This window comes from Chelonus insularis, unplaced genomic scaffold (genome assembly GCF_013357705.1).
Source record: "Chelonus insularis isolate UGA/USDA-ARS -01 unplaced genomic scaffold, ASM1335770v1 contig_358_pilon, whole genome shotgun sequence".
NCBI lineage: Eukaryota > Metazoa > Arthropoda > Insecta > Hymenoptera > Braconidae > Chelonus > Chelonus insularis.
In genome coordinates this window covers 31,200-103,288 of record NW_023276522.1, presented here as the reverse complement: position 1 = coordinate 103,288, position 72,089 = coordinate 31,200, and the positions used below count along the sequence as shown (strand labels likewise).

Below are 72,089 nucleotides of genomic sequence, written 5' to 3'. Positions count from 1 at the left end.
CAGGCTAAGCAAATACTTAGATATTCAATTGGCGTTTTTGAAGTTATAAAAAATAATAAATAAACTGTACGCTTTTACGGTTAAACTATTTTATTTATCGCAGAGAAGCTTAACACAGCTCTCTAAAATAAACAAGAAAAGAAAGACGTTTCCTGACGCCTGTCATGTTTCTCCCTTCTTCACCTTGGAATTCTCCCTCGCGCTTAGTTGGCCGGGATCTCTAGCACCTATAGAGTTCCCAAGAACCGCGAATGCGGTAGCTCAGGGAATTCCAAGTTTATAGAAAGTTCGTAGAAGAAGCTTTGCTCGCTCGAATGATCTAAAATCGTTCGGAAACAACTGACACCGGTCAGTGGAAAATCAGAAGCATGAATCCCACGATATCAATAATAACAATAATAAACAATCAACTTTTCGATAGACTCGAAAGGTTATCAAGGTTTTCTTACCATTATCTTTCATCCAATAATTGATCGACTTGGGTGATGCCTCGACAAAGCATTCTAAGGCCACGTCGGTACCCAGCGGTGCTCCGACCAGTTGATTAGGGACGTGAATTACTGGAGGAACTGCAAACCGAAAGCAACGATACTATGTAACATCTGCAAGAGAGATTGTAACTAAAAGTTGGAGAGCAAGAGCCACCGCATGCCCGTAGGTTTGAGAACCAACTTGAACAGCAGCAACACGCGTATATACTCTCTTCAGCATCCATCTCACACCTTTCCATATAGTTTTTCTCTTTCTCTCGCTTTCTCATTTGCCAGCATTTCCAACTCCTTGCTTCCCCTTATTCGCTTCAATCCTCATCGCAACAACCCTCCAGTCGTCTACCTACCCGCCAGTTGCGTTTTAATTACTAATTATACTTACAATGAACGTTGATCGTGATGCGCTTACTGATGGCCGGTGGCACTCCGTTGCTTGCAATACACAGATACGCTCCCATATCGTGTCGTGATATCTTTGTTAGCCTCAATTCTTCACCATGATACTCACTTACTGAAGAAACTGAAACATTTCATTTCACATTGAAACTCGTGATACATCTTAAGGTCAACAGGAGAAAACTATTTTCATCCAGATTTTTTAATCACCTTAGTTCCATATAGACAGTGACATGGATATCTTTGAAAATCGATTCTTTAAATAATTTATACCAAGAAGAGTCGTTTATCAGATATTAATTCTTCATTTAATATCAAGAATATATAATTTATCTGTACTTTTATAGAAATATATTTTATTGATATATCAATTAGTTGAAAATTACTTTACATCAGAAATGAACCAGAGTAATGATTTGTTGAAGTGGAAACTAAATATTTAGATGATTATGAAATTTAATTTTAATACTATATTCTCAATTATCTTATTTAATTTTCGTAATAATTATTGAATAATCATTATTTATTGATTATTAACATTAAATTAATGATTTCAATATGGTTCATAATTATTCTGGATAAGTTATATTCATTTTAATAAACAAATAAAAATAATTCTTTACAAGTATATGTAAAGTAGAATATTATTTATCATTAATGGCCTTTAGCTGAGTTGTTGCAATATTATTGACATATATTAATGATATTTGTTATTAATATTAATAACTATATTTACCCTTACAAATAACTCATATTAATTTGATAATTTTCATCTAACTATCTCTATTGACTCATGCGATTTCGCAATACAAATAAAAACATTTATCTTCAAATAATATTCAAATTTTTACTTCGTCGAATAAAAATTCACATGATTGAATCACCCTTTTTAAAAAAGTAGTTATTTAACGTTTAAAATTTTTAATTTATTTGAATGAATTTCAAATGAAATTAAAACTCAAATTTATTGGTATTCTATCTTTGGGCATTTTCAAGTAGCGATTCAGCTTTATTGAAAAAGCATTTATTTATTTATGATCATTATGTATTACCTTTAGACTTTTGACCACTAGCAGAAATAACTGGTTCTCGAATAACGATCGTTTTATTGTCTTCACGTTTCCAGATGACACGTGGATCAGGTTTTCCTTTAGCTCGACATGTCAGCTTCACCTGTCGGCAGTAATTTGGTAGAAAAGATGAAAATTGAAGTAAGAAGATGCATTCAAGTGGATAATACACAACGAAAACACTTTCTCAGATCCAAAATACGATGACTTTGTGTGTTTACTTTATACCTCAAGGCCACTATTTACACGTACACTAAGTTCGGAAATTGAGGTACTAGCTAGTAAGTACAGAGTGTAAAGATATGAAGGTATGTTACATAAACTAGGTGAATTGAGTGTATCTATTAATTTTTACAATCAAACTAATATAAATTAAATTGAACTTTTCAATGAATTTACAGTAATTGATATTTAATTGATAATTAAAAATATTTATATTCATTCAGTGTTTAATTACCTGACTACCTTCACTAACCATCACGTCTCCTGAAGTTTCTTCAGTCACGAAGTCCGGTGGTACTTCGATGGAAAGCATTCCAGTCTAAACAAAAAAATAAATGCCAATTAAAATTGCTTTCATTACTTATTTTTTAGTTTATTGTTACAAATATTTGAATAAATATTTGTACCTTAGGAAAATATACGAGATCGAAGTTTGTATAAATACGCTAGGATGTATACTATTGAAACGCTGGTAGGTATGCTGATACCTTTTTTTTCTTTCCTTTATTGGATTCAGTGAAGATAATTCTAAAAGGTACTATTGCTTGAGAATGTACTTATTTTAGATAAAAATTATTATGATTTTCTGATTAATTATTGTTCAGTATTTGAAGCTTATATGTCTGGATCATCTACTAATCTGTTGATTCTAATTAAAACCTCTGAACAAGGTAAACTCCATTGTGTAATTTAGCGCTTTATCGCTCAAAAGATATTTAAACTTTTCAAATATATAATATCATTGAAAATGTGCTCTCTAAAAATGGAACAAATGAAAATAATAAAATACACTAAAAAATCAATGAATATCCACTGATTTTAGAGTGTATTTCACTGTTTCATTTTTAGAGAGTAGTGATTACGATTTCGGTTGATGAATTTGTAATTTTTTATTTTCAAATAAATAAAAATTCAGAAAAAACGAGCATGAAAAAATACCCGTAAAAAATTTGAAAAAGTACTCGAGAAAGTTTTAGCAAATAAAATCAAGAATAATAAAAATTTGTAATTGTTTTTTTCGATTCTTCAACTTCTGGGAAGGACAACAAAAACTATTTGCATCGGTTCCATAGGATTTAAGAGACATTTCACTTTGTTTTCTAAATTTGTTCTTTTTTATTACAGTATTTTTCCACTAATGAAAAACTTCTTTTATGAAGTATAAAATCCATATACTTAATAAACTATTAAAATTTAATATAAAGAAGAAATATTCGCTTATATAAGATAAATTTAAGATGCTAAAGAGTAAAATAAAATCACTCTGTTAATAAATAAAATTTTTTGTCACCTGCAGGTTGTTTAGGTGACCTAGAAAAAAAGTAATACAAAAATTTTCTAAATTAATAAAGTCAATGAATGATAAATGACTTTGATCAATTATGCATGTCAATAGGAAAATCTATCGAAACTCAGCAATTAATGCATTCAATAATCAGTAAAACTTAAAATGAGATATTTTTTAATTTCATTAATATACAAAATGCTAGTGGAAAATTCTTAACAAGATTTAAATGGATAAAACATCAAACTCACTTACGCAGAAAAGATGAGAGTACGTAAATAAAAGAATGTCATGAAAAACTTGAGCTCAGAGAAATGTCTTTCACTGAAAGCATATGCGTTCGAAAATCTTGGTACAAAGAAAATTTATAAAGAACACTCCTTTCTTAGGTAATTTAATAAATGGATGAATATCTAAACTAAACCATTATTTAATTTTCTTTACTCGAATAAATTCAATCTAAAGCTCAGATGTCAGAATGCAGTCAAAATGCTAATGAATGATATTAAAAAAACATTAAATTAATGTCAGGAAAAATTATAATAGGAATTTATTAAGTTGTTAAAGTACTTAAATATAGATAACGTATTACGCATGTAATTATCTCAAAGTCAGCTTGCCAAGGAGGTCACAAGTAGAGGACGCAAGCTCTGAACTTCAATCATTATAACTAAGTTGTCTCGTTGCCTCTATCTTGTCTCTTAGTACTCACACAGAAGGCGCCTACCTCTTGAAATACCGCTGTAATAAGTGAAGACACACTACGGCATTTTAAAGAGCAACTAAAATATTAGGAACTCACAAAAATGCCCAATTATTTTTCTAACAAACTCAAGAAGCACTGAGTCAGCGGAAAGTAAGTAATTTCAATTTTTTCCTCTTATCTTAACAACAATTTATAAATTTTATTAATAACATCAAGTAATATTTAAATAATATGATATAGAAACCTCAATTTTCCTCATTTTCATTTTACCTCAAAGCTTACATTAAATGAAGAATGCTTTGTATTTAACAAAGCCCAACAACACATAACAATTCTGACATGTTTGGGTATTGTGAAATAAATTTCAAGTGTAATTTTTGATGTATTTGATGGTAGAATTATTATTTTTTCATTAATTTACTTGATAGTACAGTTAATAATAAATTATATTACAAGAGATGGAATTTTTATACGGATAATATTGTTTTATAGTCATTAAATAAAATTATAAATTTAATATAATTAAATAACAAGTTATTTTCAATTATACCAAATACTGAAGAATATTAACATTATATTATTAATCTTAATTCCATTATATATTATAATTACATTTGTTTAAAACATTACATTTAGATTTAGTCAGAGTGAGAAAAATGATTTTACTTTAATCAAAGTTATAAGGTATGTTCTATCTATATTTTTTCTTTTTTAAGTATCAGTTTTTACAAGAAATCTTCTGTCGGATTCAACATCTACTTAAACTACTTTTCTATTAATGAACTCCTTGATCAATTTTTTTCTTCAACTTTATGAGTTAATTTCATCAATCTTGCATGTCATCCCAAGATATTATTTATAAACCGTAAATGATGAAACAATGACGAATAATATAGCAAAGAAATGACTAAAGTTTCGTGAGAGACGCAGATGTCTAGATGACACGTTAGTCGTTTACTGCTTTGAACATATCCGCTAGCCCCTCTAAGCCCCTTTTTTTTCTCTCCCTCGTATGTCCTGCTTTTCTTGTTTTATTCGCAAAGACTTGGTATTTGCCAATACGCATTGTTCATCAGTGGTTTCATGAAGGAGATGGTGTATATAATCCAACTGTGTATGTTTCACGATGAATCAACTAATTGGGAAAATAGTTTCAGAGTATTTTGGATCAATAAGATGATATAAAAAAGCAAACACAAAATCTGGTTACTAATTGCCTGTGTTATTCTAGAATTGCAATACAAAACCAATCGATTAAACCAGAAAAACAATTACTACCTTTCCATCTCTACAGACTTTTTTATGTTTAATCAAATGGTCATTTAATACGTTTACCTGGTGAAAAGATATAAAGAATTCCTGTCGCTTTTCATCATATTATAAAGTAACACTATCTCAATTTCTGTCCAGAACAACAAGCCAATTACTTTTCGTTTTCAGAAGAGCCCAGTTACTCTAATTTCACTGACAAATCTCTCTGTAGAACTTGCTTCAAATCAAATTTAACTTATATACGGGTATATTCGTCTTTAAATAAAGTTTTTACCTCTTGGTAGCATACAAAGAAATAATATTGAACCGTAATTAAATTGTAATCCACATCAATTAATTACTTTTTTATAAGGTTAATGAATTCAGTGGTTTTTTAAGCTTATACCCTAAATGAATTTCTAGCCAACTTATTAGTTTTTTTTCTATTTTTATTATTGTACTAAAGTTCGAGGAGTAACAACTTTTCTGAAAGAACAAATTTTACAGATGATAATTGTTTTTAACTTTATATTCTACAACTAAGTAGAAAAATTGTTATTGTTTTTATATTTAATAAAAAAGAATGGTGTTATGGTGATAATTAATATGTATTGAATTAATTTTTAATTTTATTAAGGAAAAAATTTTTATTATTGAAGAAATTATTACTTTCACATTTGAATATTTTACCACTTAGCGATCAAGTGCAGTTATTGAATGAAATACTTTGTAAATTATGAAAAGCTCTCTACCAATCGAATTTCAGTCTAAATGATGAAATTGTATTAAGAACATAATTTTAAAATTAGAGAGCTATATATGACTTTGTGAGCATAATTAAATTATTTCAAATCAATAATATAAATAACTCGATGACAGGGAATATATTATTGGAGACAATTAGTTAAAAACTTGGATTTTAGGCTAAAATAAGTAATATAGTAAAAAAAAAGTACTTAACAATATTTAATCGATAAATTTTGCAAGTTAAATATTTAATTTGTGGTATCTGTCATCGGCAGAGTGATTTTGCAATTAGTTGAAAAGCCTGTTACAATATTAAATTCACCAAAGACGCTTATGAATATTATGAAAGTGAAGCAAAGGGAAAGGTGAAGAAGAAGAAAACAAGACCCGAAACTTTGATGCGTCGGAAAGTTGAGTTGGACCCTGAACAACTCGCAAGACGGTATTACCTTCGCTTCTAAAGCATTATGGGAATGGAAGCTACTTATGGTATGAGTTTAATTCAAGCACGCTCACCAGAGAGTATTTACCAGATCCTACAGTAGTCAGTCTTGAAGGAGGAGATGAAAGAACATGATCTTTTCATATTTTTATTTCTCGTTAAAACTCCTTGGTAATAAGACATCAAGTTAGGTAATTGCAATATTTCTAAAGGGATTTGACTAATGATGAAAATTCAATTTTTGAATAATGACATTGAGGAGACTAAAGTCAACCGTTGGCAGCTTCATTTTGGATTTAACAAACTGGTGAAACTTGGCCACTCAAAGCTTATAGAGGTCATAATTAATGCTTCCCAGCACGCCGTCGATCGTTCATTCTCAAGCCATGAAATTAACCCGATCAGTGCGCTTTGCGCTGTATAAACTGGAGGAAACCAAAGAGAAGAGGTCGAGGATGAAAAGCAGAGGATTGGAACTATAGATTAGCGTATTCTCGATTCATTGCCGAGTGCTTTTGATTGCTTTATCAGTATAGATTTTACCTTCATCCGAGCTTCAATGTACTACAGATCGTTGCATGTTTAGACAAACCAATACGTCACAATATCGTTAAACCTACTCGACTCCTCATTCAGTATTATCATATTCTCTGGTAATAAAATTTATCCAATCATAGATGCCGATTTTATATCGTCAGGAAACCATTACATACCTGACTCTTCATTGGATCTGTGTTTATTTGACACATGTATAGGCCTGCATCCTCTAATTGTACACCTTTGATGTGAAGATTCCACATTGAATGATCACTGTGGGAGACCAAAACTCGAGGGTTATGGGTTATCACATGATCATGGATCGCTTGGATAGCCTTTGTGTCAGCTTTCACCCATCCTACCTGTTAACGTTGTAAAAAGAAAACAATCAATGATCTTCAGGTTAAAAATAATTGAATGTCACCCACACGAACTTCTAGATATGCCTCTTATTGATGTTATTGTCACCGATAAATTATTTGTGTGTGTGTTTTTTTGAATTATTATTTTTTAAGAACTTCTTTTGATAAAATAAATATTTCGGAGATGAAAAATCTCCTGTTGAAATTGACTTGGAATTAAATGATTTTTTACAACTGGTTTTAATTTTACATTTTTTGCTTCTCAAGGAGAAAAATTCTGCTTTAAGTCGTCCTATTCATAAGCGTCTGGGTGAAAAAAATATGAGTGAATAAAATTCTTTTCTCAGCAGATAAAAATTTTCAAATAATTTTATTAGTTACTGTAATTATGATTATGTAAGTTACTTTTAATAGTTATAATTTTTTTCGTATAAAATATTATCAAAAGCTAGATATTCTCTGATATATATTTTGTTGGATATGAAATAAATGGATAAGTTATATGAATGAAAAATATTATTCTTGAGTTTTAATAATTTATTTTATCAAAATATTCTTATCTGTAAAAGTTGATTTTATTTATCAAATGCTAAAAAAAAATAAAACAAAACACACAAAACAAAATCAGTATAGCAATTATATAAAGTCATTAGAAATTGATCAAAATTTAAATTTATAAGCTCATTAATTAGAACTTGTGTAGAGTTGTTTTTACTATGTTTGAAAAAAAAAATTAATTAACCAATTAAGTGGATGTTTATACAATATTTTATGTAACGATTTATGCCTCATTATTTATAATTTGTTTATCTTAAATGGAATCTTTTTACGGAAAATAGCATTTCCATTATATTATTATAAAACCAATATTTAAAGAATATATATTAATAATAATTCACTTGTATTTTATCAATAAAATGAATTGATCAATTTACGTTATACTGACTAGTATTTCAATAATTTGATTAACGCAATTGTTCAATCGTAAAACAAATGTTTAACAACTTCCCTTCGAAAATATGTTACGAAAAATTACTAGTTGTTTTTGCTTTTAATTAATTGTAAAAATAATAAAACAAGTATCTACTAATAATTGCGTTTATTGATAAATATAAATCAATAGTAGATAATACTATAAATTTTTGTTATTGAGAAAAACAGTGGAAATTTATGATAAAAATAATTTTTTTTTGTGCAATTTATGCCAATCACAACATCGAAATCATCAACATTTTCAAACTGAAGTTTTAAAAATAATAGATAAAAAGTTTCTCTGATAAATAATAAACTGATAAGTGGAACAAAAAAAAATGTTTGATAATTTATTGAGTAATCTTATCACAAAACAGTTCTGAATGAACATAGCTTTGCAGGATTACCATTAAAATATGAAATTAGTGATCTTCTAATGAATATACATGAGAAGAATCGTCTTAATTAAATATCATAATCAGACAGAATTGAGACTGAAAATGGATAATTTACGTACTCTATATCCGCCCAAATGTTCTACTAAACATGTAAACATAGCGTCCCTCCCTAAGGGAACAGTGAGATTAGCGATTGGGGCTGCAAATTCCGGTTGAAATGCACCACCTGCAAATCACAAAGAGGAAGAAATTATTTTATGTTTTGTATTGTGCTGAAATGTAGCTAAATGAGCAACTTTGCTCCTCGACCAACAAATAGTGCGGCCTGAGAGCTAGAAGAGGAAAATTACGTTTCGTTTTCCCTCATCTCCGTGTGCAGCCAGAAATTTCTAACTAGCTCGACGGTACGCAAGCGAACCGCATGGAACACAATAAGGGGCTGAATAGGAACTGACAGTAAAGCCGAGTGTGAAATAAGCTACAAGAAGGTATAAGCAATCTAGAGTATTTACTTTGAAAAAAGGGTAAAAAAAGGAATATTTTTTAATATTAAACCGATTCAAATTTATGCTTTATTTCTGAAAATTAAATGCCAATAATTTTTATCTGATAAAAAAGTTACAACTGAGTTATAAAACTTTTCTTCGACAGTTTGCTTAATCAAATTTTTAAGCTCAATTGTCGCATCACTGAAGGGACAACTGAAGGTGGAATAATGAATAGAATCTCGTGAATTTTCCATAGTGAAAATTTATTCAAGATTCTCTTCAATAATAAATAGTTACTTTCCCAAACCATCTGTCGCTCGAATTAACATCAGAATTATTTGACATCAAGTTTTTCTTTTCTACTTTTACACCTGTCTCCCATCTCTTGGGGCGCAAGATCTTGCAATTGTGCAACACTCGTTGACACTTTCCCCAGTGTCTGCGTTATGTGAATAAACTGCAGTTTGCGAGCTAAAGTACAAAATGCTGTGTACTCGGCGTTACTACATTGGACAATCGGTCCATGGAGACTCCACGACTTGTTTTCCAAGACAACAACTCGTCGAGTTTATTAATATTATATTACACTAACATTAATTATTTTTATTCATTTATTTGTTTTATAACTTACCCAAGTTATCGTTCGGATAAATCAGTAGAGCAATTAGCATCGCCCAAAGGACTTTGCCACGTTGTACCATGTTGTAAAAATCATTGAAGCTACTAAGTAAAAAATCAATTAGTTTAAATATTCATCATCTAATAAATATTTAATGAAACAAAAAGAAAAAAAAATTATGCAGCTTGTGAGAAAGAAAAAAATTCGTCGCTTTCTCTGTATGTTTCAAAATAAATTTTATAAACATAACTTTTTGTTAGTAGCACAAAAATTGCACGGTTGAATAATTCTCATGGGAAGGATATTCCACGTTCAAGTTGGTTACGACACTATGCCGTGGTTCTAACGGCATATTAACGCTCTAAAGCTTCTCTCTCTCATCCTCGCCTGTAAGCGAGACTACCCCACGAAAAATATGCATGTGTATTTTTATGAAAACTGACTATATAAACTTCCAAGACAATAAATCCTCAAAATTCCTCAGATCTAAAGATTATACTTTTTAACAATTTGAAACTGAAATAAAAATCAAATTATTTCCACATGAATAATTATATTTCTACCAACGAAAAATTTTAATTTATAATTAGACAACTTTTGCTTATTTACACGGTATGTTTTCAATAATTAATTCATTAATTACGATCTCGTTTTAATGAGAATATCTTTTATCGTTTATTTTTTTGTTTTTTTTTCAAACTTTCCATAGCTTAAACAAGAAACAATAAAGTCCACTGAATAATAACCCTCTATCACAAACTACGAATTTAAATCTCAATCTAACAATTATTATACGGAGTGGATTGAGGAGCAAAGATAAACAAGATGTATTAACAAGAGGAAGATATAGGATTGCGACTTCAATACTATCGGTATTTATGGCTTTAGAACATTCACGCAGACGTATCGTATTTGGACAGCTCGAACTTGTAAGCACTAGTTGGTAAAGCCTGGGACTTTACCAAGATTAAAGATCGGTTTGCACCAACCGACCAACTATCGGATAAAATTATTCCAAAGGAATTAGCAACGTATTATTATTTATTAGTTTAAATTGGAGGCACAGAAGAATTGGAAGCGACTGAAACAGGAAGATGATAAATGAAATGAACAAGAAAAAAAAAAACATTAACAAAGGTAAACGAGTTTCTTATTCTGTCCTTGACATTCTTACTAATGATCTACTTCTTTTTTGCATAAGAATAAACGAAGAAATCAAAATGACCACATTCATGGCACGTGATGAATAGCTTTTCAGATTCATTCTTTATATTCTTTCTCGTTTGATAAAAGGGGAATAAACCTACCGGCGAAATTTTTAACTATTTTTTTGACTATTTATTATGCACCATGCAGCCAACGAGTGTAAGGAAATCGTACTTAAGGAAAAGAGAAAGGTTTGAGAGAGTGGGAAAGACGCGCTAGAAAATTAGCGACGTTCACTGTTGTAAAGAATTATGAGCGTCTTGCTATTCTTACTCTCTTTCTCGTGCCATAGCCAAACTACTTGCGAACATTAAGGGTCATTACAATGGCTATAAATTGCGGCCACCGTCCGCCGTAATATTTATGTTATCAATTTCGGGCCTATTTTTACTACCGAGGACTGACAATAAAAACTTTTCTTCTCTTTTTATGATGCGTCGAGAGTATTCATAAGACACATAAGTGTGCACAGGAAATGATATTTTCTTTTTTTACTATCTATTTTATACCTTATTTCATTCTGGTTACGTAATCAAGGAATATCGGAATTTTTTTTACTTGATGCCTGACCAATGATTGATTCATACTACTGAATTCAAATAATTTCAGTTTTTTATGTAATTAAATGTCTTAATCTTCGATAAAGTTGATGTAATAATGTCTTCTGATATTAGTAATCATTTTGGCTTACCTCACTGATCTTCGGGAAATTCCCAGTGTCAATTTACGGAACTGGCGAAAGAGACAATGGGAACTTGGGAGAAATAAAAAGGTAGAAAGTCGGTTTTAATATACATAAGTATCTACTTAAACTTTGTGCAAACTTTCACTACACTTTTGCACTTGAGCTGTTGTATATACCATTATGTCATGAGAGTTCATAATAGTTTCACTATGTTCGCTTCCTAACTTAACAAACATTTAACAGATGTAGTCAAGCTATCACAAATTCACCAAACCCTGAAATTATTTTTCCGACGAAGATTGATGTGTTTAAACACGTGAGTATTAGAGGTCGATGATGGAGATCCAAATGACTTCTGATTACGACTGTCGGCACGGATAGTCGCCGGTAAACTACTTGGCCCGTGTTGAAATCTGCCTCATGGTTTGGAACGAGCGCGAGGATGAAAGAGGCGGTGAGGACAATACGCGCAGACTCGGTGGCGCGTTCTAATGTTGAAGAATGAAAAAGTAAACCAAAGAAAAAAAAACAGTTGGAAAGGAAGAAAAAGGATAAAACATGGTACAGAAGCTAAACCAAGACTGATTAAATCTGAAGGATACAGGACATGGGCCACGACACTGTCGTATCAAAAAGACAAGAAGAGACTTTTGTTAATTTGGCATATCGCGAGATACTCGACAAGCTTGAAAAATTAAGCAAGAAGACTGGAAAGAAACTCTGATTATATTTTATTTCTTTATCAAGTTCTATTATTATTATGTTTTTTTTTGTTTTTTATTGAAGCATCTAGATATGTGTATTTATATGTTGTTGGAATACTACTTGTTGATATCTGATATAGGTTTTACGGGTCATTGTTTTTGCCATTTTATATTTTTTTCACCATCGCAATGCCGGATTTTTCATTTACATTCGGCGAGAGCTTGGTAAACAGTGTTGTGGCCGATGGCAAATTCACATATTGCCCCTGAACGCGACCCACTTTATATTCCTCTTGAATTCGTCTATAAAGCCTTGAAAAAAAAATATAAAAAATATTAATTAAAAAAATTACGTAATAAAGTCAGTGCTATTACCACGCAATTTAATAAGTTCATGTTATTCAATTTACTTGTGGATTTGAATAAATTCTCATGTTGCTCATTGCTGATTGCCACATTTTTTTCGTACCATATTACTGAAAGTGTGAAAGGGTAGCAGAGGGAATAAACGACAGGGTCTTAAGACTACTTGAAGCGTGCACGAGGGTCGGTAAATATCGACGATTATACGACTGCCGTATCGTTTCAAGCGAATAGCACAACTACCATCGTTACTGCTCGATTGGCCGAGAAAACTTGCTAGAATCATCGATATAACACTTGGATAATGGCTATAAAGATTGCACCGTCTGCTGAGAATTTTCGTATTAACTTTATGCTTTTTTTTGTTTTTCGATCATAAAATTGATCAGATCTCCTGATATTTAATTGATCCTTCGGTTTATTTGCTATTGATAGTGATATTTTGTCGGTTCTATTTTTTCTCGATGACATATGCTTTATTGGGAGAGAAAAATTTTTTATTACAAGTTATAAAATTAATTGATAACACTGAACGGAAAATAAAAATTTATCGATATACGTTGTAACCTTTTTAGTACATAAGTGAAGTTTTCTATGTATGGAAGGTTTATTCTATTTTAAACTATCACAATTCTAGAGAAAATAGAAAATTTTGTTATTTGTCAAAATGACATGGGTTAGAAAATTCGTACAAGTTAGGTTTGAAATTTTTATTTCAATTTTTTGTTATTACCGTTCAATGTTTTTTGATGAAAAATTTTTTTTTTCTAATTTGTCAACAATTTTCTCGTTATTTGGTAAAATAATCATATATATTTTTACAAACAATTCTCATTGATCAGTTTATATTTTGTACAGAATTGTTACATTAAATAGAAAAAAATATGGCAAAAACAGTATTCTATAAAAAACAGTGGAAATTTTGAATGTTTGAATAAAATATAATCAGAAGGAAACATTGAAAATAACTAGTATGTGAAAAAATAAATTTTTCAGTCGTTCAGATATTGAAATACAACAGAGTTTTGAATAATCTTTATTTCTATTGACCCAAGTCCTCATCATGATTCAATTAATTCAAAAATAATTTATAAGTGTTATATTAAATATTTCACAAATAAATCATTCAAATTAAAAATCGATTATGCACGATTGACATCCTTATGATTATTTATAACTATAACAAGTCCAATATTAACTTTTGTTAGAATTCTAAGAATAGGTCTGGGCTTAGTTTGTGTCCTGATGAAAAACTTCCCATTAATTGAAATCCGTAATTTTTTCATCTTTTGGTTTTTTTGTTTATAAAAAATTACTATTGTTTAAAACAATATACAATTGTTTGATTATATAATTGTCTAGAGTTAGATGAAGTTATTATTCAGCATATTACATTGACATCAGTTGTCAATAATTTTAATCATCTAATAAAGGCAATCTATTTCAAATGTCTTCTTTTCTCAACTTATTTTACACTCTTTGTGTTATAAAAAAAAACGGCTGGGTTGAATTTGTTCAAACTTTCAAATTTAAAAAATCAACCCCATTACAATAACTTTCTAAAGGGAAGTTAGAAATAGTTTCCTCTTAAATTACAATGACACTTGACGTAAAATCAAAGTGACTTTTTAATAAGTAGATTCAAAAATAACAGTGATAATAATGATAATCAACTGATGATACCAATTATCTTAGTTCGTAGAGCAAGTATATGATATATTATATGAAAACAGAGAACAGATAGCAAGCTTAACTTAAGGCAACGAATTAAGTAATGCATTATCCCAAGTTCTGTTGACTGATGCTTTGAAGTTTAGGTTGTACACTAAGAGGCTTCTGACAACCACAATTGTCTTTTTAAAAGCTCAAAAAGTAAAAAACAGATACCAGACCAAATGAGAAAATAAAAATAAACAAGTCAAAAGTGAATAAAGCTGGAAAAGTGACCCGCACCCTTGGTCTAACTACTTTCAAGTCAGTCTCGATCGTCGAAATGAAGTCCTTGAGTCGTAAAGTCTCTGTCGCCTAAAAGTTACTGATTCTTTCTCTCTTGCACTTTGGCTATCAAACCTCTTTTCTTCTATCGGACTTTCTTCAAACAAGCAAAAGATGAAAAATTGGTTGCTCGATCCTCCCTCAACGTCTTTTAAACTTTCTCTTCATCCTCTCTTTATCTTCTCCATCTTACTCAATCCTTCGCCACTGTCCGGCACCAAATATTCCAAGTCTCAGTGTCTGCTTTCTTTTCACCCAACATCAATGAACTTTGTATCTGGGCACACATGGCGCGTGTGTATCGAGGTTGAGTTAGTGACGGGCGGGCTGTCGCCAGTATGTGCCAGCTGTTTCACTACTAGCCAGGATTCCCCACCCTTATAGACTTCCTGCCACTCCTCTACTTTCCGCTTTTCCCTCACAACTATTCCATATCATCCACCACGACCTGAGCTTTAACAATCTCGTATGATGCGGGACAGACCTCTCGCTACTGCTTCTCTCTCTGAGTCCCAGCTGTGACGACGGTCGGCATATCATCGAAATATTTCTTCGAATTTTTAACTTTTTTCTCGCTCGTCATTTTACCCAAAACTTTCTTATATTTACCCCGAATCCATAAACAAACTTTATCAACTTTAACCCTCCCCCCTCTTACTCTCTTTATGTTCATCTCCCTTTGCGTAACAAAGAAAATCATGTACACACGTATATGAGTCGTTTGGTGGTATTTTTTTATGAAAGTTACACTCTGAAAAGTTGTATTTTAATATTGCGAATAAAAACATGTCCAATGTAATGAGTGAAAAAATATAAAAATGGCGAGGGGTGGAGAGAAAAAAAAATGGAAAGAGAGGAAGAAAATTGAGCACACATGTACGAATCCTCGCTTACATTAGTTCTTATGTCTTCAAAAAAAAAAAGGCAAACACCACGATGTTACGATTTCAATCTCAGTGAAACCTTTGCATTTTATGGGGTTACGATGTTTGCACAAGTCCGCTGAGAATATTGAACGTTGGCTTGTACTTAGAGCTTGACTTCTTGTTCCAAACCACAATGAAGTGGAAAAAGATTTTATAGAGATATTTTGCAAATATTTTTTTTTCTATGTCATTCTGTAAATCACTGGTCATTTTTAAATAGGATTGTGAACAATGTAGCTTTAGAGTTTGAATAGTAACAATACGAATTTACCCTCAGGATATTCATGAAAAAAATAGAAATATATTTTGGTACGTAAAACGAAACAGTTCAGAGTACAATTTTTGCTTTAAATCATCATGCCTAAGGTGTTGTAATTATTTATAGTCTTAATCGTTCTTCTTGAATTAAATAGAGCATAATAATTTCGTCAATTAAAATTTTAAATGAATTATTAAATTTATTAAAGTTATCAATGATTTCATTCAATTATAATAATTAAAAGGTGAATTTGAAAGTTATTAATATAAAATTAAATGGTTAAAGATCAAAATGCATCAGCAACAAAAACGAATGTAACGAAATATAATCCTGGAGTAAATGGCGAAGAGAATTAAACACTCGAAAATAATTAATTAAGCGCAAAAAAAATCATGGTGAATAAATAAAGAGAATAAACTCACAATGTTGCAATATTTAGAAGGAAATTCGTAGGTAGAAAATAGAGGAAATGGAGGTGATTTTAAAATAGTGGATCGAAATGTTTTTTATCACGAGGTACTAAGCGGTTATTATGGAGGATATTTTTTAATATCAACCATTGAGATTCTGTTTGCCAATGCGAATGCGGAGTGTGCACCATCGTGGGTTACACAATGGCGGGAAAATTAATCGCTGAAATCTGGGTACAATGTAAAAGAGTCGTGGTTGGATCCTTTGGTGAAGAGAACAAGTGAGAGAAGGAGAGAAAGCAGAAAAGAGTTGCAGAGGTGAAGGCTGGAGAAGAGAGGTTGGGTTAGAGGGTTATGAAAAAAACGGTATGACTTCACCGTGAGGCCATAAGTCAGCGATTTTCTCTCGGTACATTGAGTCAACGGTTAGGACGGGGCACATGAACATGTCACCAACACATTCTTCCGCCAAACGATTGCGCACTCGGTCCACACCGGAAGTCCGTCTTTACAGCTTCTTACACGCTTTATTCTTTTCTCTCTCGACGAGCAGACCAACGACTCTATAGAACACTGGACACTGTACGTCATTCTGTCTCGCGTTATCTCTAAATCCTTTCTCTTTCTCGGCAAGAAAAAATGAGAGAAACATTGGCCTTATCAAGAAAAAGATAGAACTAAAAGGAGGATGCTTCATGCCTTATATATGTTACTCGTTCAAACTTTCTGTAATATAACGTTTCCTTTGTCCTATCGACTGATCGAATTTTGTTTATTATTTTTTGATGCTATATTGTTCATAAAAACATTTTAAGCGCCTCTATATATCATCTAAAAATACTATCCGTTTCCCGACACGTGCACACACTAAAAAAGTTTTAGTACTTCGACTGCAATAGATATTTACTGAATTAGATAATTGAATATTAATTTTTCAACGTCAGTAAACTTTTCTCAAACTTTGCTGTATCAATATCTAAGTTTATTTGAAATTATTCTTTTTTATAAACCAAACTAATAATGAGAAAACTCCTTAAAAACATTTATTCATTTTTTCTTATTAAAAATAAATCTACACATTTTTTCTTCTGATAATAAAAAAAACAGTTTTTTTTGCTTATTAATATTTAAAAAATAAAAACAGTTTTATGACTTAATATTAAAATTGTTATTCATTTAAACTCATCATTAAAATTTTTGTTAATATTTTATCAATAGAAGTAAAATAGGAAGAAGGCAAACAATTCCAAACAATTGTAGAATTAATTTATTGAATATCCAAGGGAATGCAAAAATTGCATCAATCCAATGAACGTAAAGGCATAGATTGGAGGGAAAAAAATAAAATAGCTTTATAAAATATTCAACAAAACTCTGTGAGTATTGAAATGTAATGATCTATAAAAGAATCCTCTATTATAGGTATATTTAACGATGAATTATGTATACTTATATAAAATCAAAACTAAATAATTGACAATCCTGAAGATTTGGAATTATTAGTCGACTAGTGAAATCAATTGACTCTTTGACCTAGTTATGCTCTTTCTAATAGTTAGTTCATAAAAATTTAATTTTTTTTTCAATCACTTATATTCGGAATAAATTGAATTCATACATTAAAAAGTTTTTTCTGTTCATATTTTATCCTTTAATTTCAATGGATATTTAATATTATTATGAAAATAATATTTTTTTTTTTTTAAAAACGTAAATCTGAATTAAATACATCAGATAATTATTTAATAAGTTTATAAAAATATTATTTAAAATAATTAAAAAATCGTTACCATTACTTAACAAGTACCGATTGTTAAAGATTAACGTTTTTTTAATTTTTATTTTTTCATCTTTTTTTTTTTTTCTTTTTCTTATTTCACGTAAATTATAAAAGTAAGAATGGAATAAGAAGAAGATTTTCCTCTTGGATGCACCATAATGAGAAAAGTAATTCCAATTCAAATAATACCTTCAAGTGTCGAGGAGAAAAATAATATCCCCTGATCGTTGTGGCTTTCAAGTTCGAAGCAAGTATCTAATTCCTATTTAAAATTAACCTTTGGACACTTTTCTAATATCTAATCCACTCTTCTATAATGGTGATGATAATGAAACTTCTATATAGAAGTAGGTGAGGCAAGATGGTACAAAAAAAGTGCTGATAGAGTTCTAAAATAAAACTAAAACTTCCGGTTTCGAAAAATTTGCACGTTCTTAGAGTGCAGAGTAACAACACACAACATGCACGTGCTGCAATGCAGTAAACAAAAAATCATTCCACACTGTTTTAATCTAATATTTAAAACTAAAACTTCCAGTGAATAAAATTTATGGTAAAATATAATACTTTTGTATTATATTATTTTGTTTAATGACTATTTAATAAACACTTTGTATAAAATTTAGCATCCACAATATCTTGATTTTCATTCCACCTCAGGCAAGTTTCATAGAGGACAATGATGGTTTATTAGATTTTTTAGTCCAAGAAAATGATTCTTATACAAACTTTTAAGTTCGAATGGAATAAATGTAATGGGAGGAGTTAAAGAAATGATCATCCTTCATTCTTATCATTTTCTTTTATTGATTTTTAATATTTAAGTAAAAAAGAAATGAAAAAAATTTTTTTTAATATAAAAATAGAGCATTAATATATCTGAAGTTATTATGTGAATTTTGGTATTGATGTATATTTATTTCTATCTATGGCTATTAACAGTCTTTATTTTTATTCTACAAGTTAGTAGCAGAAAGATAATATCGAAAGTTATTTTTAGATCCATTTACTTGTATTATGGCAAATGAATAAAATGTGAAATAATAAATTCGAATGAGAAACTTTTTAAATATAATCATTGATAATTTGAATTTGAATTAATTGATATGATTAGTTAACTCAAAAATAGCGAATGATTTTTTATGTAGCATGAAAATTTTATTAGATAAAATTTAAAACGAAATAAAAAATTCATACAAAAGTTCGTGTTTTGAGAATAATGTAATTTTAAAGAATGAATTAATGATTAAAGATTGCCATCATCGCCATTTGAAGTGATAATTTCATCAAAATATCTCTAAAAGCAATTTCTCTACAAGATATTATATAGACTCACGTTGGCACTTATGGTCTCGTATATTGACATTCAACTAGCGAAATTCAATTATTGATTAGTCATAACGAAAAAATGAATAGATACTTATTGAATAAAAGTGAAAGTCACGTAAAGTATCAGTTGACAAAGAGACTTGTTGAAGAGGAGGATCAATCATGAAAAATCATGAAAGAAAACGTCACAGGTGGCAATAGGGTATGAAGAATTTTCTTGTGGAAATGATGCGTAACCCAATTCTTATGCTTGAGAAAGGAGATTTAGTCTGGTCTTCAGCTTCACTACTACATCATAGCCTAAACATTTGTCAAGCTGACTGCCAGTCACTAGCATAAATTTTCCAGAGTTTTTCCTCTTCATTCTATCAGATAAAAATTCAAGCAGCTTCAAGAAAATTCATTGCATCCTTCCTGAGCTTTTTGGCGCACTCATAAATTTATCACAAACAAAAAATTATATATAGATAAATTGATCTATTACTAAACTAGGACGAGTGTCAAGTTAAAGTTTGTTTTCAGGAAATTAAATAGATAACTATCATTTTATATTCATATTTACAAATTACGTAAATATATATCTCCAAAACTTTATATACTCATAAGATAAGGAATATTTTTTTATCTCAACCTTTTTTCCTCTTAAACTTTTTTTACTTTAATCCATAAAAAAAAAGTACTTAAAATCCTTTTAAATCTAAACAACAAGTGTCTTCTTTTGATCATTACCATTCGATGTATTTGTTTACTTATTCACTTATTTATTTTCCTTTTAGCGTGGGAATGGTAGAGTGTCACACAAGTGTGAGAAGAGTGAACTTGAGATGTAGCAACGTGGACTGTAAAATAAGAAGCTAATGTCTGAAAGCAGTACGCAAAAACCCTTTACATTTCTTTTCCTTTTTTCTCTCACTGTCTCCAGAAGGTGACGAGGACTCTTTGCCTCTTGCCTACAGGATCTCCACGTGTTCCCGGTGGGCTTTCCACTCTAAATGTGAAGGAGAGTCGGTATAGAGTAAGAGCAAAACACGAGGATAGCACTGACATTGCCAGCTTATCTTTACTATAGCGCTTGGAAAGTAAGTGGAGTGAGTCTTACCACGCAGAGACATTTCTACTGTTTATCCAGTCTCACCATCAGACGAATTATTATTACCAAGAACCTACATTCTCTATCTCGACTTCTCTTTAGATTTTTCTCCCTCGCTCTTATTGCTGTAGGCATTCGATGAAAATTGAATGCCACAGTATCTGCGCCCGATAAGTAGTAGATATGTATTCGTATCTACATGTAAGTGCGGAAGAAAAGACTCTACGCCTCAAAAGAAAAAGGAGCACAGTGAGAAATAAACCCAAAATATCGATTGCAATTTGTATCGACATCTAACGTCTATTTTCTCCATTTTCAGCTCCGAGTTTTACAAATATTGGATATTTTAAATCAATGATGTCAATATTTTTCATTATTTGTAAATATTATCAAACACCAGAAGAAAAATATGTTAATCATTACATATTTATTTTAATTAATTATTTTACTATTATATATTGTTATTTCATTTTTTTTTATTCATCATATCGAATGACTAAGTAAATCTAATGAAGGCTTATAATATTTTTAGTTGAAATATAATGTTATGAATTATAGTTCTTTTAAATTACACATTAAATTGCAAGTTTTATTGAAGATAAAATTATGTAAAATGTGAATAGTGGTTTAATATTTAACATAATACTTTCATCTATTCTTAAAAGTAGAATTCCTTTTATCACTTCTAAATATTTTTTTTATTAAACAATGAAAGTCTAACTGACCTAGTTAACATTTCTGATTTAAAATTTTAATCCTTTTTTTCTACGTAAAATTTCTTTTTTTTTTTGTAGATACAATGATTATGTTTTCATTGAAAATCATTTCCAACTTAAACTCAAGAGCATTAGAATTTATAACAATTGATGCTTGGTCCTGAAATTATGAATTAATAATGAAATGATAATTTTCAGAAGTTAAATTGGATGACTCTCAATCCGGTTGGAAATAATTATCAAATCAAATAATAAATGTCATTAACTGTAGAGAGCTCATAAAATTGTATTGAAGTTGTCAAATAAATGAATAACTTTTACTTTCTGTATTTTATTTTTTTTTTTTTTTTAAGAATTTAGCTGTAATAGATTATCTATAAGTAATATATAAATAAAGATTTAAAAAAATGTAATATTCTCAAATAAATAATTTTTTTTATATTAAATTATACACTACCAAGATGCAACTCTGCAAATGAGACTTCAAATTACAAAAAGTAGTCTAGAGATGAAACAAACTCAAAGACATTAAAATTGACTAGTGCAATACCTCTCTTAGATTTTTATTTCGTGAAAAAAAAATTGTAGGTCACGTTTCCTTTGATTAACTTATTGATTTACCTCATAAGGTTTTTTATTTTATATTAAATGATATTAATATTGATTTAAAAAATTTTTTCATCATAAGAATGATTAACAAGTTGGTATAGGGGTGCATTTTTCGTGGGAAATAGTGAGGCGTGGCTCTAACAAAATATTATCTCGTTAATCATGTATTATCGTTTTTTTCCTCATGTTGATTGATTGTTGTAAGCTTTTACAATAATTGCTCACCCTCCTACCTGTTATAATATTAACTTTTAATTGTTTGTGTCAATTTAACTTCTCATCATCCTTGATGCAATACATAACTAACACAATTCACAACTCAATATAGAAGAGTGTTAAAGAGAATAATATCAAAAAGACACGTATTAGTAATTACAAATTTCATTTGAATTACACATGTTTAGTAAATTGTTTTAATACTTGCTTACATAAACAACAAGCAAGAGTTTTTATTTTATATTGAAGAAAAAAAAAAATTAAATGTCTTATATTTAATTGAAGTGATGATAAGTATTTTTAGATAAAATATTAAATTTTAATAACTTTCCAATAATGTAATCATTTTTTTTTATTAAATAGATGAAGGAGTGTTTTTCAAAAATATAATTATATTGATGAAAATGAAAGATTTTTCTGTCTCTCCTTTTCCTTTTTATTATTTTAAAATGATCAAATTTTAATCGCACCATCATCATCGGCATAAATAACAACAATATAAAAGAAATTCGTCGAGATACTCATGTTAATTCCGGTAATTTTCATTCCAACGGAAAAATACTACGATAAATTTGCCCTCGTGGCGTTTAGTTAAAAACAAAAGACCTAAAAAAAAATACAAAAGGAGAAAGCATGCAAAGCGCAAGGACGAGTCTATTATTTTTCAAATCACGTAGCCACGACTGTCGTCGTTGCGCTTATCAACGCGACGGTCCTTGGGAAATATTTTTCAGTGCGCTTTTATCAAGTCTCAGCAACGTGTCGACGAGTGTACCAAGTGCGAATAGAGAAAACTTTATCCTTCAGTGTAAATCGTATTCCTCGATTTCTATCCAAAAGCTGTAATAAAGATCGTCTTCTCATATACCTACGAAGTATCCAAAAGGGTATTCTTTTCCTCATCCTTGGGCTTCCGAAGTCTGTGTAATCCGCACGTAGCCTCGCATATATCTCACATACATCGATTCGTTTCTCTGGGATGCAAGGGAGGGCAAAAGATTCAGAGGCCTTGTAAAGATATTAGGTGAAGAAAGCAAGGAAACCCCATCAGCAAGATGCCTGTAAATTCTTCGGGACTGCCGAAAACACCCTCCTTACGTCTTCTATCGTTGAAAAGCTACGTTCTACCCTCCGTACCAGGCCTATACAAGGAAATATTGCATAGCGCGTGTCTTCAATCCGCGACTACTCTAACCCCTCTTCTATATATATGTATGTAGTTTGTACTTTTATATTCTCATATTTATTCCCTTTTCTCTTACAAACCGAGGTATTGCCAACTTACAAAAGTTTACTCAGACTTGAATTCTCTAGCGCATATATCCACGTATGTCTCTTGAGATCTCTTTTACACTGACAAAATATTGAAAAATGGAAGATTGAAATAAATTTTCAACCAAAATACATACGACGTGTCTTATTTATACAGAAATTATTTTTTTACTCCTATTTGATTTTTTCAAAGGGAAATAAATTTATACTTGGAAAAACATGCATTAGAACGTCTAAGAGTATTTACAGCAGGTGGTGGTACGGAGAGAGTGCTAGATAAAAAGAAAAGACAGATAAAAATCGAATAAGAAGGTAACGTAAGAGTCAGCATGGATTTGCATATTATTTACTTCTTACGTTTCTAGTACGATCGTAAGGTCCGAAAACAGTCCTACGGCTAAACTTTAAATCTTTTCTGAGATAGTACTTTACTTGCGACGACGTCTCACCTCATTAAAACGCGACGTCTGGAAATTCCCGCGAGTGCGCATTTCCCCACCTTTGCTTCATCACTTTTTTCATTTTGCAGGCCACTGGGGATTTTTTTCTTCGTGGATTTCACCTCTCCAGCTTTACTCCCTCACGATAGAGTCCAATAGTGATAAAAACACATCAAATTCATTGGCAGTCTAATTCATGGTGTCGTGCTGATAGAATTGCATCAATCTTTCATGATACTTTTAAGAGATAGGAATAATAATAAAAAAAAAGAAGTTGAGGAAGAAAGACAAAAAAAAGGATTGAAATGAAATTCTTGAATTTTTCTCCTTTAATAACAAATAGGATTACTTATGTTACAAACGATGATAAAGTTTTATTATCACACTCGATAATCAATAATCGATTGTCAATAAGATTTTCTTTCAACCATGGGTATTTACCCTTTGACAATATATTTTTAGGGTTTCTAAAAATGTACTGTCATCTGCCAGCGACATTGAATCAATTGGCTTTGAAATAAAAAATATCACTGGGCTCTACTAGAGAGCAGAATGTACAATTAAAGATGAACAAAAGCCAGCCGTGCACACGCCCATGTAGTCCTCGATGCCAGATAATTCCAGCCCTAGAGTATGAGGTAACAAGATAAAATAGAGAAACAAAAATAAAAGTCAGTGCGTTACTGAATTGGTCCCCTTTCATCAGACTCGTGTTTGACACTAGCAAACCTCTACCCACTAGTAGTGATTCATTATCAGCGTACTCATAAGAGGTCATTAATATTGCCCTATGGACAACCTAACACGCTTTAGCACTTGAGGAAAAATAAGAATGAAAATTCATTTTTTTAGAGAAACAATGCAAAATTATTTTTTAATTTATTTTATAATTAATACCATGTTGAGCATATGACTCAGTACTTTTGGAATTATTATTAATAAAGAATAACTTCTTTAATAGAAATTTGTACGAACTTGATCAAGCTGACTTACAATTATGGATCAATAGTTCAACTAATTGTTCACCTTTGATATCTTATTGCAGTTATATTAATTAATAAACAACATAAACTTTGATTTTAAAATTGATTGACAGTTAGAAACAAAATCAAGTTTTAAAATTCTTTCCTGAAACGAAGTAAAGAACTTTAATAATTATTTGTAGAAATAAACATTGAATTACTATTATCAAAGTATTTTATCTAAAATTATTCTATTATTAAAATATCACCATTATTTTTTAAAACGTGCAATTATTTCACTTAGATAATTGTTCCAAGTTTATTTCAATAATTAACAATTTTTCTTAAACTTATTTCAAACTTCTGCTCAATCTCATGAACGAAACATTCCACGAAAACAATCACATTCCACCCAAGTTTCTGAATTCTTCATAAACGCACTGGAAATATAAAAAATGACAAAGTTGCAGTAATGATAAATATGTGAAGATAGTGTAGCATGAGCTCTAAAATCGTGGTTCACTAAACAACGCAATTCAATTAGAACGTCACATTAAATGATTAATGTGAGAAAGGTAGCCGATAAAGTTACGATGCTTTCTGCTATGAAATTTTCTCAACAAGAGAGAGTGAAGAGATTTATACAGCGTATGCTTCAGTGATTGCTATTAATGAAACAATAAATTTATAATGGTAGGAAGTGGAATGAAAAAAAGAAGGATTCTTCATTTGTATCTAGATAATAATGGATAGGAATTAAAAAGAAAAGTGGAAAGCAAACTTTTGAAATTTTCACAATGGGATAAAGGTGCAAAGAAGAGCGACATGAAATTTCACAGATTTGAATATTATTCACACTCAATTAAGCTCATAGAAAGCTTCTGGGAAAGTCGTCTACGACCGGTGGAATCTATAATGGCGTAACAATTAATTCTGTTATAGGATACTCGAGTCACCGTCAGATCTTCATAATTTATCCAACTCAAGCTGAATTAAAAATTATCTGAAACTATTAGTTGGACATTAACATGCTCCAGTCACTCTATCATTCATTAGGACTTAATAAACATAGACAAATTCATAAAATTAAGTGAAAAATATATTGATCTATTTAAAAGAAATGCAATTGCATCATACGGATGTATAAAATACGTCCAAAAAAAAGATATACATGGTAATGAATATTACAATATTATTGGACTACCCATTTTGCTTTTAATTCGTTAAGAATATTTTTCGTTTTACTCATTGATGGTATTTTATTTTTTGAGACACCCTGTCTTAATAATCGTATGCTCACGACGTGTGACTAGAAGTTAACAGCTGTCCAATATCTACAAAAAAAAAGTACTGTCTACAGTGTGAATTGATAAATTTTTATCCAAAAGCCGACAATTGATTTTGAGTATCGAAGAAGAGTTAGTAGAATAATTTGTAAATTTTTACTTGATTAATATTTTCAATATTAATTGTAGATTACTTAAAAATCAATACTTGGTTAATAAAATATTTTATTATGCATTAATTGCATTTGAATTATTTTGATTTTTGTCAAGCAGTATAAGAATATAAAGAGCAAACGAAATTGTTAATAATTTCTGATACAGGATGTCTCAATTAAAGGTAACAAGCCAAAAAACTTTGAAAACCAATAATCGAAGATAACAATCGCGTATAAATTGATAGGAATTTTTATATATTTATAAAGTTAACGAGCGAATTTATATCTCGTACTTTGTTCTTGAATTAAATCGAATTTAATTTACTCGAATAGATGAGTTATGACTGTTTTAAAACGATATCCTGCTCAATAAAGTAAATTGTAGAAATATCGATTTGCTGCCATGGAATTTCTGTACAATTATATATAGAATCCATGTGGTAAAATGCACAAGATATATCATTAAATAAAGACAATATAATAAATCGTACTTTAATTGGTATATGCAATAGCTAATGGCAATATAAGATGATATATTTTATACACATTCTCTGATTGGTAACAACCTGAAGATGTTTTTGCATGGAAGAACATTTTTTGTCTCTTAGGCCTCTCGATTTTCCTCGCTTGTTTCATTATCAACAAACTCCACGTGCGTAAATGGAAAATGACCTACTTTCCCATGAAGTTCACCCTCCCATTGGCCATTTATATTTGTTTTAGTCACTTTTATGATATCACCAATCTCTAATTTCAACGCGGTCTTATCATAAGCATTTGGCACACGTGCCTGTTTAACTTTAGCAAATGCTGGTAATGTTCGCTGTATGTTGGAACGACGTGTTACTTGTTGCGTTGTTTCCTGAAGTGCAGCATGAGCTGTCGATTGAGACGTAAGAGAATTTGAAGCTGAATTACCTCCACTGTTTGAGTCTGCATGAGATGTATTATTTTCTGTACTACCATGATTTTCTTCTTCATATTTCTGTACATACGGCACGGGTATCAGTCCTTTTTGTCCAACACTATTTCTAGCGGTCCACCATTGTTCTTCGTCCTTTGTAATAACTGTTAAAATCTCGCCTAGAAAAAATTATCAATGATAAAAATATTATTATTATTATAAAGGTTTTTCAACCATTATTTATATTTTTACCTTTTCTAAAAGGTAAATCATCAGGATCATTGCCTTCAAAATCATATTTAGCAATAACCCTTTGAAGTTTTTTAGGTGCAGGCCTTATTAGGGGAGTTGTGTCTAAATAATGCAATTTGTAGAATGCCAACAGATTTGGAATATCAGGGAATACTTGATCGCCAATGCGATAACGTATTTGATTCTCTTGCTGAATCTTATTTATAATGTAATGGCTGACTTTGCTATCTTCTCGTACACATAAAACGAAATCACCATGAATTGATGTACTATCTCTCACCAAAAACACTCCACCTTCTTTTTCACCCATCAACAAGTCTGATGCATCTTGACGTGACATTGCACCAAAATACCAACTGTAAATTTCAAAGCATTAAACCTTTATCTTTGATATCATTTGATATGATTTACTATAACTCAATAATGGCTGTTTAACTTTCCCTTAAGTGAATAATTACCTTGATTTGTCATACTGATCGAATGTAGCAGCCATCGTTTACAATCTGAAGGAATCGGTTTCAATTATAACCGTCCTCCAACAATTACTTTATAATTAACTCATTACAAGCTATATGATTATTGGTAATGATTTGTTGATTGTTGCAGTCATTCATTCATCTTAAAATACATTGCACATTATTTCTAGTCTTTAATTAATTTTCTTTCGATAAGATACACTATTAATTAATGGAAAGTATACAACTGTCTTTATTATAACTATAATGAAAACCTTCAAAATGTGGCACTTGTAATGACACAAAAAAATATACGACGTTTGTACGATCAATGACTTTTACGGTGTGTTCTCGAACATTATCACAAGTTGAAGCTGCAATTACTCAACTTCCTCCAAAATTATATTAATATTGAAAAGTTCTCGATTTAGAAATCCTTCGGTAAACGTCAGAATTATGATTCACAGCTATTGTTGAATTAAAAATTTCGCGTTTTTGTACTTTAATAAAAAATATTTGCGACAATGGCAAAGATACATGAATATCATTCAGCTAAACCAACAAAATTGGAACTGTGCGTTATTAACTGAGGCCATCTAGCGATTTTGGTGTTTACAATTTTTGAAGAAAATATTTACAGCTGATAAGTTAGGAATTTATCAGAATTTTATTGAGTAAATAAATTTTAAACAGCGCCACTTATGGCTGACTTTTGTATCAAAATACTGGATAATTCCTGGAATTTTAGAATCGGAGCTTCTGTATATGTTGTATAACTTGTGGGTACCGTTGTGAAAACATTGAGTCAAAATAAAAATGTCAAATAAACCTAAATCTATTGATCACATCAGGTATTAAAACAACAAATAAGAGTCTGTTGATTATCCTTTTACTTGCATTTTATTGACAATAACGGTATATGTGTGTAGTGTATTTACACTTTGAAACTATAAAAAAGTAAATAGATAATAATTGATTAATTTAGCACACTTTTATTATATTATCACAACAAGCAGCTTTCTTCTTTTAAAAATTTTTAATTGATATAATCAAGATGACTACGTCAATGATTTCTAACACGAAGCTTCAGGAGGATATGAATAGTATCCCTCTTGCTGACGATGATCCTCAAGGTATTTATTTTCAAGTTAATTATTCATACACCTGTATGACCCACTTTTGGGTCATTAATTCAAATAGAAACATAGACAAGAGTCCATAGTTATTTTCAATATCATTGAAAAATTCTCTTTTAGTTATTATCCCAGAAGAAGACGTTCCAGATAATGATGTACACATTTCTGATCCTTTTGGTCGTGGACATAGCATGGATTCCATTCCATCCACATTTACAAATGGTAGCTGCAGTCCAAACAGTAATTATTTTATTAAAATATCCATCTAATAATTTATCCTCATTTTCATTTATTCACTGTTTCTTACAGGCTTAGATCCTGATGTAAGTCCCGATGAACAAGAAGAAAAAGCTCGATTGATAGCTCAAGTGCTTGAGCTACAAAATACCCTTGATGGTAAGTTAATCAATTTTTTTATATTGATTCTTCTATAATCATTCAACCAAAAGGAATTTATTAGATAATAATTATTTTAGATTTATCACAACGAGTTGATAGTGTGAAGGAAGAAAATTTAAAACTGCGGAGTGAAAACCAAGTTTTGGGGCAATACATTGAAAATTTAATGTCTGCATCAAGTGTTTTTCAATCAACAAGTCCAAAAACAAAGAAGAAGTAAGATCTGTAATTTTATTCGATGATTTCAGAACTAGAAATAGCATGAAAATGACTCGTCTATTAAGCTGAGTGATGACACTAGTCGGTAATGACCTTGACAAATCAATTGAAACATTTTCCAATTTTTTTCTAATTAATTCTTAATGAGTGTTATGTTTCTAGATAGGTACATTCATTTTCAACTCTTTATAGGGCAGAGTCAATAATAAATTATTTAACGTAAATACTTAATTTTTATTTTTTAATAAAAATGGATTAAAAATAATAATTGTGATAAATACATCATTTTTTATTTTATTATCGACTGAAAAAAATCTATTTAAATGATATTCAAACTGCCTTATGAAGGGTCCCATTAATTAAGGAGCACTCGAGCATTTGGCATTTATATAAGAAGGTTTTTTTTGGCTTCATGACATTGAAAAAAGTTTTTTAATGCTTATTGTCAGTGTACCAAAGATTAAATTGCAATTTTCTGACATTTTTACTGCCATGTGTGCTTGAGAGCTTGACATACGTATCTATTGGAAGATAAAATTATTGAATCAAATGTAATAAAATTATATGAGTAAGATCTTTATTTCCATTACCTTTAATTTTATCATTTAAAGTTAGACAGTAAATTATCTGAATGTGCTTGACATATAAATTTTACGGATGGAAGAAAGAACGCTCGGTATATATAATAAAAAAAAAATATTGTTATATGAAAAAAAGTAACAATTAATAACTAAAAAAAAATATATCTATACTTTAAGTCTATAATAGTATGTGCTAATATTTAATTTACATGTAACGCAATAATTGATTTAAGTTAATTTTAAATATTTTTTATTGCGCTAAAGGGCACAAAGTGACTGCACAACTCCAAAAAATAATTTTACTGTTGAAAAAAAAAAACAGATTAACAATAAATTCTAAGCTCTAAAATCTTTTTTTTTTTTCATTCACAATCTTACATCAATAATTATTCTTTTTATATTTTAAAAACGGATAAATGAATCTATTCAGTGTCAAATCCTACAACTGAAAACTGAATAGCCTTCTGTCCCCAAGCTGTTTTAGGTCCAGCTTTAGGACGTCCATTCTTCTTAATTCCAATCCACCATCCTTCCACTGCATATTTTCTAGATCTAAAGGCCTCGTATGATCCAATACTCCACTGCTCCCATTCTATATTGTCCTTACTCTCTTTCAACTAGAACAAACATTGATGCACCGTGTTCAATGTTTACTTTCGCTTTAGATATATTTTTTTTTTATACTTTACCTCTCCATACAAATGACCTTTTTTATTGAACGCCAAGTAATGCCCTGTTTCTGGATTTTGTATTTTAATTACTCCGTAAGAAACTGGAATTACCCTAAAAAGAGCTATAAAAGAAATTGTATTATTTTTTTTATTCTATTAGATCTTTATTGTTACAGAAAAGTTAATTATTAATCTTTCTATTTATCATTGAACATATGTAAATTTTTATTACCTATTTGATCATTGACATTGATTTGACCACGTACTCGTCCAACTGGAGAAATAGATAAATGATATCCAGTTCGACAGAGGAATTTGATTAACCGACATTGGTATGCTGGGTTTTGAATGCTTTTTCTAGGATCCCATAATTCACATGATGTTGTTTTTAACTCGTTCGTTGTGTAGACAGGCGAACTGCACCAAAGAATATAATGTAATTAGAAAATTAAGGCCACTGCATTTTCTATTACATAAACTGTTAAAATTAAAAACATTTCCTGCATTGATAATTGCAGTTTCTGGCGAAACTCATACATCATATACAAGCTGAAGAGTTTCCCTTGATCGATTACTGATGATCATACAGTAATTACTGAATTACGCGTGACTGAATTAATCAGTCAATAGGTCAATTATTTTCCATAATCAGTACGTACGTAGCTAAGGAAGATATTAAAGCTTCTAGATGGTTAAATTTATGTTGATTATGAATAGAACACCAACATACAAACCCGTTCTCATCAAAGGTCACCGTTGTGGTTGAATGTCTAGTAGTCTCACGTTTCTTTCGACGTCCATCAGCAACCTCTTCATGATCGTTTTTAGTTTCAGATAGATCGGAATCGTAACTATTATCAGTTCCACTGTCATCGATATCACTACATTCCTCGTCACACGTAGGTGCCTCTAGATTCTCTTGAATCCATTTTAAACTCATTGTTTGAGATGTTACGTCCTTCAAATTATTCTGTATCAAACACGAAGACATTGTTGTAGGTGAAAAGAAAGTCTACAACAAGAATACACTTTTAATATATAAAACTGAACTAAAGTAATGAAAGATTAACGGTAGTCTCGCTCTGCTGCTTTAACGGAAACTCTGTGGGATTTTTTTCCGCTGCAATTTAAATTTCTAAAAAGATTTCGTTGACTCAAAGTCAACCTGGTACTTACTTAATTTTTATCGTCGGTGTAAATATTTGTCACTTTTATCTTTTACTGAAAGACAAATCTCGTAACAACATCTCCATTAGCACTGCATCCAAGACTGAGGTAAAACGTGAGCGATGGACCGATGTTCATGTGAACACCCACACTCTGGACATGTGAAACGTTCTGCACCGCTTAGCTCAACGTATGAGAGAAATAGAAGCGTACAAGCAGCCACACCTCTATTAATAGCATGATCTCCATAACACGGGAAAAATCCGATATTCGATCATTGACGTCAATTATCGATTGGATCAGGAGTTATTATAGTGTTTACAATGTCAGTTGATTCAAGTATTGAATTGAAACCTATTTCAATTGAGTTTTAAATTAACTGAAATCGGAAGATACACAAATTTAATACTTGATTGAAAAATGAAATTTAACCATGAGTGTCCATTAGCAACGGTTCATTTTTACCGTATACTTACTGGTGCTTCAATAAGTAATGCATTTCTTGCTTAAATTAATTTGAATTTTTTTCATAGTAAATAAATAAATGAATCTTTATGTTAGCAGTGTTTAAAAATATTACACCTCATAAAAATTAATTGAACAAGATTAAAGGGGAGTTAAAAATAAAATACTAGATAATAAAGTGGTTTAATATTTTTTTAAATTTCTTGATTATCTTGCACATTTATTATTTAATAATATGAAATTACATTTTATGCTAACATATAACATGTATTATACAATATTTCACAGTATGTGATGATTCTTTTTAAGTAATTACTAATGCTAACGATCTTCTTCATTTAAAGTTAAAATAGTTAATTATTCATGCCCCGTTTCTCTGAACGGTTCACGTAATATACATTTTTCTTTTTAAATATGTTTTTTTTACATCTGTAAAATAAAGTGTCCTTCTTAAATTTAACTAGATAAGATTAACATGCTTAATATGTATCTTTTACTTGAACATTTTAAAATAAAATTATTGCGGTTTTTTATTAACAGCAATGAAAATATCCGCAGATTAAATTGTACTCTGGGCATCTTATAAATATCACAATACTATATTACAATAATTTACATATTTCTTTTCTTCTTCTCTTCTCTATCATATTCACTTTTATCATGTCTCTTTAACGTAATATTTAACACTCACTAAATGTGCTAATTACATAAATACACATTCTATATACATGTGTCAGCTAAGGAGAAACAATATAATTTCATTTCCAACTTAATTTGAAACATTTTTCTTTAACTCTACTGTATATTTATTTCTTTAATGCTTTTTTTGACACCTCTAAATACTCCTTGTGGCACTTTTTATATACATTTTAATAAAAGTTGTCGACTCCTAATTTTTACACGCAGCTGAATTTAACACCTGCAAATGTTATCGTCAGTTTATGGTTATTGTTACTTGTATACATTGTAGATGAATTATTAAAAATTGTCCGTACCATCATCGCTTGAATAACAATTATGGCAGTGGAGTTTGTGATTACGAACACGAACATCCGTTCCCATAAGTCCATCTCCAAGACGTACATGACAAACACAACATTTGAAACATTCCATATGATAAAAAAGACGAAGACTTTCTATAATCATAGCTGCACCTCGTCCTGTAAAAGAAACAGATTCATTTTTTATTTTAGAATTATAAAATACACATAAAAAAAAACATATTGCCATAATAACATGAATTATTCCATTATATAACCCACCTAATTCATCACCGCAGTGTGAACATTTTTTTTTTCCACTAACACTGAGCATTTTTTCTTGGGAGTCCGCTGCACTAGACGCTACTGGTGATTGATGTACTTTCTGATGCATCATATTAAGGTGCTGTGATGGTAAATGATGTCCCAAAGGCAAATGTTCTTGACTGACACTTTGTTCAATTCTGAAAAAAAATTACTCTTAAAAAAAAACTGGCTAAGCTGAAGTTTGATAAATTAATAATAAATAAAATAAATTATAAAAAATACCTTCGCCGGATAATAGGCTGTCTTTCCTGTGCTCTATTTTGTATCCTTTGCGTAAGTGTTTGAATAATTGAATCTGGTAACGGTTTTCCTTCTGATTTTGTTGAATTCCCAGTATAAGGTACAGAAGTTCCAGTCACGTGTTGCTGTGGTTTTCTTACAGGTGATCGTTGATTTTTCTCATTAATTCTCCTCTGTTCTGCTTCCTGACGAGAATAATTTATGAATATAGTAATATTAGCCACATTTACCATAATTACATGTGTAATAAATAATGAACGATAAATATTTAGCAAAAAGTATACAATAATCACTCACTTGTATGAGCCAATGTTGATAATTAAAATCCTGGGATGCAATGCGAGGTCCGTCACTTTTTCTACGCTGAACCCACTGGTCACCTTTAACGATTCGCGTACGTGGTACAGCACTCAATGCATGAAGAGTTTGCTTTGTCATCTGCTGACCAGCATGACTCATCAGAGTTGAAGCTGAGGCACTGTGACGGAGCGTTGCATCCACCTGCTGTGGAATTGAATCTGCTGATGGAATCCGGCTGTTTCTGCGCATTTGAAAAGTAACGATCGTTAGAGAAGTTTATTCCAGGAGAAAATTTAACTGAGACGTGTGTCATCGTCTAGTTATGCAAGTCATTTGAAAACAGAATAGAACGGCCGGAAATTAATCGCGAATATATAGTGGGTACTTCCCGATGCACTCCGGTGGAGGAGAACATTTACACTAAATAGATAGGAAATAAAGTTCGATTGTTTCCTGGGAAAAATGATGTATTCTATAATTACCTGATAGTGATGTCCCGCTGTCTTTGATCTAGCAGTCGCAGAGGCTTCGCTGGTGGTATAGGCGGGGGTGCTGGTCTTCGACGATGATTATCTTGAAGCTGAAGATTTGGCATTGATGATCGATAATTTTTTATATTGATATTCCGATAAGCAGCATGAGCCATATTGGGGTCATGATTTACATCTTGGAGTGATTGCCATTGTTCCTGTAATTGGCCACCAAGTTGTTGTTGCTTTTGTTCAAGATACAACATATTGTTCCTTTGACGCTGCAACTCTTCTTGTTCCAACTGTAAAAGCTCTCGTTCTACACGCAAAACATCCTGTGAATAATAATTATCATTAAAAATAATAATCTCATCAGGTAGCATTTAATAGCAGGTTGATATAAAAGCTTGACGTTAATATTAAACATTTATTTCAGTAATGGGAGCCGACAAAGATTTATTTTTCTATTGCTGTTAATTTTTATTTTCTTCAGCAGATTCAGTAAATGGCTTTGTTAAAGTGATAATTAGTTATCAAGATGGTTCAATTCAATTATAAAGATAGTTATTCGACTTACCCTTGATGAATAATCATCCTCACGGTTGTGCACAACGGAAGGTAAGGTTTTCTGTAAATTAATAATAGTATTAAAATAATAATAGTATGAGTGAACGCATGAATATATACTGAATTTATATTATTACATACTTGTTGCTCACTCATCTGACTTTCTGAGGGTCTGAAATGTAAGTCTTCTTGGTGTCTAATATCCATGGACCTACTTTCATTCTCAATCATTTTATCATGTAACGTAAACCGTTCCACATCAAGTCTTAGTTCCTTTTCCCTGAGTTCCATCTCCTCAACGTGCACCATTTCTTGTTGCATCGTTGACTCTTGTTGCTTCCGCAGTAGTTGTTCCTCCTGTTTGCGTGAATCTTCATCATTTTTCCGTAGGGTTTCCTCTTGTCGTTGCAACTCGGCTTCCTGTGCACGTTCACGCTCCAACTGCATCTTTTCCTCCTCGAGTTCTCGTAGCTTGTGCGCGAGTTTTTCACCAATATCGCTGTATTCCAAAATAGTTTCACACATTTCGTTCGACGTTTCACTAAATTACATGCTATTTTATTGCCAAAAATGTAGCAGTTGTGTGATAAAAGGAGCAAAAAAGGCACTAAAGTTATACAAAAATTGTAGAAAAGACTTAAATTTTTTTTATCCCAATGAAACAATTTTATTCTAAATTCCAAAGTTCTACAATTTGAGAGAAGAGTCTTCTTGACTACAGGTTAAAGTCAGAGCACCCAAACCAATACTGCAAGAGATACGCGAAAATTTTTATGTGTGTCTTGTGATATAGAGAATTATAGAATCAGAAATAAGAACATTTTTACAAGATATTTATTGTAGAATAAAATTTTTAAAATTTTAACATCTACGATGGAAGATTTTTCTACCTGTTCTGTTCGCGGTCGTTGCCGTAACGCCACTGCTCTTCCTTCTCAAGAACTTCAATAATCTCCCGCTCTTTCTTCGTGATCTCATCTTCCTCGGAAGAGGTAACGCTTGCTCCAAATGGTTCGCTACTTTGACGACTGTGTTGGGACATATCGGGACTAACTGGTTGCTTCACCCAATCCTCTGCTTGACCAAGCTCTACACCTGAATCCCTCTCATGGCTTGAATCTTGCTCGTAATTGCTGTCTGTGTCATAAGATCGACGGTGTAACTGCTCAATTCTTCTCTCTTCAGCCAAAATTGCTGCCATGTCTGGTGGTTTCGCTAGACTTAACTCGAGATCATCGTCATTTATCTAGAAAAGATTTTTTTTTATTTTTTATTGTTACTAAATCGACTTTCACACACTGTAATTAACTATTGAAAAAAAATATTTACTCCTTCAATTCCCAAGAAATCAGATCGCCTTGTACGCAATTCTTTTTTTATTCTACGAGTAGAATTTAATCTCTTTAATGGTTCAATTGGTTGATTTTCTTCATCACTAAAATCAGTAGGAGGTGGTGGAGGTTTCTCTTTAGGTGGTTCTACACTAGTTGGTGGACCCAAAGGAAATACTAATCCAGCGATTATTTCCTCATTACTTGTCAAATTTAATGGTGGAATCTAAATTAATTAACATTTAATTACCAATCAATCTTCTTTTCATAATTAACGACAATTTTTAACGTAAATGATGGATCACCATTAATTATATTTGAAAAAAACTTACCGATTTTGATAGAGGTACAGGTGTATCAATAAACTCCATATTTGATTGAAAAACGCTCAGTTTGTTGTAATGATCACTGTGGTTAGATTCCTTTTCATGCGATAATGACAGCGAGTCCATAAGCGATGAAACAGACTCAGAATCTTGGTCGGTGTCTTCTTGCTGGTTTGCCTTGGAGCAAGCAACAGGTAAGCCTGCGTTCTGGTCGTCAGTCGTTGATTCACTAGTCTGGGTCTCTTCTTCGTGCTCGACTGACTTAGGTGACTCGCAACATAGCTCAGTTTCCTCGTCTGTGGTGCTGTTGTTATTGTTGCTGCCGATAACAATCGATTCCTAAAAAGGTGGAGGTGAACAGAGATGTATAATATTGCCATTCTTATGAATTGCTACGAATTTCGCAACGCTACATTCTATGCAAATCTACTGCAACATACAGAAAATAAGAAAGCTCTTCACTCAAGAATATCACGCAAATTTTACCGAATTCTTTAGTAATATTAGCATCTAATATTTTATTTTATCTATTGATTCTTGCATACCGAAGCTATTGAACAATTTTATGCTGTTATTAGAGTGGGAAATAAAAGCAAAATAATTAATAAAACATGAAGATGTTGAAGAGATAAAAACATGAGTAATGTAGTGTGACGCAACACAATAAAACTAAAGTACATGGCACGAATTTAACATACACGGTGATTTAAAAGTAGACAAATAAAAAGATAAACTAAACAAATATTCAACACCGACACATGCAAGTAACGTGTAAAAAAATCGTTTGAGGCAACCCTATGATGTCACGTGCCGAAATCTACTTAGAAATGACAACATAATACATTTTAAATGATAAAAATATTTGTTTTCATATGCTTGTATCATTAATAATTTTTTACAACACTCAGGACTCATCAATTATTATGTCAGTGTATTTTTTTGTTTTATTAACTTAGTGTGACGGCAGGTGGGCTCAAAGGGAATCTCTGGGGAATGTACTCTATAAAAATCTCTTACCTTAAAAATAAGTTCTATCATTATTACTTCACTTCATAATCGTTTTCATTCTTTTCTCCATTGCATTAATCAACCGTCTGATGATGAAACTTGTCGCTGACATTTGTGATATCAAGTAATTAAATAACTGATTCTCGACCTCTGTAAGTCTTTATCTTATTGTCATATGTCTATTCTTTGAGATGAAGTCTTTCTATTTTTTTTTGTGGGAAGTATGATTAAGTAAAGCAGATTACTTGGATATTTATATAGCAATGACACAGAAGAATGATAAAACAATATCTGTGTAAGCTTCTAGATTGTACTCTGAAGTAATAGTTAGAGTTAAAGACTTTTGAAAAGAATGTTTGAAAATATTTCTTTTGAAAGTAAGAAAGAAAAAAATAATTGAATGATAAATACGCTGTAATTTATCAAAAGTTTCAACCTGGTTTGAAGCATTTAGTATCAATAGATTTTTGATTACTAATGCTGTAAATAAAATTACGATGAATTAAAAAATCTTTATTAACTATAATAAATTTTATTTGATTTTAAATAGTTAAATGTCAAACACTCTCAAATAAATTTGTTTTATAAAAGTTAACATGTTTTTATGTGAAAGTAAATTAATTTTTATTTCAGTTTTACAAAGAGATATAATTTATCAAAATAGAAATAGTATTATATCTTGATTTCCTCAAGAAAGTTAAGTTTTAATTCTTTTGGTTATATTAAAATCAACAATAATATTTTTGTTGTTTTGAAACATATGTCCTCAATGACCTTTTATGGACTTTATTAGTAGGATAGTGATTAGAAATTATCATAGATGTTAATTAATATATCATTTTTCAAGTGCAAAGTTTCACTTTATGATCCGACCAAAGGGTATTATCGTCATAAAGATAAATTTTTTTTTTGATAATAAAAACTTAAAATACTTTTATCGTGTTTTTTAAATTCGTCGATATTGAAATAATTATCGAGAATCAGTCATAAATTAAATACAATTTTTACAGTTGGGGTTATAATTGATTGATAAGAGAAACAAGTTGATTAATTAGCCATTTACTTGTATATTTGTCATTATGAATTGTGTTGTGCCTACAGTTGATGAATAAATTATTGATGATAATGATGTTACAATGAAATCGTATTAACATTAAGTATTAATCCAAATTACTGCTAAAATATAATAAATAAATACTACATCGTAATAATGGTAAATTTTGACAAAAAAGTATTATATTTGAATATTATCACAATAAATGATTATTCAATTGTTATGAGAATTATATTAGTGATTAATGATTATAAATAATAATAATAATAATAATAATAATAATAATAATAATAATAATAATATTATACTGATGTCGTATTTCATGGTACCGCATCTTTGGAGCTTATGCACGCACAAGGTAACTAATGAAAGGATCTAGCACTACGTGATTCTTGGTAACCATCTTCTACACATAATTATGCTCTTATTCTTCTATTTACATTGCAGGTCGCAAAGCAATTAATTGCCGCAGTATTACAGTATCCACATGACAAGCTAACCTTGAAATTTTTTTTTTAAAAAGCTCATGTATAAATACAATTTTTTAAAGGCCATAAGGTCATTTAATACGCTTTACTCTCTCATCTACAATGTTTAATATATACAGAGTCTGGCACGCGCATATGCTGATGAATAAGAACATCTTGTTCAGTATTTTTGACAAGTTATAGTGCCTTGTGGATTATTGATCCTGACCTCGCTATCACACGACTGCTGTTGTTCGTCGCCAATCTTTGTAACCATAATAAAGGGTGTGACTGGTGGTATAAGTGTCTCTCCTTGAGGCACAATAATTTTCTCGCAGACTTCTACAACTGTGTGTCTTCGTTCAGCAATCTTCTCTGGACTTGTTTCTCCCTGAGATGGTGATGAAGTTAGTGATTCGTCTTGGGTTTTTAAGGGTGAGGGGATTTTTGATGGAGATTTCGAAGGAGACGTTAATGGAGATTTTAGTGAACTTTTTACTGGTGACAACGGAGGAGAAGAATTAGTGTTAGTTTGTTTACGAGGAAGTGGAGTAGGAATTTTAGATGGTTTAATCGATATAGAGCTAGATTCTGTAGTCGTTTTCGTATCCATGGTTTTCGAAGAATTAATTAATTCGCATATTTTGGATTCAGAATCTCTGGCTGGCAATGTTTGAGAGTCGATCGAGTTATTCGAGGAATCTGATTTTATTTCTGGAGGATTTCTGCGCGGAGGAACTCGCGGACTTTGATAAACAACAACACGGCTTAGTTTATTTTCATTGACATTCAATGTTGCTTGGATTTGAGGTTTGTTAGTCGATAATTTCCCAGTAGCTTCGGCAGTATCCTAAAGAATGAAAGATGTGCAAGAAAAAAGTTAGTCCCGCAACCAGACAAAAATGAATTATGAAAAGGAATTAAGAAATAATAACTTCAGTACTCAATTACTCCAGAAAATGTGTGAATTTTTACATAGTATTACCCTCAACCACAAAGCTTATGCTTAAGCTTTACGTTTACAAACTTACCTTAATTATCACTGCTACTGCCTCCGGTTGAATATCAACTTTCTCCTGTCTTTTCTCTTCAGATATTTCCGTCTTTCTTAATTCTTCCACGCTAGATTGAGCAGAGATCTGTTGCTCCTGAGCCTCCACAATGATTTCTTGGACTTGAACAATTGTTCCGGGATGCTGCACAATTTCTTCATCAACTGGTTCGTCAGCTTGACTGACTGAACAGCTAACATCAGCAGTGTGAATACCAGAATCTTCGCGATCTGTATCATTAAGAATTTCAGCTGATGATACAGATGTTGGATACCTCCTCCGTACATAATCAAGCTCTTCGAGACTCTGAACTCGTTCGAAAGTATCAGGCTCACTGGATGCATCAGCATCGAGAGAATCAAGACTTCTATGGAAAGCAGCACATGGTGCACGATACTCGGAGTCTGGAGATGAACTTCTCTCACTTGGTGTTGACATTTCATTTCTTGCATCTTGATTATTAAATCCTAACATCTGTTTATTCACCGGCTTCTTTTCATCATCTTTGGATCTAGAATTATCCAACATACACAAACGATCTTTCATTTTAGCTGAAAATTCTTCATTCTGTCGTAAATTTATTGTTGTTCTTGCAATAGGTGAATCATCGATATTAGTATATTTATCGAGAATTGATAATCTATCACGAAGAGGAATAAACGCTTCAACTTCATCAATAATTGATTTACATGTTTTGCTTTCACGTTCAGCAGCTTGTTTTTCTAAATGAGACAGACGTTCACGAATAGAGCTCATATCACCGGACAATCTATTCATAGTTTTATTACATTTTTCTTCTTCATTGATCTCCTGTTTCTGTCTCTCGAGATTTGAAAGTCTTTCTTTAATTGATTTTGAAGATGAAAAATCACCAGAAGAACGATTGCTAATATTATTGTTGACTTTATTATCTATACTCTTTTGCGATGCTTTCTCGAAGATTTCTCGTCGCTTAAGTACGTCCACCTTGACTACGGGAACGTTTTTCTCATCGAAAGTCTTTTCCTCGAAGAGATTCAATTTTACGTTGTCGTGTTTAATGTCGTAGTTGATTAGTGAACGCCTGGGAATGTTTTGCGCGACCCTGTTGGTAACATAGCCATGAATAGTTCCGTCGTAAGTGTACTCTTCAGGTTCTGGTGAGCTGACAGTGGCTGTAGTACCAGAGTCGTATTCCCTTTGATCTCTATCGTTGTGAAACTCATTATCAAATGTAGATTTTTTACTTATTGACTCTATTGACGTGACATTGGACTTGTTTGCGGTAGATAAGTTATTGTTATCATTATTAATAATGTTATTTTTACTGTTGTTATTGTGATTCATATTATTATTGCCGTTAGCATTTTCATTCGTGGTATTGTCCGAGTCTGAATTATTCTTGTCGATCTCGCTGTCCCGATCGCTCTGGAAAAGTAAATTGCCAATATAATTAGTATTCATGATTGTAAAGGAACCGAAGCTAATTTAAATATGCTAAATAAACTTACAAGAACACTCTGTGTATCTTCGTGGGTGTCGCCACTGACGGAGCTCTTTCCACTGCTTGTTCCAATGCCAAGATCACTCAAGTCATTTGAATCTTCTTCGTGATACATTGCTAGACTTATGCTTAATTTTCTACCTCTATTACTGCGCTCTTCCATCATCTCCGAGAAAGTTTTACTTCGACGTCTTTGTCTGTCGTGTTCTTCTAATTCAAGTTTCTTAACTTCAACCACCCGCTCGATTATGTGCTCCTGCCGCTTCCTCCGACTACTTTTCCAATTATCCAAGTTCTAGAAATTGAGAATATAATTATTATTATTAGTAGAAATCAATTAAGTAAACTTTAGAATCTTTCTTAAACATCAAACGTAAATAATATATTAACTGATTGAACATCACTACTTTTCGAAATTTTCTCTCGAGATCAGATGTTAAAGTCAAAGGTATTGATGCCTAATCAACAGTAAAAGTTCTAATAACAGATGGTACTTTGAAAATAGTTGAATTAGAAAAAATTTGATAATCATTTAAATCATAGCTATTACAAAGGCTTCAATAATTTGAGAACAATTTATCTAACGATTGGTATTTGTTTGATAAATTACTTACTGATTGCCAGTCTTCCGGATCATCTCGAACCTCTTGTTTTATTTTTTTCACTTCCTGTACCTTTTGCAGCTGTTCTTGGGCGGTACGATACAACGAACATGGACCAACTTTAACAAATTGCAGGGGATTCGTAGCCTGCTTCGGTGATGTTTTAAGAGTTGTTTTGAGCTTTGGTGGTTCATGGGCAATCTGCAGACATTAAATCAAGATGAATAATGTTTTTAAATTAAAATTAATGTTGAGATAACGAGATAGATATACATATAAAGAAATGTATATAACATAATGTACATATATATTTTTTAATTTACCATCATCCTGTCGTTTCGCCGCTCAGTGGCGGCTGTTTGCGAGGACGGCATCCTCCTCGTTCCTCCTTCCTTCACGGAAGATCCTCCTCTTCACTGTAACAAGATTCCCTGTACTGACGAGTCCATCCTACACTTTGCTTCTGCAAGGTAAACAGGAAGTCTTAATAAGAACATATTCTTTTTACTTTTATCAAGAGGGGAAAAAATTAACGTTTAGAATTACAACAACAAAAAAAAATGAATGTTCTAGAAAAACAGATGAAATCTCAACGTTACTATCATTTTATTTCTACACATTTGTACAGATACAAATGAAATAAAAATTTTCTTAAATGATTCTAATTAATTTCAAATTTATAAATATAATCAGTGGAATGATATTTTCCCCATAGTGTGTTACTTTCGTGTTAAGAGAAAAGATCCTTCAAGGCTGCAGTTTGACATTTTACCATGCACAACTTCAAGTTTTATTTTACCACTCTCTAAACACACTAGAAAGATTTCACACAGCTAATCGTATAGGTCGTTATATCGTTTTAGTTATCATACAAAGAATTAACTTTTTCTATTCTTTCTTTTTAGTTTATTTTACTCATGCTGCTGCAGCAAGATTATCTCTAAAACTGGAGATGCGACTGATTCTCTAAGAGTATTTCATGAGTTTCTTATCAGCATACAATGTATTGCACAGCCGGGAATACGTATTCATCTTATCTTGTGGCTCGTAAGTGCTTGAAAACAAGCGTTCTATCGTTTCAGTACTTGGCTGAAAAAATAGACATCACGCAAGCGCATAAATCGTTCCATTTGGACGTCCTTATGTATTAATTAGTGAATCTCGTTGAAGAGAGACAAGGAAAGACACAGTAGAATGTAAGAGTGAGGTGTTTTTTGTTCCAGGACCGGTACTTGAAACTTGATAGAGTCTGGACATCGAAAAATATCATCTCTTGTTTTAGCATAGTATTTATTAGACTGCACTCTACCAAATAGCTGAGTTGACTTAAAATGTATAAATTTAACAACAATGCGATAATAACTCTTGAAGATGTCTCAATAGGTTATAATTAATTGAAAAAAAACAAAAAAAAAATAGTCTAGCTGTCTGAGGTGTCAATCTATGTTGGATAAGATAAGGAAACAGTTTGAGCGTGACAAGATCGTGTAATTTTTGGGTAATCATTGAACCAACTTGAAATCGTGACGAATGAAAATTATAAATGATTGTGTAATAATACCGGAATCAAGAAGAATTTCGATTTAAGATACAGAGGCACTTCTATTATTTCAGGAGAGAATCAGAGGGAGATTACAAATGTTGGATAAATATTGCCTGAATTTCTCAGTGGTAGGTTTAATTGCTATGATTATTGTTGATTTCATGATATTCTGGCCAGGTCGTTCGGCCGGAACATTACTTCCGTCCCCTTTGAAAAACTGGGTGCGACTATACGTTGTACCAATCGTGAACATAATAGAGCCTGACGACCATTAGCTCACAATCTACTGTTGATCCATCAACTATATCATTTATTTAAGGCTTAACAATAACTCTACTAGTGACTGGTGTAGGTTATAACTCGCTCTATTTGGGCATACTTTGATGGAAGAAACTACATCAACAACACACGAGCTAGTGGTCTAGCATTCGGCCGTAACGTGGGCTCAATTTGCCAAACAAGTCAACCATGAAAGCTGTCGAATCGGTGCGTTAGTTGACCGTAAAAGTCAGTACACGTCAAAGTGAGAGATCATGATATAAGCTTCTGGTTCAAGTGAAAGACAGACAAATGGTGCGATGAGTAAATTTTGCAGATCACTGCTTATATTTTCTGCTCTCAAGAATTCTAGGTCTCTTGTCATCATTTTACGCCTCTTTCCATATAATATACAGACGATAACCACTTGATTTATACAGCTCTAGTCATTCGTGAAATAATAAAAATTTTTTCAAAACCCAGTCTTGTTATTGGAATATCATCTCTCGACTGTTGTTCATGCAGTGTTCTCTAGAAAATAAGACACGCTCTATCTGTTGACTTGATAAAAATTCAAGCAGAATGTACACCTTTTAATCCTTTTTATTTAGTTAAAGTGCCTCGTAAATATTGACTGAAAAATAAGAAAGATAGAAAGAAACATGTTAGGATGTTTTATGAATCGTCATTTTAATGTACTGTCGTAAAATAAACTTCACTGGGTGCGTCAACTGTTAGTCATTGATGTATACATATACAATCAATATATACACAAATATACTGAGGATAACCCAGTAGAAATCATTGCTGCTTTTCCCTCAAACATTTCCCTATTTTCTTCTTATCCATTAACGAGTCGTCACTTTGCCATTCAAGTCGAATGAGATCTAGTTGCGGTTTTTCACAGCTTTTAGCGGGTCATTGCAACTGTACATCCATCCAAGTGTAAACTACGTTAGATATCATGCAAGTTGGCTTGTTTGCTCATTATTAGACTTTACAATGTACGACTGATGTGGCGAATCATAGCTGTTGATATATCCAACAATTGAATAATTTCTCTGATGAAAAGACCTTGGCCATTGCAAGCTAAGATATCAAGCGTCATCTTCCGTATGTTTCTTATTCTTCTTCTTCGTTGGATCTTTCGAGTTAAGATGATGATTACATCCTTTCTCGAACATCTGAAGCTTGAGTATATAATTCTTTGAGATTTGTCGGTAATCGATTCTTGCTAAATCCAAGCCATCACAGACCCTTACGAGTATTCATTCTCATACCTGAGGGGAATAAAATGTATAAATTGTTTGTATGCTATTTAATTGGAAACAATATTTCTTTGCTTCATTATTTACTGAGAAAGTCATCCACGTTGTAACAGTAAATCGTCGATCCACAGTCACAGTAGCTTATACGAGAAGTAGTTTCTTTAACGGTAGGACGATTTATCGCGTGCTCACACTCGTTTGTCTCGTCATCTAAACGTTTTTCTTTTCCTACCATTTACCCTCTGTTATAATTGTTTCACCTAGTCTATTGAAATCCACACCTCATCTACTCTTTCTTCTTCCTCTTCTTCTTCTTCTTCTTCTTCAAACACACCAACAGTTGCTACAATTTATTGAAACATCTCTTTGATGATAAAATAATCCCTCCAAAAGTTAGTACTGTAATTTTATGAGTAAATTTCATGTAACAAGTACATAATATTTTTTCAAGTCTAATAATTTTTTTCTTTTTTGATAGTTTGTTTGATGATACGGTTTGTATAACATTGTAAAGCATGAAAAAAAATTCAATTGAACTCATCAAAATTTTAAGTAATAATTTGAAAGTTTGAGTTTTTTATTACATTTAACGGCCGAAAATTCGCCTCCCAATTGAAGCTTCAATGTAAGTACTTCAGACTCTTATCTCGTACCATCATTTTTTTCTGCCATGAAGAATCGAAGATCATGCCTGAGGTGCAGCAGGACTTTTTATCTTTTATTCTCTTCTCCTTCGACCCCGTCGCGATTCGACCTCCCTCGTGAAAGCCGCAGGGACTCGTAAAATCTCCCGTACATACGACGTGAATTCGAAACAGATAATAAACGTGCCATGTTAGCTTCAAGATTAAATAAAAAATTTTCACTATCACAGACATTTACTTTTATATACATAATAATAAAGAATATTTTTTATTTTAATAATATAATCATTTGTACGAATGACTTTTTTTTATTATTATTCTTACAAGCTATTTGCATTCCCGACTTCTTTATTAAAAGACTCGTGTTGATTCAGCTACTGGTATACGGCTGTCAGTTTCAGCTTGATTTCTATACCTTACAACTTCCACATCTACTTTTTTCTTCAACTCAAAACTTTATGATGCATAAAGCCATCATTTTATTTCGGTTTCATCTTTATTATCTTCAGACATGTACGGTACTTCGTACGATTCTCTACTCAAATGCAAAAATAAATTAATTTTTTCTTTCTTCCTTTTTTAAATCGTGAGATGAAATAAAGATGTCTAAAGAAGATGACGATGATAATGATGGGTATACCCTTTCATAAATATGCAAAAATTTTGATGAATTTTTCTTCTCTTTCTTTCTCTTCATAACTTTTTTGACCTTCGTAGGTCAACACATTCTATTTGGTGTCTTAAAAAAATATTTCATGACCTTATTTTTTTTCAAAATAATAAAAAATTAAAAATACAGTCTAGATGTAAAGCTACATCAGTTGATCTCATGGTAGCCACGAAGTCGTGGCTCAGAAGCTGCATGGCGTAAATACATAAACGTTTATGTATATTTCCACGCGAATACTCACGGCGTGGATTATTGTTTGTGTCTGCAACAGCAGAGGAGAAGGAGAAGGAGACAAATGGATGCATATGCGTGTACCAATATGCTGCAGTGAAAGAGTGAAGGAGACAGATGAACGCGTGGATGCGCTGAGCGTGCGCACGAGGCGTATTTGCTCCGAGTACGAGAGAAGCGGTGGCTAGGTCACGGCCGGGGCGATGCCCTCTAGTCTTGGAGAACTGACTTGAAGAGACTCCTCCTGGTCGCTTTGCTTTCACCCCACCATCATCACCGTTTTTTTCTTTTCGCGTTGTTTTTTCTCTTATTCCATCTCTGTTTCTCTTTCACTGTCGGTCTAGCTGCAGTCTTTGCCGATAAGTAATCCCTGTAGATGACGACGCGGTATAGACAAGTTGCAAAAGAACTCAGGATGCCGTAGATGGACCGGCTTTATACCCCACTTGGGTATCCTTTCTACAACCTCCTCACATGATATAAGATCAGTTCCAGATGCAGAGTAATTATTTGGAAAAAAAAATAGTAAAAAAGTATGCGAGTCGCGAGCTTTAATCGATTTCCAGCAGATCAAGTTTGTCGCGAGCCACGAGATCAACTTATCTACTTGATGATCGTCGCGATCTGGGCAACGGGAATACTCGATTGTATACAATCTACCTTTGCTCGTAAAGTACGATATAAGATAGTATAAAAGCCGAGCAGATTCGACAGGCCGTTTGGCGATAATGACGTAGATCGTAAATGATATTCCAATGTCGGTGCGTTCACAGAACATCAGGTCAGGATCAACGAACGCCTGAGGGTTTCAATCATTTCCGGATACAAGAGTATCAACCACCCACACGTTTTGGCATATAAACTCATATACGTAGCTTTTATCAGTCATCAGAAATTTCATTTAACATCATTGATATTCATCTCTTTATATTTATACCTACATTGAATCCAATTAATTTGTAGCTGTTAATTTATACTTAATTAATCACTATAAACTTTCGAATGAAATCATTCTGATGGGTAATATATTGAGGTGTTTTGCAGAAATATTGAACATAAATAGTTGTTAGCTATCTGGTCAGTATCAGCTTAATCTTGTGCATATCTTTCCCTCTTAGCTGGATATTTACACAATATCACCATGAATGTATGCTTTGCAATGAAGTGCATCTCATACGTGATTTTAACAACACGAGTACATGAATACGTGGGCCTGTTTAATCGAGGCGGCCGCACGGCAAGTCGCTTCAATATTAATTATTCGAGTGGGCCTGTGGCGAAACACGAGGTGGTACATTGCATCGCATGTTGTTGACCATCTCTTGCTGGACTGGAGATTATGTAATGACGCGCCAGGTCAAAGGTTTAACTGTCGTCGTTCTTGCGTGTCTTAAAGTCGATCTAAACATTCTAAACTCTCTTAATGTTTCAAATCATTTTTTTCTTTCATTTTCCACATTTCTCGACTTGTTTGTTAACTTTTTAGCTTTTAAAATTATTAACATAATGTTAAATGTCTCTGATGAAGAGAAAAAATTAACAAATATCACGTTAGAAAGGCAATAGGAAGTCTAGACTACGTATGAATATGCAATAAATCCATTCTGATAAACGTAAATGCATGAATCATGCGTTGAATTCTTACTATATTCTTACATTTGTCTGATTCGTTCGTCTAGATTAATTTCTATGCAATTGCCGAGCAGAAATCTACAATTACTCCACGATTAATTAACCTGAAGGTTCATTTCCAATTGAGGAAGAAAAAGAAATAGACAAGAAAATCAAGCGCATCTTCCTCCGCTTCTTATTCTCCTTTTTCTTCATCTTCTTCTTTTGATTCTCTCAGTTGATATACGGCAGAAGAGTGTCTTCGTCAGTCCTCATTTCTTCATTCCTGAGACTACGCTACATCTTATGTGCAGTTGAGCCGATTAACCCAGATGTAGGAATAAGAGGGAGATACTTTTTACGTGTGCGTAATCCCCTTATAACCTATGAGGGTATGCCGTTAATAAACTCAATGCAACAGAGTAGAGACCCCGACACATTCAATGTAATAATTCTCAAGTACTTTCTTTCTGTCTTTCCACTGCATTAAATTGTATCAATTCATCAAGTACACCAATCATTTCTTCGCTGATTAACTTCCAAATGGCCTTAAATTTTCACGCTTTCAAGATACCAAGAAATTTTTCTAAAGTACAACATAGTAAGAGTCATGATTGCTGCTATCATGAAACTTGTATTTACATTATCAACTTTAAGTACCTATATGAAATGTTAGTAAGTAGCAGGAAAGATAAAGCACAAGACGTTGACCCTGAAATTCTGGAAGCTTGGTCTGAATGTTTGACAAACAAGTGAATTGCCTCCAGGCAGGTCCAGAAATATCCTCGGCTGTTCTTGGTACGTCGCGTCAGACTCCGTTTTCAATGCAGATCAGGGACAGACTTGTACATAGCTTTTAACGCGTGCGTTTACCACATGGCGCCGATCTCATATTTCTCTTTTTCGACTTCCTCTCAGACCTTGAACACGTGCTGCTTCTGATTTTTATTTTGAATTTTTATTCCTCATCGTGGTGGTCGAACTATGTGGGCTGCCATAATAGATTACTTATCCTTGATCAGCAATCCATAAAATCCATAGGAAATTGATGGTCACACACAAGTCAAAAATTTGTCAATCATCTACATTTCTGCTGATTCTACTTGAACGTTGATGACCAAGAGTTCGTGACGTTTCGTTGACTTGGTTGGAATATAAACGACAAGCAATGTTGAATACTGTGTAGAGAATCACATCTAGAATGAACATCACTGCCAAGAATGATTCGTGTATGCTTCATTGGTTTTGTCTTGATGGCGAGACGTATATATCTATATATATTCTAGCGATTATATTTATAAATTTCTTGGCAGCATGCCCACAGCTTCTTTCATTCATACAACATACTCTTTCTGGTCTGCAACTTCAAGAAATAAGCAATATAATAAACCGCATATCGAGATCGAGGTCTCGATGAATTCATATATTCGTAGTGATATTTGTCGTAGCTTGAGGGTCTTGGTCAGGAACAGATATTCAATGGTAAATGATCACTTTGTTTGAGATCAATAGATCAGATTAAACAGAGAGAAATACTTCGTTTAAGATCTTGATATTGCTTCCGGTCAATTCTACATTGACGATAACGCGAGAACTGGACCGTGAATGGATGTATGTTCTAAAAGCATTCTAGCTATAGCTCAGGTGTTGCTAAGTGGGTGAATCAGATTGTGTTGCGGAATACTTGATTACGATAATTCTACAAATATTTTATTATTATCTCCAGGTGTGGGTTCGATAAAATGATATATTTAATTATAAATTAATTAAATTAATTTCATTTAATTCAATGTACTTGAGGCAATGATGACATGTACGAAGTTCAAATTAGAAATAATTTAAATTCATTTGATATATTATATTTACATTGATGATTGAGTCTCTTGAATTTAATACTTGATCTAATTTCATTCTTATTTTTCAAGACAGATCCACTTGGTTTTTTTTAATTGAAATACTTTCTCTGTTAACCTCATAAATTACAAAGTACCGCGGTCACTTTAGCCGGTTAAAAATTCGTCCACAGTAGCTTCATACCGGTCTTTATCGCCCACGTGCTAATTGATTTATTTGTAGCACGAAACCAGCTTGCAGTGTACGCTCCTTTAGCAACTAAAGTGTCGCAATGGATTTATATAAATTATCTTGGATAATTCAACCTGAAGAACAGGATTCTCTTCCAGTTCAAATATGTGGATAAATAAAAATAATAATTACGGTACTCAGTTGTCCCATTTAGTGGAAAAATAATAAAATAAATTAAATAAAAACGATTAGATAATAATATCGAAATATATGAGGAAAACCAGCCTTAATGAGATAGGAAATAAATACGTAGAAAAAAACTTGTAGATTTGCTATTTTTTTGCATTGTATTCATTACTAAGGTCGTAATTAATGCATACTTTTTTGAAACTATTTTGTTGTTTTATCAGTATGAGTGTTTATTTTGAAATAATCTACTGAATTTATTAAATTGCGAAGTTTAAATTAGTAGTATGAATCATTTTGAATAAATCAGCAAAAGTTATGAAATCTCGTTACAAAATTAATTGAATTTATAGTGATAATAAAAAATTTTTTAACAAATTATGCTGAGTATAAAAATAAACATATTTAACATTTTCTTTTCCAATTAATTTTTAAATACAAATACTTTTAATATTTATTATAATCATAACTTGTAATGTCTGATCATGATCAACTATTCATGATAAATAATTAGTGCAATTGTACTAGTTGATATAAACCACTCAATAAATTTTTCGAAATAATAAAAGTGTCTCAAATGAAAGCATCTAGCATTTCAACGTTATATAAATATTCTATACATGTACAATCACCTTAAATTAAAGTCATAATGACTGTATCTCCAACAAATCGCGAATCAAATCTGTCGCGAGAGAGTTTCCTCAAGGATAACGGGGCTAAAGCAGAGGAAAAGCAGACTTGAGCGAGAAACAAGACACCTTTCATGACGTATTAAGCTGCAGTTGTGTATACAAAGTGTACACATCAGTTGTATCATTTCCTTTTGCACACTTTGACTGGACATTAGCATGGATCTACCATATAGAGTCCACATTTATGATGCAATTTAAGCGTAGCAGGTGTGGCTTTTGATACACTTTTTCACCTGATTTTTATGTTAAATTTTTCATTCCCAGTTTCTTCTGTACACGTCCACTCAACGTCCATAACGGATTTATCATCAACACCGGGAAATAATGTATCATGTGAGTTGGCAAAGGCAGTAGCCTGGATTTATTACAATCGCCGGGGCGTTTTCATGTTCAGACACACCGTAGTGGATAGCACATTTGCATCGATACGGCCTCGTACACGCCTCGACACGCTTCGATCCTTGTTGCTCGAGACTTAAACTCGTGTCGGAATAGATTTGAGACCGGAAGAGTCGATCACGTTCAATCTTTAATGCTGTGTGAATATAAATAATCTACCAACATTATTTTCTAATAATACATATCATATGTAAACCAATAAACATCAATATGTTTAATATTTTTAAGTAATCACATCAAACATGATTATATGAATTATTACCATAAATTATCATATCAGTTTTATCAACAATGTTTCATTATATTGTTTATTATCATTGTTTTTTCCAGTTCTCTTTTTTCTTTGATCATGATAAACATAAAGTGAACGATGACAAGAGAAATCATGTCTTCATGTGAAACTTACGCAACTGTTGCATTAAATTTTACAAATGTGTCTTCACTTTTCATTGTTAACTCAACATACACCTACGGTTTTCTGTTATTCTCTCATTTAAATTAAAAAGAATAAAAATAAGCCAATGCATTTTCATGAATTCATCGCTGTAATGAGCACAAATGATTGAGTAATCTCATTTCTACATGAAAATAGCCAAGTATGAAATCAGGAAGAATAACAAAACATGAATGAAGTGACGACTGAAATACATATAACTATGTGTACAAATATCAAACCACTTGATGATGAAATGAAACCAAAAAATAGATAAATTCCCAACAGGTGTTTCTTATTGTCATGATAATAAAATTTTACGATGCTTTTATACTCGTTAGCTCTGAGTGTTTTGAGATCAAGATGATGAACTGAGAAATTCCAGGATTCTGCTAAATGCATTAGCATACATTTAAAACTTGCAGAGAACCATGTTGTAGTCAGTGATAATTTTAGCAAGGCGCGTCAGGTGCAGAATTTATACATCAACAGTACTCACCTGAAACAAAAAGAGAAGGGAGTTATTGACGTAATCGAGGCATAAAAAAGAGTGAGAGTTGAGTTCTATTCAAGGACATATATACGTTGACATGGTGTAGCAAGTTATTTAATGATACCAGTACCGTTGATATATAGATCTGAGTTAAGGGCGTCTTATAAAATCGTCAAGACGAATACCTATAAATTAGTATACGAGACATTAAGTGTACGTTAATTGCATGTGTTTAATGCGTGACCAGGTACGTTAATAATATGCGTTCTATAAGTATCGGAGGGGACAGAATGCGATATATACAACAAACGTATGCACTTAAATGTCAACACTGGAAACCCTTTAAGATTTATATATTATTAGCATCTTGGTGAAATTTTATTTTATTTAGCAGTTCCTTCTTGTTCTTCAACAAAGACGAATCGGTGGCGTGGCACGTCGAGAGAAGGAAGTGGAGATGGAGTAGGTTCGTCGACCGCGTTTATATACCTTTTACAAGCAACCTTCGTGGCTTCTTGGCGAGCCAACCGGGAGCCACACTTACGCGTTAATGCTGTAACGACGGGATGCCTTCTTCGCCTTTTCTCTCTTTTCTCACTCTCAAAACACTTGACTCTCTACACCGATTTACCATAACCATTCTGCATCTCGTTTTCTTTATTCTTTTCGATACAGATACCATCTAGATCTCATCAGAATTGTGCTGCATAGATATGATAAGTTTAGAAATTAAGATCAGTTGGAGATAGCTGTTGGAAAGACATTTCTTTAAGAAATGCCATTGATCAAAAAACAATCCTAGTTTAACATGATTCCCGGGTGAAAGGACCGGAAGGTAACGGTGGACGTTACTTTTTTCCACTCCCATAACGTCCCTGACCCGTGTGTCGTTAACTTGACATGAGAACACACAACTGTTAATACCAGTAGTCGCTTATTATTCCTTTTGTACATGACAGGACATTTGAATAAAACCGGAAACAACATATAAAACATTCATAATTTGGATCATTTAATTTTTGTGTCTTTCTAGAAGTGTTTTGAATAAAATTAGAAATCTTTTCCATTTAAATAAGTTGATTATTATTCATAATTTTTTTTATTAACTAATTTATGATGCTGTTAAAATTATTTAAATTTTTTTATTTATCTCTATCATTAATTTTTATTTGTGATTATCATTGATAAAGAAACTTGTTTATATCATGTTTAATTATTTTTTTATATTTCTTTAATTGATAGATGACGTTGTGAATTGGATAATAATTTGAATGAGTTAGAATGAGTCGACGAAAAAAAATAAAAATAACAATGTATTAGAAGCTTCAATTTATTAAATTAAATTCAGCGATGATCTGATGAAGTTATGAGTCAAAAAATAGAATATAAGATTGAATGATGGAAAAAATCAATGCATGGCATGCACTTGCAGGGTATCAACATGATACTGAGAATCCAGGCAAGTTCGTCAGAGAGTTGTAGATTTGGAATTCTTTCTACTTGAAAGAATAACGTTATCAAAATGAAATCTGCCAATAACTAGGTCCATGATTCATGTAAGTAAATAAAAAAAAATTCAATTTCCTCTTCAACTTTTCTCTTCACTTTGTTATTCTACATGTAACCATTTTATGATTTCTACAAGTTGAAGGGTAACAAAATCGAGATCGATTTGTGTTGATCAAGGGTGAAAGATTACTAGATAATTTTGCCGGAAGCTTTTCACAGACTTTCGCTGTAGTCTAGGGATAATTTTTCTTAGTATAAATTTTATTTTTTTTATAATATCCATCACTCTCTAGTGGTGTTGTGAGTGGTTTCTCGGTCGAAGCTACTCGTTTACTCGTAGGTGCGCTGATGCCTAATAGTAGGTTCGCGTTTGGCTGAAATATATACGAGCATGATGTAGCAGGCAGGCATATAGGAAAAAAGATGTAGCTATAAGGTGAAGATAGAGTCTACTATCCAATATATTGAGCTGATATGTAAGAGGCTTGTCGAGTCGTATACATATAGTTGGTCACGCGATACATCACTAACCCATTTAATCATCAGCCATAATTTTCAGTAGCCAAAACGAGTTTAGCCATCAGCCAGCTGCATACACTCTTCGGAAAATGAACAGCACTAGACGGCAGCGGTAGTTTACTTGCAATATAAGTGAAGCAATGCAAGTTATAAGTAAAAGTAACCACGAAGTGATCGCAGAAATCGCGGAATGCCATCTTTGCATGCCCAACAGACATAAAGAAGGGGAAATGAAGTAAACGAGTATTTAAAAAGGAATAAAATGAATAAATGAAAACATGCAGTTGACTGGCTCTTACGTATTGCGCTTCGCGTTCTGCATGTACGAGTTTATGATTTATCGGCGTCCTCGACGACGGCAGAAATTCCAGATTAGATTTTTACTATCGGATCGTGAGCCAAGCGAGAAGAAAGATAGGTAAATATATAAAAGTTTAAGAGGGATAGGATTAAGTGCCTCAAGCTAAGCTACAGTGTATACAGTGAACTCATATTAATAAATTCATCGAAAAATTGTCCATGAAAAATGGCCTGATTACCCATCATTTATAGGTATCATAAAGTTAAAAATTTGCAATACATAATTCCAGTAAATAATTTCATGTATACTGTATCATCGGGTGCCACGTGATTTCGTGATCGAAAAAGAGCCAGAGGGGGCTAAAGAGTTTCTTTGTACCGGCCTCGACCTTCCAAGGCCATGCAGCTGGACCAGACCAGTCATCGGATGAATCACGGATTCGTCGCGAGCACGAAACGCTTCTTCTTCTTACTCTTCCTTTTCTCTTGAGCTCTTTTCTTTTCTCTTGTCGTTGTTTTTTTTTTCCTTTAAAATATTACACGCTCCTGGAGCAAAAGCTTTGATGTTCTTTGCACTCGTATACACACGATGACATATAAAAAATAATGAAAATAAATATTTTATACACACATGTACTCTGGATGAATGACAAAATAAAACTGTTTGACTCTTTGAAATATTTCATTCTTTGTATCTTGGTGTTATTATTTATAAATAATTTTATGCATACGAAAAATCTGGTAAAATATCAAAAGATCTTTTCAACTTATTCTCCACGCCTGTTATTATCATCATTTAAATTACAATAAAAAATGAATGAATTTAGGCCTCAAATTTTCGGAGCTCCAGGCATATATTCAACTATACGAGATTTTATTTTTTTTTCTGACGGCCTTCGAGAACCTGAAGGTCGGCTTCCCTGTCTTATTTCACTTCAGTGTTTCATATTTATTTTCTCTTTCTCTTTTGCCTCAAAGGATCTTTCGTCAGGATCTCCACAGCCATAGGGTGTTGGAGTGGTAGAGTTTCTTATTCTCTTATTCTCATTTCTCTTATGTTCTCCAGCTTCTCTTCACGCACTATTCCACGGCCTTTAACTTTCTGGACCTGAAGGTCGAACCCCTCCCTATATTGCACTTCATGATCTTTCTTTCATTCTTCTTGTCATGATCTCTTATCATTCAATGATGAATAACACTTGTTCATTTCAATAACTCATTCCAACACATTTCCCTTTTTTATTCAATCAATGCCTTAATGATGTACAATTAATTGGTTGTATTAATCAGTTTTGATCAGAAAAAAAATATGATATGAAAAGGTTTTAATTATTAATTTCCGTATGGCGCCAAGTGGCAGTTTAGTTCTTGAAGGACACTTGTATACATTCTCAATCTCTGCGGGAGTCACAAGTTTATCCATTGCGCAAAAACATCTTTCTCACTCTACTTCTATGTTATATTTATTGCGAAAGCGTCGCAGAGAGGAACTGATATCGTGGGAAAAGAGTTGATCGAGCGACAAGAAACACCGATAATCGGGTGACATTGTTGAGATTATTGCATTTCGATTAGAAGTTATATAGCATCAGAGAGTCTAGGCGAGTGATGTCATGGGAAAAATTCTTTCTTTTCATAAGTGCCAGTCTTTCAAGGAAAATCAGTGTCACTGAAATACTTCAACTTGTTTAATTACACTAGTCTAGAAAATAATTTGTTTTTATTCTATAACAACTTCAAAACTATTTTAATAATATTAAAAATAATATTGAAATAATGAAAAAATTCCAGATCACTTTCTAAAGTTGATTAATAGGTTTTTATTATCGATATCTTCTTTATTTTAGTATAGAGAATTTTAATTAATTTCTTAATTAATTTTTTTATCGCACTTTAATAGTTAAAATAATTAAATGTTAATTAATGTCATGAATAAAAATTGAATAAAAAACTTGTTTTTGAGGAATTATTTTAACGTTGTAACACTTTTATTGATGTTATAATTGAGTCTCTGCTTTCCAATTGTGGTAAAATCATTTCAACAATCATGGTAACCAATGTTATTGTGCATTATGACGGTAAAAATAACAAGAATGGTGTCATTTCGTTTTTACAATTCAGCAATTCCAAGTAATCCACTTAATTACCAATTGAATAAGTAAAAAATTTTTTTACACAACAAAGAAGATATAAAAATAAAAATACCTCATGATCTATGTCTTGAAATTGTCGTTAAACTGACTCACTTCATCTATTCTTGCCACAATCAAGTCCATCTGTATTACCGTTTAAAGTAAAAATAATATTTACTGTCATGAGGAAGAGTGTATTACAGCATTCAAGTCTGCCTTAACGAACCAGCCTTTATAATGATCCCCTTGAGACTAAAATGATAATGACACACATATTGAACGATTGAATGTCGCTCGAGGCGCGTTATATACCAAGATTGATCCAACTTCTATATACAAGAATCGACTTATCTGTGTCTCATGGGAATACCGTCATGCGATTCGTCCCGTTTTATGCTCAACTCCAACATAGACAAGACGATGAGTGCGACGAGAAATGTGCAAGTAGCCACTCGGCCGGATAGTTTCTTCCGTAAGAACGCCACGAGAAGAGATGGCTTCCTCAAAGACGTTTTCCCAGAACGCAACTGCTTTTCAAACCGTTAGAATTATTACGGCTAGTGCAACAATCAACGAGTAGTCTTGTTGACGTTTCAAGATTGTCTTTATATATATCTCATTTTATTTCTTCACAATCATTGCAACCATTACTAAATCACTTGGAAAAAAAATAAAAAATGTTTACTCAAGTTTTCGTTAGCTTTTTTTTTAGTTGCAATAATAATCCAACTTTAAGTTGACAAATGCTATGTGACTAAATTGACGTTAAAATACCTCAATCAAAACAGTTATTTCCAACAATAAGATCAAGTTTAAAAATAATACTTTAAATAAAAAATTACGTCAATTTTTTGTATCAAGAGATGAAGTGAAACATATTTAAAAATTTTTCAACGTCAGTTATTATTTATTTGAATATTTTGTTTAGTAATTTTTTAACGTCTGTTTTTTTTTCACTTTGTCATTGAGGTATTTAACATGGGTTATTTTTGTTTAGACATTTTTAAATGGATATTTAGTCATGAAACCGGATGATAGTAGAAGACAACTGATTGACTGAAATAATTAACTTGGAAGTATTGTTTGAAAAATGTACAATAATCAAGGTGGGAAATAATGACAGCGTTAAAGCGCTGGAAGGAAGAAAATAAATGCAGAGATATAGAGGAAGGATAGTGCCTACTGGTGAAAGTTTTGGTGTTGAAACGAGAGCTAAGACGCGACGAAGCTCGTGATGGGTATGGTCGTGCAAAGAACACTTAGCTCTAAGCCTTTCTTTCTTTCTCTCACCAACCTGCTCAGTAGATTCAGAGATTCAGATTGTTTTTTGTTGCGTCACATTTAACCCAACCAAAAAGTAATTCTTTTACTTTCACATGTCCAATAAATATGTAGTTCATTATTCAAACGCATTAAAATATCAAAGATCATGTTTGAGATTAGATGATGCATTATAAATAGCCAAATGATTACTCTTTTTGATGCTCGACTGGTTTGACTATGAGGATAAAGCCGAAAGGATCAGATACGTGAAGAGATTGTGAGCTGTCAATTGCCGTCACTTAAATTTTTCCGCTTCTCATACTGACACTATCAAGGATTGTAAGAACGTGATAATTGCAGCTGCGCGTAGACTGGTGTGAATTACGTAAGGGGCGTCTGCGAATGTAAATTGGAAGCCACCAGGAATTGGCTGCACCCTCTGCAATTGATCGTTATCCACATCAAGCCACGACTTATTCCCACGGCTCGTTAAGTCCGAGAGATCGTCTACTCTCTTCTCACTCAAATCCATCCAACCAACAAGAATTTGCCAGGCGTGCATTTGCAAGAAAACATGCTCCCCAATAAAAATAGTATCAAGTAGATGCGTTCCTGGATAACAAGTTGAAGCAGCATCATTGGATTTTTCTCTGAAGGTTTGTTTTGAAGGTTGATCGGTGCTTCAACTGAATCTCCAAAAACTCTCTCCTAGAGAATATATGGTTGGTGCAGTATATTAGACTACAATCTGGAGGGTGGTAGAGGAAGACCGGTCCTGGCAACTTATAGAGGATCTTGTGAGGGAAGATGAGCATCTTGAATACCTTCCATAGGTAGTATTCTCTCTGGACAGGTCCTGGCTTTTTATTTTTTCCCCTCAAGCCACTCACACTATTTACGAACAACTCAAGGCCCCAAGAATTCGGGAACCGAGGTTTATTTTCGATGAGTATACATTTTTCTCTTTTTTATGGGTTTTCTTTAATTCGTTATCGACCTTTGGACTGCATGAGTATAATACATACACCCAAGTCGTATGACGACTCTGGTAACATATACATAAAATAACTCTAAATACCTTAGGATTTAAAAACGAGGCTATCCGCTACACGACACATCGCGGGATTCTGATGATTTCTATTTGTTAAGTGTATAATTAGCTTAAAGAGTCGAGTGCAACGACTATTTTTTTTTCCTTAGAATGCTTCGTGAGAATTTAGCGTCTCAATTAACGCTACCAGACGTAATAATTGGTGTCCTCAACAACACACAGTGGAACTTTGACGTGATTTTTCAAGGTGAAACACTGCCATGAATACAAAGGCTTCTAAGACTTGAATGTCGATGATGATGAAGAAACCGACGTTGAAAACAGGTATAGGTCCATAGGGCGTGTTTAGAATTTTTATTAGGCATATCTACCTATAAAGAAACCAGTAGTGTTTATGCTCATTATTACAAGTTTTTGATGAGCCATTCCGTTAGTCCAAGTACCAGGTGTTTATACCAGCACACCAATGTTTTTAACAAGGACTGTTTTTAGAAGGAACCACTAAATATTGCGTGCAGTTGGCTGATGATTTTGGAATCACTGGAACGGTTTGCCTGATGGTCTCTAAATAGCACTGGACTCTTTTTGTTGGAACCAACAACTTACCTAGAATCAGAAAAAAAGAAAACAGTTAATATTACTATTTCTTCATTAAATAGCTTATTATTATTACTATTATTATTATTGTGTTGGTTGAGATAGAAAAAACTTATTTTTGTCAACGCATTGTTCTTTCTAAGAATAGAATTGCTTTTGTGATTGTAGTCTTTCAGTTCTCTGTAGACATTCTCTTATCTTAACACGCCTACGATGTACCAATTCCGCTCTCTAAGATGGAGCGAAGGGGACTATCAACTTTTATAATTTTTTTCTCGAATTGATATATATATTTTATAATCCAATATATGTGAAGAGAAAAAATATATTCATGGTTGAATTGTTCGAACGTCCTTGGGAAAATAAAACGTCGAGTGGAAAGGTATGTGGCATTTCTGGAAACTAAATATGCTCGTGGCAAATTCCAAAGCCGTGCGCGTCATCAGAATATTACACATTATTATACCACTGCGAATACCTTTCACCTCTCAGGTGTTATATATTTGCTTGTCCCATGAGCAAATTCCATTTGGATGAAACTTTGGCGCACTTTGAGTGCTAGCTGTTCCTCAGATCCACATATCTGCTGCTGCTACAGCTATAATTCAAGCGTTATTAGACCAGCTGATGTATTTATTTGATTATTAGATTACAATTAGGTACAGGGTATAAAAGCCAGGTTTAAAGTGGCACTTGGCACCGATCGATCGCATATTCCATCGGTCGTTCTCCTCTTAAATATAGCCGGGGAGAGGAGGTAAAAGTGAGATATCGTATTGGATACTCTGGCAATCTTCCACTCGACTGCTTTTCTAAAACTAACTCTTAGCTACAACTTTATACTCAATTATACCAGAATATATATATGTCTCTCTATTAAATAACGTGCATACTTATGTACAAGCGACTTTCAAATTAAGTCTCCACAATCACATTGTCATTTTTATTTCCAAGGCCGAGGAACTCGGAAGAATTTTATAATGCATGGAATAATACACTCGCCAGCACCACCACTATCACCACCACCAACAACAACAACAACTGAGAGATAGAAAGAGAGAAACTGCAATGTAAGACATAATGATTTAATAAAGGGGCCAAGGAGCAAGGAACGACCTCACTCTCGTCTTCATCTAAACCGCGGGAGTGGCTGCACTTCTCTTGCTGATGCAGACTGTATTTCTCTCTCACAGGCTGAGCCTTCTCGCACATGCGAACATAAGCACCACCACCTTATTACTCTGTGCATCCGCAGAGAGTCGTGAGAACTGGGTACATAATCAAGAATGCAAAAGCTTTTCATCTAATCCGACATCAGTTTTTCAGCCATGCATTTCGCTGATTAATCATTGTTACTTAATAATAGCCACTACTTTCGATTATCCTTTGAATAATTGAGTATTCATTCGAATTTACATCTTATTTATGCGAGAATAAATATCCTTGGTATCTCAGGATTTAATTAAGACACTGAGCAGAAATCAAAAAAGGTCCTGGTCAGAATAAATTAAGACATTGAATGTCATTCTATTTTATAGTTGACGGAAAGATTTATTTTAGAATGTTCATCAACAAATACCTGGATGAAAATGACTTTTTATCTAGAACTTTAATATTTCCCTGGAGAAACTGATGATGCTGGTGATCATGTACATTATTTTTATGCCTACTTGATAATTTCTTCGGTGAAACAGCAAATTTCTTTCTTATTGTTTCGCAGTGTAAATAAAACATCCAAGTAGCAGAAGAATTTATTTTTCTTTACTGACTACGTCGTCGATTTAGCAGAATTGCATAACGGTCAGGGCCGCAAACAACGTTTCGGTGCACTGGCTTCTGCTATGTTGAAGACATTCATTTATTATCCCACTGACGAGTATATATAGGATTGTTAACATTTAACGTAAATTTTATAAATAGCAGATTAAAGCTTTTTCGTTTTTCTTTCGCCAACTATAATTAGTCGGAAAGATATAAAGACTTGAAGGATGTAATAAATAAAGTAATAGCATGTATTGGTTGAAAGTGATTGAGTGAAGGCGTAAATGAAAATAGAGTTGGAAAAGTCTGTTTACCTGCCGGTAAAATGTTACGCAATGAGGGCAACGTTGGGGCACACACCTCCTCTCTTGGAAGCGCATTACGTGCTGACTCTCGCGAGAAAGACAGACTCGTATGCCAAACACGCGTGGCGTGCTCTCTATGCCGAGCGTTCCACACAGTTTCTTACATAACACAAATATCCACCAAACTTTGAGTGCTTCTTTTGCGTACAAGGTAGTCTGACGTGTAACTAAATTATTATTTAACAGGTTGATATTTTTTTTCTTTAAAGACTTGGTCATTACGTTTTACAATTTCTCCTTTTCAGCATCTGCTACTGCTTACGTGAGAAAATGTATATTTTAAACTAAGGTAAACTAAAGAAAAATAGCAAATAAATGGTCATTCAGAGGTTGATGAACTACATTAGTTCATATTAATTATTGAAAAATACGTAGATCATTAAAAATAATAATTGGATTCAAAAATGTTGATCATTTCAGCTATTAATTTATTAAATTTATTTTGGGATTCTGATTTTAATTTACTGAGAATTGTTGAAATACTTCTGGCCAGTTCACATGAAAATTTAAAAATAATTCAGATTTACCTACATTTTAGTGGCTGTTTTTAAAAATACTTGGAAAGCATGTTTTTACTAAAAATAATTAACTATTCTTGAAAGATATGTTCTCTATTTGGTACAAAAGATGAAAAAAACATATCTCAAAGCTTGTTTGATCAAGATTTGAGAATCAACGTCTGATAGTTTCACAAACCAAACATTCATTTATAGAAATTTTATATATGGATTGAGGATGAACAATTTTTTTGCCGGTATGTGTATGATATTATATATAAGGAGATATTATATATGATAAAGAATTTAAGACGCAGGTGCGACTCGTGCTAACAGCATCGCGTGTATGTTTTTGCAGAGTTTGCAAGAGTCGATGACCTGGTGATGTGAACACTCAGCATATTCATGGTTCACGTGGACGTGGAAATCTATAGAAAAATTAGCAGGATACTTTTAGAGGTAGATTCTGGTCAAGGTAATTCACAGAGATTAGGACTAAGTCAGGTAGATAAAGATTCTGAAGAAACCACTTAAACTTTAAGACTTAAAGTCAAAAGAAAAGGAGCAATTCACAGAAATAAAATTTCTGCGGGTACCCCTAGGATTTCATGGGACCAGAAGCAGGTCAGTTGGAAATAATTCTAAGATACCGCTATTATATCTTGAGGACAGTAAAGTTTACTACTGTTAAGTAAACTGTACCCTTGAAAAATAAAATACCTACAGTTCATTGTATTGTTGTCAACCGTGGATAATTAGGGAAAGTGTCTTTGGGGTTTTATTGTCAGGTACTCAACAAGGTTCTTACAAGTGACGTACTTGAAATTTTATTGCAACAAGACCCCTGAGGACTATTAAGTTAACGTTGTAACTCATTTATTATGCTGTGTTATAAATTGAAATAAATGTTGTTAAAGTTAAGTTTCACATGATATCTCACTTAGTTAAATAAATAGGTCTTTTCTATCTTCCATGAACGTCGTAAACTGAGAGTTAGAGCCCGCGGCATCCTCGTCTACTTGTGGGTCTTAAAATAGTTACACTCTCTTGCTTGCTCTCTTCTCGTCCGCGTCCACTCTGAATTCCGTTGTATCTTGTGAAAATAAAATGCTGACAGCAGTTGTCGATAAGGACAGGTATTCAATACAAATGGATTGATGTTTGATAAATGTACAGTTGCAGATTATATAGATGAATAACAGACACTTCGACATGTTGCATTAATACTTATTAATGATAAGCCACGAAGGAATGATTAACAGTATTTTTTTTTATTCGATTAATCATACTGCAACAGACTTGGTCTTATGATAACAGAATTGCAGACTGATAAAATTCCATTTTTGAGCATTAAAATCATATTTTTGTTATTTACCGTAGTATCTCCTGTTATGCAGCTGACAGTAATGTATTTCACTGTTTTTAAAATAGTTATTTTTAATTTTAGGCTCTTTTTTTCTGACATTTTAAAGTAAAATAAAATTTTTTTCTCATTCTCTAATACTGAAATGAGAGTTGATGTAAAAATAAATAAATTTTATTGACTTGTTTTTTGATTGAGTCGCAGAAGACTTTTTGAAAAACACTTCAAGATAAAATTTATTATTTTTTTTTTGTTAATTTTAAATTGAAATTATTTTTATATAATTAAAAATAAACAATATAATTTTTCAAGGAAATTTATATGATTATTTTATTTTAAATTAATAATAATTGTAAGCTCTGGATTAAAATTAAATTTAATGAACATATCTTTCATTCTTGAATCAGAAAAAAAAACATTCTTATCAGCCTACAACGATCAGAAAAAGACATAACTTCATTTTCAACACTTCTTAAGGAAATGTATTTTGCAATAAAAAAAAAACCAGGTGGATTTTATTATGGGGTCGTAGGAAAAATTGAATGAAACGCGCAATTCTGTAGTGGAAACCGAGCATGATGTTCTCTCCTATTGTGACCCAACTTCCGGTACGTATACATGAACAGTTGAACCCGGCCAACTGTTATTCTGGACAATAGAATGGTTGTAGGTAGTAAGGTATGAACCGCACACTATAAGCTTATATACGCATGTATAAAATAGCAAAAGAAACTGCAGTTTGCTACAGAGAACAAGAGAAAAGAGATTGAGAGGTATATAAAAGGATTCAAAGTGTGCTACAAACAGCTAGACTACTTTATTTTAAATTTCAACCAGGGAATATACACTCGATATAATACTGTTGCACTCGAAACTTGACCATACGAACTCCCACGTTCGTCTCTGCGACTCTTCGGTGTCTAACTTTCGTCACGCTTATCAATTTACACGCTCATTCTTTCAGCTCGTCCCTACTTTACAGTGTATACGAATTACGCTTGAGATTGAATAAAATAAAAATGTAGCAAACTCATTACAATAAGTACACTAAAGTCGACAATAAGATGTTGACTATTAAGTAAATAACAGACAGATAAGAAGTACGTATCATCATGATGAGGCATCAAATGGTATTATCAGAATGCAAGAAAATCAACTCAACCACAAAATGCTGATAAAAACCAAACGACACTGCTTCAATTGTGCATAAAATTGTAGAGATGAAATTGTTTATGCAAATAAAAATCATTTTTCAAGGCCATAGATAATGATGGCGATGGTGATGATGGTGATTCTTATCACCAAGAAGTGGATAAAAATTGATTAAAAAAATTTAATTCAATATTTTTCTGTCTCCACTTCTGCTTATCCCGGATTATCTTAAGTAAACTTTTCAACATGACATATCAGTTATATTTTTTTAGGTGCTTTAAGCAATATGAGCAAAGCATGCAATTTTATTTATCCTTGAGTTTCATCTCTGCGGTTAATTCTCTTGGCAATTACACACAAAAACTCGTCGACATTATTATGTGGATTATTGACACAAAAATTCACGCTTTCCATCACAGTTATCATCATCATTGTTGTTTCTGTTGAATTGAATAAAATTTCTAAATAATATAAACAAGATAAATTATAATCAGAACCTTTTTGTTTATTACAAACGTGAGGAAAAGGAGTTGTGGCATCATCTGAAAAATGGTCTAGTCTTGGAAAAAAGTCTAGTGGCTTTCTAAAATCGTATCGATCAACTCTTATACTCCCATCGAAGCTGAAAGAACTGGAAGAAGATCGTCTTATAAAGTCACTTTCACCCTATACCACTCGATGTATCTCTTCTTTCAGCTGTTTCAGCAAAAGCTATAAGCTTTGATACAACATAGTGACAAGATAGAAAATATATTATAGGTTGTTTCAAGATCGTACGACGTCGCGAAATCATCAGGGAAATGAGACTTGAATCTCACGATCTAGATTTGCACCCTACCGCATATCTAGCAAGAGAGTTGCTGGTTTCATTACCATATCAGCTGCTACACTATCTATATAACTATGACACGTAGACCTGAGCTATCTCATCTTGGAGCTAGAAGACTTTCTACATGTAAAATTAACCAATATAAATACCATTGAACCCTTGATTACTCATTCTCGTCATTGGAAATTAATTATCAACATCCTTTGTTGCAATCACGGATTTACGCTTTCATAGAGACTACTTCCTCGATCAGCATTTTATTCCCAGAGTTTTTTTTTAATTTATATAGATTGTCCTCTAAAGCAATCAAATACTACTCGAGAGACTGGAAAATAAATTTTCAGAGGAATCTTTTCTGTATTTTCTTTCTTAAAACAGATCTGCTGAACATCAAAGAAGATATTCTTTCTCTTTTTGATAAATCAAAGGTCCTTTAAACTAATCATGAAAAACATTGCATGCATGACGCTTGCATAAAATAAGAAAAGAATTCAAAATTTATGAAAAAAATGTATTTTTAACTACATAACGGAACTCTTCATCATTTTTATGATTTTTTATCCTACTCGTATTCTTCCCTCGTATTCTTGGTTCTTTATTTGGTTTTGTACATTAGTTTATGCTTTTTATGCTAGCATGACGTGTGCAAGGCTCATGTCTGGAGAGTTTGGAACGTAGCATTAGCAGAAGTCGAGCGACAAAACACATGACGATTGGGATAAACGGTATATCAGTTAATGTTATACCTGCACCCTCTCTTGATGGGGAATCGTGTCGTCATGTCGCGCGCGTGAATTCGACGAAAGAAAAATAACGACCAAAAGGAAGTCGTAAAGTTGAGTTTTGGAGTATAGGTCCCACACGAGAATGACGAGACATAAAATATACACGTGCTCGCGAGAGTCTGACTCAATGAAGACCGGTTTTACTTGCCCTGCTTTGAGAAAATAATTTAAGAAATGATTTTTATTTTTTTTATTTTCAATCCATATAATAAACGAGTTTAATGTACTGATGAAATTGTTTTTAGTATAATTGAACGGTACTTGTACCACTACTGAATCCACCAGATAATATAGATATATGATATTAGCATTGAATTAAAAGCCATTACAGCTCGTTATTGTTATTAAAGAAACTGATGATTAAATTTGAAAGTAGTAGTAGTATAGATCTCATCCAAGTTCAAGCAATAATTCCTGTATTATATACGTTTACCATTTTGCACACTTGAAATGTTTAAACGGTACCATGACCGAGGCCGTGGACTTACACAATATAAAAGCCTACTGCTAATACTCCCAGTCATGATGATTATCGAAGAGCACTAAATAAAAATCATTGTCAGATTGTATCTACACATGAATAAGGAAAACCCTGGGAAAATGAAAGTGTATCCCAGATAATAAGTAATTCAATATACATCAGGGTCTTGATGAATATAATGAATATTAAATCATTAAAAATAATTACAATAACCTTCCAGTCATCAGCTCCCTGTTTTCGATCACATGATTCACTAGTAAACAATTATGTCTAAGTGATTAAATCAATCTCCATTGAATGGCGCCAAAAATTTTTTCATGGGTTTTAGTCACACATCTGTAGCAGATATGGACTCGTATGACTGGTTGAGAGAATACTTCTTGTGAATCATTTGAGTCTATATTTAAACGTGAAAATTATTTGCTCGTTATTTAGCATCAAACCATCAATGATTTTTTAGTGTAATTCAAATAGTTGATAATTAAAGATACCTACAAATGCAATATCATGCCAGATGTATTGGTGTAGTTATATCGAATTTTTTTCAAACAATTATCTGCATCATTAAATAAATAAACGAACAACCATAATATTGCGCATTGGATAAATGAAGAAAAAAAAAATATACCGTAAACATCAATAAACATCGTATAGTTATTTCTGATTAATCTCCTGGGGAATACATAACAAATGTATATATAGAAGGTGGCCCCTTGTTTTCTTCCTTCTTACGTGTCTCATTAGGCTCATCGAATGCAATGTACTCCCCAATGATGCCACGTTATGTTCAGCACGTGCTCTGATATCTCGTTCTATGTTTTATGCTACGACATTTGCAACGGTACTCGAATGTTTGCACTTTTAATTGGAGCTTCGTAATGTCCTCGAGAAATTAATACAAACGTTTGACCAACTGTTGTGCTCTAATTTGGACAATTGAAATAATTTTCACTTATATTTCTCAAGCGATAAAGGAATCGTGAGTAATCAAAAACAACTCAGTCTTTCCAACAACCTTATACGTCTGCAAGAGATATGTATACGTTTCTAATCTCCGCTGTGTAAGCTAACACGAAAATGGATGACGAATTTTAGCGAATGCGCATCGCGTCTTCTCTTGAAAATTCTATCTCTCTGATATGGCGTCTAAATTCTAACAATGTCTCGATACACAAATACATGCCCTTGTGTACAAGGTAACTTTATAAATACATCTAAATAATCCCTAGTTAAAAGATCAACAAAAACTATCAACAGACGTTAGTTTATTGATTTTTACCTTTCTTTATTATCCATCTCTCTTTGACAGGATGAACAAGTATGTAATATCCACTGGTAGTAAGTCGTAAGGAATCAAACTTCCGGCCAAGTTAATTTTTTTCCCACTAAATAAAAAAAGTTCTCACTTATTGCCCGACAAGTTTATATTGGTCGCACTATTATACGAACCACTTGAATTACTGTTTATTTATGAAGTTTAATATTAATTGATTTTTTATAAATAATTATGACGTTGATGAACAGTGTTGACTTTTTAAGTAAATGTTAAAAAAGGTAAATAAAAATGATTTAGTAAAATGTATTATAAAAATTCGCAAACGATTCAGTGAGAACGACAGGTAAACACAACCACACAAGCCGGCTTAATGTGAAAGACTGAAGAGTCAGCCAGACGAGAGAAATAATCGGTTTCTCTTCGAGTCCTTTCGGTAAGACTCGGCACTCTGAACTCCAGGTATAGGAGGGGCAAACTTGGAGCAAAAAGCACTAGACGACACACATCATTGACATCACACATTGTATCGACACGATACACACGCATCACTTTGTCTAATCTAAGCTTTTAATTTGATAATCTGATGTTTTTAATGAAAAATCATAAAAATAATTAATTAAATTACATAAATAATAGTTTAATAAATCACATCAGGGGTCTGAGTATCTTTTAATTTTTACTCATGTGATGCTCCCCATAATATAATTAAAACCAGTAGCACAGTACAACATTCTTATACTCATCTTTACCTTTTTTTCTTTGGCTGTGTCCTAATAATAGTGTAGACGCTCCATCCTCATCTCGATATGATGCCCAGATTAAATGCCGTCTTCGACTCAATATCAAAGACCAAGGTTGAAGCATCCTCGCTGCCATATACCATGCAGACTGCAACATAGACATTGCGAGACATTGCAAATTATTATCTACCGTCTTTCAAGTGATTTCACGGAGTAATTTCCGGATCGCGTCAATTTTATTTCTAATAAAGACGATTATAATTCGATTGAATGGCCGGAGGAAACTCATCTCTGCGGTACAGACGTATTAAATTATTTTTCTTAATTCTTTACACCATACTGCCTATGTGCTATTACTGGGTTAATGTAAACATTTTTATAAGTGAATCATTACATCTAATATTATAATTTATCTCGTAATATTTATTCTCATCATTTATTTATTTTCCATGTTCACTCTAAATTCCTTTAACGAGTTTCATTATTATTTTTTTTTCTCTCTCTCTCTTTTCCATTTTTATGACGCTGAGAAGAAAATTAATTCTATCACGTACTTATTTTTATTTTTACTTAATTCGTTTATTAATTTAATAGAAAACTCTTAACCTCAATTAATTGTATGTTAAATTTTTCCACAGTTCATTTAAATGATTGCAATTACTGTTATTTATTTTTATTATTTTTAATAAAACAAATATTGATTTTTATATATATAAAATTCATTTAATATTAATTATTATTGATGAATTTTTATTGTAAATATTTAATAGCAATATAAAAAAAATAAAATATGGAAAATATTATATGGAAAATTTTTTTCAAATGTCAAGATAAAATAAACTGTTTGATACGAATGGCTGAAAAACGTTGATAATATAATTAATAAAATTATCGACTGCTTCAAAGGATGTTGTTGTTTACAAGAATACCAAGTATCGAATTAACGAAGGAGAGTTAAGTGAATTTTCTATTATAGCAGTATAATGGTCTACTCTCATTTGAGTTTATTCGTTGGCAAAAGATATTAATAAATTCATGACGAAAATGGCTGGTCACAGAAAGGGGAGGTTGTTGAAGGCACGCGTTAGTGGTGTCTTAAATCACAGGGCATTGCCGCTCTGAACGCACCACTTATCATTTCCTCAGCGTACGTATTTGTAAGTAATAATAATAATGGCCCTGACGCCGCAGTAAAGATCTCAAGAGAGTCATATTCATCTCTATTGGTCCTTATATATGTTCTTTATGCAAATAAAATCCATATTACACTCATTTTATTTATTTTCAAAATTTTTTTTCAATTGATGTCTATTTAATATCCATTACGAAACCAACTTTAAAAGCATTAGAAATCGAGAATATTGGTCCAGGCACTCCACATACCAGTAAATATAACTGATAACAGCTTTTTCAGTCTGCTAATTAAGTCAGCTTGATTAAATAAATAAATTCTGGTAATATCATTAACAGTAAAGATAATTATAAACGATTTTTATTTCATAACACATTAAAATTGGAAGCAAAAAGGTATAAAATTTGAGTGGTATTGAAAATCAGTAAAGTCCTTTGCTAATTTATTGTAAGACATACATTTCGAATCGGCTCGCACGTGGCCCTATATCAAGCAGTAGAATCAGTCGATAAGAGGAGACCTTATCCAAACCGGTTCCCTACGTTAAGATTATTATACGATTCCTGGAGTCGTTGGCCGAGAGAATATTACATTTACTTGATGAAAATGATTTAACTATTCCCTTTTAATTTTCCATTTCCCTTGGGAACTTTTTTTTCCTATTTAATTAACATAAAAATAATTATAACTTGGAATGTAGGCAATGATGAAAGTTTAACATCTCCAGATAATTTTTTCTTCCCAACTTGTGATTAATATTTTTTTTAAAGATACTTGTTATTAAGATACCAATAAAAAAGTACGCGTTACCAAGATTTTCAACAATTAATCAGACTAAGAAAAGGGCAGGAAAAGAAAGCTCTTTTTTATAAATTTATCTAGCAATTAATTTGATATCTAATTTAGTTATTTTTTCATTTATTTGATATGATTGACTGATTCATTTCTAGAGAGTTGGTACTTTTTCATTAATCTTGTATATAATATTACATAAACTTCTAACCATAATCAGGATTAAAAACAACAGAAGTAAAAAATC

At 32.2% G+C, this 72,089-nt stretch overlaps 5 protein-coding genes across 10 annotated transcripts in view; 1 reads left to right on the top strand and 4 right to left on the bottom strand.

The window, feature by feature from the left end:
* Window positions 1–12,256, bottom strand: part of LOC118066899 (lachesin-like) — a 14,255-nt gene extending 1,999 nt beyond the window's left edge. The window contains exons 1-8 of one of the 3 annotated variants that reach the window (XM_035083303.1): window positions 11,884–12,256; window positions 9,999–10,090; window positions 8,999–9,105; window positions 7,324–7,509; window positions 2,415–2,498; window positions 1,940–2,060; window positions 874–1,011; window positions 450–569 (exon numbers count right to left, since the gene is read on the bottom strand). In XM_035083303.1, the coding sequence (XP_034939194.1) occupies window positions 450–569; window positions 874–1,011; window positions 1,940–2,060; window positions 2,415–2,498; window positions 7,324–7,509; window positions 8,999–9,105; window positions 9,999–10,068 (826 nt within the window). In that variant the 5' untranslated portion in view covers window positions 10,069–10,090; window positions 11,884–12,256. The remainder of the gene's footprint in view (window positions 1–449; window positions 570–873; window positions 1,012–1,939; window positions 2,061–2,414; window positions 2,499–7,323; window positions 7,510–8,998; window positions 9,106–9,998; window positions 10,091–11,883) is intronic. The other 2 variants (XM_035083304.1, XM_035083305.1) reach the window with 2 other exon arrangements.
* A 14,611-nt stretch (window positions 12,257–26,867) lies between these two features.
* On the bottom strand, window positions 26,868–28,561 carry Crk (Crk proto-oncogene, adaptor protein). The gene is made up of 3 exons (XM_035083389.1): window positions 28,004–28,561; window positions 27,546–27,901; window positions 26,868–27,472 (listed from the first exon to the last, which is right to left on the bottom strand). Exons 1-3 carry the CDS (start codon window positions 28,036–28,038, stop codon window positions 26,994–26,996), a joined length of 870 nt encoding a protein of 289 aa, XP_034939280.1. The 5' UTR covers window positions 28,039–28,561; the 3' UTR covers window positions 26,868–26,993.
* Window positions 28,562–28,769: 208 nt separating this feature from the next.
* On the top strand, window positions 28,770–30,686 carry LOC118066949 (short coiled-coil protein B). Of its 2 annotated transcripts, none has more exons than XM_035083409.1 (4): window positions 28,770–29,133; window positions 29,257–29,358; window positions 29,446–29,532; window positions 29,613–30,686. In XM_035083409.1, exons 1-4 carry the CDS (start codon window positions 29,055–29,057, stop codon window positions 29,753–29,755), a joined length of 411 nt encoding a protein of 136 aa, XP_034939300.1. In that variant the 5' UTR covers window positions 28,770–29,054; the 3' UTR covers window positions 29,756–30,686. The 2 variants fall into 2 exon arrangements, with proteins under 2 accessions (XP_034939300.1, XP_034939299.1); XM_035083408.1 differs by having other exon boundaries at window positions 29,257–29,376.
* Window positions 30,628–32,460, bottom strand: LOC118066947 (fibroblast growth factor 1-like). Of its 2 annotated transcripts, none has more exons than XM_035083405.1 (5): window positions 32,183–32,460; window positions 31,741–32,018; window positions 31,239–31,423; window positions 31,025–31,128; window positions 30,628–30,952 (listed from the first exon to the last, which is right to left on the bottom strand). In XM_035083405.1, exons 2-5 carry the CDS (start codon window positions 31,995–31,997, stop codon window positions 30,758–30,760), a joined length of 741 nt encoding a protein of 246 aa, XP_034939296.1. In that variant the 5' UTR covers window positions 31,998–32,018; window positions 32,183–32,460; the 3' UTR covers window positions 30,628–30,757. The 2 variants fall into 2 exon arrangements, with proteins under 2 accessions (XP_034939296.1, XP_034939297.1); XM_035083406.1 differs by having other exon boundaries at window positions 31,741–31,976; window positions 32,183–32,457.
* Window positions 32,461–32,846: 386 nt separating this feature from the next.
* On the bottom strand, window positions 32,847–69,552 carry smash (smallish). Of its 2 annotated transcripts, none has more exons than XM_035083369.1 (16): window positions 69,182–69,552; window positions 43,169–43,308; window positions 42,858–43,046; window positions 42,251–42,538; window positions 40,740–42,167; window positions 37,186–37,518; window positions 36,852–37,079; window positions 36,413–36,768; window positions 35,664–36,021; window positions 35,533–35,583; window positions 34,968–35,290; window positions 34,483–34,726; window positions 34,168–34,370; window positions 33,901–34,082; window positions 33,634–33,798; window positions 32,847–33,557 (listed from the first exon to the last, which is right to left on the bottom strand). In XM_035083369.1, the coding sequence occupies exons 2-16, from the start codon at window positions 43,217–43,219 to the stop codon at window positions 33,535–33,537; spliced, it is 4,422 nt and encodes a 1,473-aa protein (XP_034939260.1). In that variant the 5' UTR covers window positions 43,220–43,308; window positions 69,182–69,552; the 3' UTR covers window positions 32,847–33,534. The 2 variants fall into 2 exon arrangements, with proteins under 2 accessions (XP_034939260.1, XP_034939261.1); XM_035083370.1 differs by lacking the exon at window positions 69,182–69,552 and adding an exon at window positions 43,569–43,796 and having other exon boundaries at window positions 33,535–33,557.
* Between the last annotated feature and the right edge of the window lie 2,537 nt (window positions 69,553–72,089).

What these genes read in the sequence shown, in the direction of transcription:
- Crk (XM_035083389.1), bottom strand. Translation starts at nt 28,038, where the DNA reads ATGGCTGCTACATTCGATCAGTATGACAAATCAAG. An exon ending in GATCAGTATGACAAATCAAG is followed by an intron (nt 27,902 to 28,003) that starts GTAATTATTCAC and finishes TGAAATTTACAG; the next exon opens with TTGGTATTTTGGTGCAATGT. An exon ending in TGATTTACCTTTTAGAAAAG is followed by an intron (nt 27,473 to 27,545) that starts GTAAAAATATAA and finishes AATTTTTTCTAG; the next exon opens with GCGAGATTTTAACAGTTATT.
- LOC118066949 (XM_035083408.1), top strand. Translation starts at nt 29,055, where the DNA reads ATGACTACGTCAATGATTTCTAACACGAAGCTTCAGGAGGATATGAAT. An exon ending in TGCTGACGATGATCCTCAAG is followed by an intron (nt 29,134 to 29,256) that starts GTATTTATTTTC and finishes ATTCTCTTTTAG; the next exon opens with TTATTATCCCAGAAGAAGAC. An exon ending in GCTACAAAATACCCTTGATG is followed by an intron (nt 29,533 to 29,612) that starts GTAAGTTAATCA and finishes TAATTATTTTAG; the next exon opens with ATTTATCACAACGAGTTGAT.
- LOC118066947 (XM_035083405.1), bottom strand. Translation starts at nt 31,997, where the DNA reads ATGTCTTCGTGTTTGATACAGAATAATTTGAAGGACGTAACATCTCAA. An exon ending in GTGACCTTTGATGAGAACGG is followed by an intron (nt 31,424 to 31,740) that starts GTTTGTATGTTG and finishes TCTTTGGTGCAG; the next exon opens with TTCGCCTGTCTACACAACGA. An exon ending in AAGGTCATTTGTATGGAGAG is followed by an intron (nt 30,953 to 31,024) that starts GTAAAGTATAAA and finishes TGTTTGTTCTAG; the next exon opens with TTGAAAGAGAGTAAGGACAA.
- smash (XM_035083369.1), bottom strand. Translation starts at nt 43,219, where the DNA reads ATGCCGTCCTCGCAAACAGCCGCCACTGAGCGGCGAAACGACAGGATG. An exon ending in AGGATGATTATTCATCAAGG is followed by an intron (nt 35,291 to 35,532) that starts GTAAGTCGAATA and finishes TATTATTCACAG; the next exon opens with GATGTTTTGCGTGTAGAACG. An exon ending in ATCAACATTGGCTCATACAA is followed by an intron (nt 34,371 to 34,482) that starts GTGAGTGATTAT and finishes TATTCTCGTCAG; the next exon opens with GAAGCAGAACAGAGGAGAAT.